Here is a 72,089-nt window from a genome sequence, read left to right as displayed (position 1 = left end):
TTCTGGAGGATGTGATAGAACACGTTGGGAGGAAAAGTTGAATGAAGAATTCAATTACAAATTTACCTATTCTGGGTTTTGCCAATGCTGCTGCCGCCGCCAGAAACACACCGGGAGGGATACCCAGCCTTGGTCAGCCCCACCATGTTCTTCCACTTTATCGTCAACAATGAGCCTTTGGACAGTGTTTCCTTTGAGCTGTTTGAAGACAAAATTCCAAAGACAGCGGAAAACTTTTGTGTTCTGAACACTGGGGAGAAAGGATTTGATTATAAGGCTTTCTGCTTTCAGAGAATTAGTCTAGGGTCTATGTGCCAGGCTGGTGACTTCCCATGCCATAATGGCACTTGGCAGTAGGTCCATCTATGGGAAAAATTTTGATGATGAGAACTTCATCCTGAAGCATACATGTCCTGGCATCTTGTCCGTGGCAAACGTTGGACCCAACACAAAAAGTTTCCATTTTATCATCTGTGTGGCCAAGACTGAGTGGTTGAATGGCAAATGTGGTCTTTGAGAAGGTGAAAGAGTGCATACATGCTGTAGAAAGTTTAGAGCACTTTGGATCCAGGAATGGCAAGACCAGCAAGAAGATCATCATTGCCCACTGTGAGCAACTGTAGTAAATTTGACCTGTTTTTTCTCTCAACCACCAGACTCTTTTGAGGCTCAGGAGAACACCCCTGTATCTGCTCTCCACATCCTATCATCTTTGTGCTTTTGCTGCAGTCCTTGGTCTATATTTTCCTTATCCCCCTCCCAGTCTAGCTAGATTGCAGAGTTAAGTTTATGATTATTAAAGAAAAACTAAACAACAATTTTAAAAGTTTTACCTCTTTTGCAGTTTTATCCAAATCTAATCAAAGGATAAAAGCATCTTTCAAATACCTCAGACTACTTTTTCTACATAAGTTAGTGAAAGAGCTCAATCATTTTGCCATATGAGGAGGGGAGTTGCTTGACCCTTTGCATATTACAAACAAAAATTCTGAAATAAAGTTACTGAAATTTATGCAAATCTGTGTTGATATTCAAATAATAAAAGTCCCTTTTTATTTACACTTGATTTTCCTCTTGTGGATGAGTTTTTCAAATGTGTTCAAATATCAGGTTTGATCCCTCGCTCAACTGGGGACTTACCTTGTAGGGAAATGACTCTTTCTCTTCAGCTGTCCTTCTGGTGCTATATGGTCATTGTAGGCAGCATACCCAATGCTAAACTCCCTGTTTCCTTACTCCTTTCTTTGTTGATTATTTCACATACCCATGAAAGTAAAATTACTGAATAAAATAACTTTGAGCCCTATCTATTTAAATAAAAGAAAGCTTTTCTGAAAAATATAGCTTAAGTTACAACACCATCTTGACATTTAACAAAAACGTAAATGCATTTTACATTTTATCATGTTTTATTACTGCCTAGCACCTTATTTACAATAAAAAATGAGTTGTAAAGATATGTATTATGGGATTTCATGAGAAATAACTTCATTCTCGCTATGAGACCAAATGTAGGCAGCAGCACAGTATTGTTCAGGATAAATGACTGTTTGATAGGATGATTATACCAGGAGGGATAACATTCTCTGTGGTGCACAGAGATTCTCAGGCTCAGAAATCCAGCCAATACAAAGAGGAATATCCCTGAGAGACCTTTTCTGGCAGTGGATGAGAGCTTTTTCCTTTAGGACATTCAGAGGTCACTGCTTACAGTTTCACCAGTAACCAATGTCTGTTTAAAATGTTTCTTGTTAGAGAAATGATGGGGATATAGATTCTCATCAAATTTAATTCCAAAAGAGAGGACGCACTGTCAAGAACAAGCAAAAAAAATATGGCAACTATATATGATGGTATAAAATTGAGCACAAGTTCTTCTACTATATACCTGTAAATGAAGGCTTCACAAATAAAAATGAATATGCTAGTCAAGTAGAAATCAGGCCATGGAGCTTAAAACCAAAAATATCCTGTGTGCTGAGAATCATCTCCACCCTTTCCTTTCCAGAAGTGATCATACGTGTGGCATAACTGAGGATTATTTTTTAAGTCTCTCCCTTTGTTCTCTTAATCTGAAGCTTTGGGGTATTGATGGATAAAACTGATGATGAATAAGAGAATGCATGTAGAGGCAAACGGAGGTAAAATAAACTGTTGTCACTAATAATGATTTTGAAAAACTTTACTATTCCCGAGATTCACATGTATGTCTAATCCCTGATCATTTTTAGAGTCACTTAGCTTGCTTATACACCTTGGGGAACTATGGGATAAACAGGAATTTTTATTCTGAATCTTATTAGAAGATATGTTTATGTGTATTTGGGGAGCTGAAAATCAGGGAGGGGGCTGGGTAAGGAGTGCAGTGAATTTGGAGCTGTTTTTAAAGCACTCTAGATATGTTAGTTCAGTTAGGCAGCAGTGAGTTCACAGGCTATACTGCAGAAAATCTGGACAGTCTCTTGGAGAAATGTGAAAGGTGTTTTAGTCAAGGACTCCATTTTTCTTAGTGCCACACAGGTGACATATACATTATTTATGCCTAAAATATATTATTTTTAAGGGAATGATAATTGGAAACATTTAAATGAACAAAAGTGTGTGTGTGTGTGTGTGTGTGTGTGTGGCAGGGTCTCCAAAATCATTAATAAAATACTTTTTGAATTGAATATAGTTACCTGCTGTACTTGACAGAATAGTAGTTTCTTAGCCATCATTCCTCAAATCCATATTTTCTTCAATGCTGGAATTATTACAAATGAGACATTTTTACATCTTCTTCCTCCTGCTTCCATGCTGGGAACTGAATGAATATTTGCCAAATAGCAATAGAATATTGTACTTTTCAACACAAATATTCTTACGCTTGTCTATGATAGTTCATAAATCTTTACCCAATATACTGCTCACAGTTATAAAACCCATCTTGTGTCATACAGTCTCTCTCTCTCTCATTCTCGTGTTCGCTCTTGTTTGGCTTTACTCTATGTCTCTCAAATCCAAGTGAAGCTATTTAAAATAATTGGGCAGGCACATTTTCAAGCTGTTTATTCTCTCTGTAATCTTCGTGTAGAACAAGCAACATAAACATATTGTTTATCTGTAGAAAACAGGGTTAAATCAGAATGTTTCCGTTGTTTATAAAATATTTATTCAATGAGGATGATCTAAATTGATCAGAAGGACCCAGAAGTCTTCTTCAGAGAATTCCAAACTGTTTTATTCTTTAGTACATGTCTGAGGTCAGGGGCACTTGGATCTCTAGCTTAGAAAAGAAGTCTAGTTCAGACTTCTCTGAATTCTCAGATGATGATGAACCTTTAAAACAATAAGCATGGAGAAATAAAAAAAAACTTTACATCTATTTAATTAGATGTACTTCCTTATTCCAAAAAGCTGTTTTAGTATATGCAAGAGGTGCACTTTCTATTTGGAATTTAGACTCAATAAATTTCATAAATCTTTTCAAGATTTTATTTTCAAAGTTGAGCCTTCTAAATAAGCACCATTTTCCAAAACTTTATGTAGCTATAATTCCTGTGAAGTGTTATTATAGGTTTTCTATTCTTTACAAGTTTGGAGTTTGGAAAGGTAAATATCATTCTCTCTGTTTTACAGATTAAAAAAACAAGGCTTAGTTTAAATAGTTTATCACTGGTCATATCTACAAAGCACCTATCCTGATTCTTATTCAGTGCTATTAACTATGTAGTTATTTTCACTTCGTCTTCTGGGATCTTATTTATTCAGACTCAACCGTGTACACTTTTCTTTTGGAAAACTTGTACAAAGATAAAATAATTTAAAAGACATTTGATCATTTAAAAATATCTAGTTAGTGACTTTTATGAATGAGGAACCTTGAAGGAATACAGGAATAGAACAGAATACAGGTTCATTCTGGTTAGGATCTACTTCAGTTAAACACAAGACAGAGAGGCCCCTTAGGAAACTTTTGTCACATTCTTAGTCTGCGTACCCCTTGCAGAATATTCCATCATTTGCAGTATGAAGTATGCCTTGTTCAAGGCCCTACCAGTAAGAAACAACAGAAGAGGGAATTGTGGATGCTGGTTCAGTCTCAGAACAAACTTCTTTGCTTAGAGAGATTCATTTTATCTGTTATTTTGTCTATCTGTTTTATGGACTCTTTGTACTACTTTTTATCATTTTAAATCTTCAAGGTTTAAAAATATGTGAACCCATTTTGTGCATTTCAGCATTACTCAAGTTCTGAAGCTTTTAGTCATGTCATGTTGTCCATGAAATATTTGATGGATGTGCTCTTTCCATGAGCATCACACTTGCTTCTATAAACATCTCTCAAAGTATAAAGAATTTGTAATTTTCATCATAACTGACAGGAGTGGCAGACATACTTCTCTCATTTGACTTGGTGGATGTATTTTGATTTATATAAATTATGAAAGCAGCATTTATTTGTTTAGAGTCTTACATTCTCAGAGTAGCTAAACAAATTATAACGTAAATTTGTTCAAAATTAAATGAAAATGATATTCACATTATTTTAGAATGAACTCTTTGTATTTTATTATAGAAAGTTAGAAGTATTTGAAGCAACAAAAATGATGCAAGTTAGAAGAAATGCAAAGCTGATAAACACTGTAAATTAAATAAAGAATTTGTGCTAATAGTGCACATACTGCTTCCAATGCACATTGTTAAGCTGCCTTAACATCAAAGAGTATTCTGTTTGTAGATTCAAGGGAGTAAAGTGTTTTATGTTTCAAGTTTCAGCTTGGTGCAAATTGAATCAGCTGAGTTGCAAAATCAAATTTATCATAAAAGTGGTACTGACTGTTAACTACTATGTAATGCTGTAGACATGACCCTGTTGTGAAACTACAAGATGGCCTATTCTAGAACATGACAAACAGTTAGAAGAAACAGGAAAAGTCAGTGTATTTGTCACTAGGAACAAGAAAGATAAAAGGAACATGATCTTGTGCTGTTTCATTGTTTTCTTCACAATTTTAAGACACGCACTGTGCTCTTAATGGCAAATGCCTGGAGGAGTGGTGCCTTCATTTTAAATTACAGCTATGTATGTTTAAGAGATTGTATCGGTATTTTCAAGGGGTTGCTTCTCTGTATTAGGTCTTTTGTTTTAAGAGCAGCAAAAGGCCAAGCTCAAATTCATTCCTAATGAGCCATGTGTTAATGTCAAAGTCTCTGCTGTCCACTCAAATGCCAAAGAACACATCTGACTTTATAATGAGCCAAACAGTTGTCTCTTCATAATCTCAGTTAACCTTCTGTTAAGATAGCTGCATCCAAAATTTATAACACAGCAGTGTAGGTTGTTGCTGGAATGGCTGAAGTCCAATCAAAGATGTAAAACTTCTCATATTGTGTCAATATTATTGCCAAGTCTTTACCACCATACTATCTCCACATCAAATAAACTGACCCAATAAGTTCCAGATGGAATGTTGCCTGATTTTGATCTACTCTGTTCACTAATGGGGAAAGAGATCAAAACCAGATGACAGGCATTAAGGCAATCAGCCAGTGGCAGGGTGGTTGGAATGTAGGCAAAAGTTTGAAATGGCACTGCCAAACCTTTCTTTTCTCCTGAGGACACTCTTTCCAATTAACTACCTAATTTCTTATACTTCTAGATTCTAAACTTTGGTTCTTGATTTGACACTTTTTGACATTCAAAAAGTTTAATGTTTATCTTTTCTATTCTCTAGATAATATATTGTACCTGCTTAACATGAAGATGAATGCCTTCACATAGTCATGAGTAATGAAAAGGATATCTAGAAATAAGGGGATTTAAGGTTGATTTGAGTGAAGTGTCATACGTACACATTACGACTGTGAGTTGAGATTAGACAGATCACTCAGGCACGTCTGTAAAATTGAGAGAGATTTACATTTTTGTGTCATTTCCTAGTGAATCAGTTTGTACTGTTAGATTTTTCACGTATTTACTCTCAAGTATAATAGGTAAATTAGAATATTCATACATTAAGTTGAAAAATACTTGAGTTGAAAAGTTGAAAGTAGTGATAGAACTACATAAAAATACATCAGAAGAAAACTAAGAGTTAAGTAGAAAAACTGACATTAGGAAGAAATACAGTTAAATGTTACTGTCTTTGATTGATGAGACTAAGAATTTTTATCTGCTTTCTTGGATTTCCCAAATTGTCTATAATGAGACTACACTTTTTAAAAGTTTCAGTTGAAGTAGATGGATATCCAGCTTCTAGCACCGCACAAATTAAGCCTGAGAGTGGGTTCTGCTCACTGAAAGAAGGGAGGCAAGAATATTAAAATTTTGTCAGTGTCTGAATACTTTTGCTGCATGCTTCAAGTTCTGTCTTAGTTTTTATTTATTTGCTACATGTTTCAAGTTCTGTCTTAGTTTTTATTTATTTGCTACATGTTTCAAGTTCTGTCTTAGTTTTTATTTATTTTTTTTAACAAGCTTTCTTTAAACATCTTTTAGTAATAGACTTAGGAACTAAAATGTAGTTTAGGTATATGCAATTTCTTTTAAGGTATATATTGGTAAAATCTATCATTTTAAATGATATCAAATATATCAAGTATCTAGCAATTAATATAACAAAACATATGCAACACCAGTATAATGATTTTGTAGAGATTGATGAGCTAATTCTAAAATTGGTATGAAAGTGCAAAGGAGCAAAATGGCAAAGGTAGTTTTTAAAAAGGCAAAAACTAGAAGACTTACATTGTTGGATATCAAAACTAATTACAAAACTATCGTGATTTAGACAGTGTTGGCAAAGAATAGAATATAGTCATTGAACAGATCAATTTATTTCAAAGCTAAAAGTGGAAATTGGCACGGTTGTGCATCTCCAGGTGAGGAATAAGGGAGAGTGATAGAAAGCAAAAAAGAGAGAGAGATTCCCAAATCTATATCTTGGCTTTAATTTCTCCCTGGAATTCCAGATTCACATACTCAAGTATATACTAGGCCACGTCATTTTGTTGTCTAATATTTACCTCAAATTTAGTATGTTCTAAAGAGAACTCTTGATTTCTTATAGTCTTCTCTCAAATGTATCTCTCTCAATCAGTAACTGATTTTACAATCCCTTTCAACCAAAAATATGGGCATTATCCTTATTTCCCTTGTTTTCCTAAATCCAGCCTATTTCTATTTCTCTCTTCTCTACCACTACCAATGTAGTCAAAATTCCATTTATCTCTTGCATAAAACAGAGAAATAGTTTCCTAATTGACTTCCTGATTCCACTCTTACCCAACTCTTTACAATTTATTCTCAGCACAACAGGCTCATACTTAAAAAACATAAATCACACTTCTGCACAAAAAATAAATGAGATAATAATAATAAACTTAAAAAAATAACTGGCACTTTTCTAAGCTCTGTACACTCTTTCTCTTACTATACTACTGTACCCAGATTCACTGAGGTTTTTTTTTATTCTTCGTTTTCTAACTCCATAAGCATACATAGCTAGTTTGTACCTTAAAATCATTTGAATAAACTATAGCCTTTTTCTGGAATGCCTTTTACCTTGATCTTTGCTTGGCTGTGTCCTTACTTTTGTGACTATAGCTTTCATGTTACTTCCTCCACCTGGCCAATCCATTTAAAGTAAAATTCTGTATACCTAGGCTATTTAATTTTCAACATAATATTTATCATAATCTAATATTTAATTACTTTCTTATTTATTTACTCAACACCCGTAGAATGTAAACTCCTGATTAACTGGACCCTTGTTCATAAGCGTATCTCTGAAATCTAAAGTAGTGCCTACCATGTGTAAGTTTTTTATATTTATTGTTAAATGTTGAATAAATAATAGATTGCAACAAAAAGGCATACTTTGACAAGACCAATGATTGGATTAGGACTGAAACTTTAGTCCTAGAGTAAGTAGGAAAAAGAGTCAAATTAAGATAAAATATTAGAACAGCCTCATTGAGAAGAACTAGTAAAATACTCACAGATAGAGGAGATGTGTAATAAGTATATGTGACAACAGCATCCTCCTTGCCTGTGAAGGAAGATTACTTTTCTTTTCTCTGGTAGTAGTGTAGAAAAGCTAGAGGGTATGGCAGTGTTTCACTAGTATTTACCCATTGCAGACCTAAAGTTGGTGGCTATATTTCTGTCTTCTAGACTCTAAATTTGCTAGAACATTGGTGTATTTGTCTCCTTGGGGTATTGAATGATATCATGGGTGAGGTCTGAAATTTAGCTACATATATTATCTGTAAGGGAATTAATACAAGACCATGAATATTAAAATTTTAAACATTTAGACTGAAGAATTTGGTATTAATGAAGCCCTAACAATTCCATGTATCAAGTAGAAAACTAAAGTGTTCCAAATGTTAAGCCTGAGCCTTAGTCTTATACAATATGAACAGAAGGCAAAAATAAGCCAAATTAAGAATTTCCTATTGGGAGATTGGGTTGATTATCAGCTACTTCACAAAATCGTATGTGGAGCTGTATTGATATTTTGCTCAGATCAGTTTTAAAATCTCAGTGTGAAATTCTGGTATGTACATAATTCATGAAATGAATTAGAACTCACAGTGAATTTTGTTCATTGGTATTTTCTCTGCAAAAGAAGATGGCAAAGGGGAAAGGTTATTGAGTGTTCTTCCTCTTTTAGAAATTTGTCTCAGATTGGAATAAAATAACTACAAATTTTCACGTAGTTTGAGTAGCTGCATTGGTACAGGACCTTGATAACTGTAAAACTTTTTACCATCATACTAACCTGAGTCACTTGTATTAGAATCCTGAATTGTCCCTTTTTTCCAGCCTAAATAGGTGTAATAAGTACCTACTGTTTATTCTAACTGGAATGTAGATAGTCGGGATACCTTGCTTTAATTGTATCTCCTTTGAAACTGTAGTCATGAAAAATAGTATATAGTAAGCACTACTTATTTTCTTTCTATTATGAAAATCATACCCTGTTCAATGGAGCATTATTCACTGCTTATATTGCCACTATTTAATTTATTCTAAGAATTGCTGATAAGGCAGTATTAAAGCAATAGAAAATAAATGTTTTAGGATAAACAGTATTCTGACTATGATTCAAAAGTACAATTCAGTGTTCATAAATTAAATTTTTCCCCCTAGGAAAAAAACCAGTTGTGTTATGACAATACAATGTAAATCACATTAAATACATGGTTTAGATTTATGTTCTAATGAATAACCTCCAGTAGAAGACAATTAGACAATTTAAGAAAATGCTTAGTTTCAGTTATAAAAGTGGAGGAAGATAAATAATTATCAAGTACATCTAAATATATGTAATATTTTATCTAGGACTGCATTTGAGGATATGGTAGTTCTGTTAATCATAATGAGACTTGTAAATTACTATCTTTGATTTTTTTTTCTTTTTGCCTAACAGTTGTTTTTGTATTCCCATAATACTTCGTTTTTCTATGGAGATAATACAATATGAATTTGCCTTCTCATGTTAAAGATATAGATATTTTGTTAAGAAATAAAGAATGATCTTATCAGCTCTTGTATAATATTTATGTAAGTATATGAATATGGATTTTTTAGTCACCATAAATATTTAAGTTTACCATATAAGCCAAGATTGATATACATTTTCAAAATATCGGTATGATTTTATAATTATTTTCTCATTAAACTAAGAGCATGTAAGGTAACATTATTCTCAAACATACTCTAATGCAATAATCATTTATTAAGTAACTCAGCAATATAAATGATATTTAGTAAGCTTTTTGCATTTTATGCTGTTAAAAATTGTAATACACTATAGTTTCGATAAATACACTAGAGCTTGTATTTTAAGATACAACTACTTGATGGTATGGCTCACATTTTACATTTGCGAAGCATTAAAATGCATTGTAACTACTTTATGCAACGAATCAATCACTTAAGAATTGTGGTGTGGATAATCATCCAAATACTCTTCTTTCTTCGCATCAAAGGATCAGCTTTGACAAAAATGTTATGTTTTAGATCATATGCAGCCCTTAAAGATGTACTATTTAAATGTGTGACTCCTGTACATAGTTAACAATTCCTAAGAGATTTAGTAAGACTCTCAACCCAGATATCAATTAATGGTATATAGAATAGCAACTGTAGGTGATTAAAGGAACTCACTTATGTTTGGCCCTGGACTTAAAAGCTCTTTGTCGTTTCCTGATAAACTCACATGATAACTGAAGAAAAGAAAAATAGCCGTCTACATATTTCTTCCTTTTTTCCTGAGACGGCCATGAGTTTCCTGTAGAATGAGGCTTAAAAGTTGGCAATGAACTGTCAATATCCAAAGACTATCTCTTAAGGGATTATTATGGCTATTTCTTCTAAATCCATTCTAACCACTGACTACTTCATCTGTGCTGAGTTATTGCACTCTTAACTCAGCCACTGCCAATCTATTCCCAGAACTACTCTGGTTGAAAGCTTAAACCCTGGACTAGACTTCCCTTGTTCAAATCTCTGATCTGCAACTTACCAACTGTTTGACTTTCAGTAGTTTACTTAATTTCTCTGCATCTCAGCTTTGTTATTTATAAGAAGGATGTAACAATGGTATCTAATTGCTATTTTTTGAATGTTTGTGTCCCCCTAAAAATTCGTATATTTAAATCTTGACCCCCAAAGATGCTAGCAGTAGGCGGTAGGACTTTTGGGAGATGCTTAGGTCGTGAGAGTAGAATCCTCATGAATGGGATTAGTGTCTTATAAAAGAAGCTCCAGTATGATCCTCTGCCCCTTCCCCCATGTAAGGACACAGCAAGAAGGCATCAGCTATGAACCAGGAAGAGGGCCGTCGCCAGTAGGTGACCATGCTGGTGTCTTGATCTTGAATTTCTCAGCCTCCAGAACTGTAGGCAATAAACTTTTGTTGTTTATAAGCTCCCAGTTGGTGGTATTTTGTTATAGCAGCCCAAAGGAACTAAGATACTAATGGGTTGGTTATGAGTAGTAAATGAATTAATATGTCTAAAGCACTTGATGAGAGGAGAATCCTTTCATGGTATATACATATATCAAATCATCACATTGTATACTTTAAATATCTTACAATTTTATTTGCCAATTACACCTCAATAAAGCTGAAAAAAGTTTTACTCTTGTTTAATGAATGAGTGATCATTAATTATAGAATTGTTAGGAAGTTTTTAAGTTCTGCATCATATTCAAGTTTGATTAGTCAGGATAGGCTAGGACATATGCTTCACAAATGACCTGAATTCTTAGTGGCTTAAGACAAACAAGGTTTATTACTCACCCACAATCTTCTTCAAGCCTTTCCAATTCTCTATGAAAGTCTCCATGGGATAATACAGATACTTAGGTTAGTAGAGGCTCCACTATTCCATGGGTGCATTCTTTAGAATATGTGACATCTTTTGTCAACATGGCATGGGATGAGGGAACTTGATTGCTAAAAATAGAAAATTAAATTCTTCACTTCTAAAGTGATATTTGGTCACTTAGCCACATTTCATTGTTCATATAACCACATCTAACTTCGAAAAGGACAGTGATACGTGTCTCCTCATGAATTAGAGAAATAATATACTGGTAAAGTTTTATCTCCTGTTCAAATTACTCATGATATAACACTGATCATTCTTCAGTGAATGCCTCCTAGTGTCAGTAGAGCAGTATTTTGGAATGAGAGAGACCCTAGCTTCTCTACATAATAGCTATGACATTGAGCAAGTTATGTAACCTTTCCTAGCCCTGTTTACTCCTTTGTCAAATCATGATGATGCTCTCCCTCTTACAGTGCTCTTATGGGTGCTGTATATATATAAAATTTCTGACTTGATTTCACTGAACATAGGGAAAGAACCCGAGTGCCGCAGTGTATATGAAAGCCCAGATTCTTCCATAAAACCGTTGGAAACTGAAGATCATAAAACCCCACAAAGAGAAGATGGTAGAGGGTCTTACAAAGGATGAATTAATGAACTTTTTTTATTCTGGAACTTTCTCTCCATATAGAGGTGTTTCTTATGTTTGGAAAAGGCAGATGTAATAGGAGATAATCATTTATTAAATCTTTAGAAAGTTTATCCAACTGAGGGAGTATTAGATCCAGATATATTCTCATTCCTATCATATTTCTTAAGCCATAGGTCATTCAACTTTTATAACAATCTGTCAGCTAAAACAGATTGTCTTAATTTATATTACTCTGGGACATTAGGATCTATAATTTTGGTTTGATAAGGCATTAATTTTTACATCCAAGGCATCAGCTCATTGATTTCCCAGGTATGCCTTGTAATGAAGAGATTCCAATCTGCATAGAAAATTCTATAGAACATAAACCTACAAAGATCAAATGAATAGTGCACCATCTGAGAATACATGCATATAAAGAAGCAATTATTTATTTATTACAGTTATTACTTATTCAACAACTAGTTTTTGAGCATCTATTATGTGCAGGACGTGGTTATGCTGAGTGTAGCTACATCTGGAAACAACAACCACCAAAACAATCTGCCTGTCTTCTTGGAAGAAAGAGATAAAAGGTACATAAGCAGATGCATAAATAAGATCATTTCAAAGAGTGATGAGTACTGTGAAAGATACGAGAGAGGGTAATTGGATAGGGAGAGAGGGAAGGGAAAGTTACCTTTAATAGGGTCTCGGCCAGGCTTCTTTGAGGAGATGACATTTGAACTGAGAACTGATTAATGAGATGGGTCCAGCCATGCGAAGACCGGGGGGAAAAATGCTCCAGGCAAAGGGAACACTTGGATATGCTAGTGGAATAAAAATGGCTTTATCTGGATAAAGAATAGAAAGAGGTTCTTTGTTCATTGTAGCTGGAACAAAATGAGGGAAGGAAATCTTAGCAGGAGATGAAATTAGAGGGGTAGGAGGGACCATATTTTCAGAAGTCTCCTGAACTGTGATGAGGTGTTTGGGTTTATTTCTAATTATAAGAATGTCTTAGTTCTGCTGAACTTCATAGATAGATAAATGGAGAGATAGAAAGAGATAGGTAGATAAATAAATGCACTTTAATTAATTAAAACAAGTAACATGGAACAAAATTGCTTTTTTAAAGAGAGACCTTTCACAGTCACTAACCTTGACATTATCAATGATGAACTGTGACTTCTTCGTATCTTTAAATTCACCATGTATTCTGGCAGTTATTTTTCTACTGTGCCAAACTCAGCACCAGATGCTTCACTGTTTACCTTACATATTAATAGAATAAAACATCTGGATAACTTTTCCTCTTGGATTCTTTGTTCCAGTATTATTCACTATTGAATAGACTTGACTGTAAAGGATATAATCTGAAAATTTGCACTAGGTGCCAGCTATATCCATATGCCATGCTCCTAAGCTGGTTAGTGTATTCCACTAGTTTATCCTAAAAATCCTGGCTCCTGCCCTGCCCAAATAAGGGCATAGGATTTTCATAAATGTTACTAGTATTGGATGCTACACTGCTGGCTCATTGTTTTACTTATTCAATAAGCATTTTTTATAGCCAAACATAGTTGATATAACACACCCTTTAGAGCATCATCACTTAAAAGAAAATGGCATGCGATAATTTGCATAATGATGCTATTACAAATTTAGATGAGAAGAAATTGTATAAAGATATCTACAAATTCTATGAGGGCATTGAATAAAAATCTCAAGTATTGAAAGAAGATTTAGAGAGTCTTAACCTCAGGAATTCAGAAAAGTTAGATTTATTTGTATCTCTATTTCCTTTTCCAATAACGATGTTGGACCCCTTTCCGAAATGTGCACACACACACAGGGAGCTAAAATGCTAGCCTGGGCCACTTACCAAAAGGAACTAAACCTACTCTTGGTTTCGAATTTCTAAAAATGTAACAGGTCAAACCAGAGAAGGATAGTCAAGGGAAACACTGAATATTCCTGTCACAAAGCTCTATTCAACAGGTATCTTCCACAACAAGAAAGGACTAAAATGTAAGTATTTTCATACTAATAGTATATACAGTGTCTTTCATAGAGTATTTCCTCAATAAATATTTGAATGTATGAGTAAATATACTCTAATTGTTGTGCTAGGACCTCCCCTGGTTGGTCTTTTGCCTGCCTTTTGTAATACCCGGTTATTCCCTTGGTTGTATCTCTTGCTCAAATGTGAAGTCCTTACCTACATTTTTTGGCTGGCTGCTCAGTATTCACTTCTATTTAGGAACGTTAGTATTCACTTTTAATGTGCTGGTTTAACTCACCATTCAGACTCTTGAGACATGCTCATATTTCACACCATTCTTCTTCTGTGGCCAATATGCAACAAGCAGAGGTCTAGTGAACACATTTTGTGATGTGTTTCCTGTTTGGTTACTGGATGGTTTCTGCTTAGAAATTGTTTTTTCTAGCTTCTGGTCGTGCTGGTGTTAATTGAGGGTACTAGGCAGATAACCTTAAAATAAGAGATGCACATAGGTCATTTTACCCAAAATGAACTCTTGAAAAACATTCTGATCTTCATGCATTTGTTAATTACAATATTCCTTTTCAAGCCATTGATAATTAGACTACTTGTTTAAGATTTTATTCTTTTCTGTCAAAAATTTAGTTGAACTTATATAATGTATAATTCTAGTAGAAAGTAAAGAGTGTAATTCTGTAATTATTATTTTCTCTGCCATTTTAATAAAAAAATTGTTTCACCTTGGTAATCATATCTATGGCAATCCATATTATAGCACTTATATAACAGACTATTTACAATAATGGTTATTATCAGTATTCACTCATAGATTGTGAGTATTTTAGTGGTCCTCATTATTCATCCACTCTAGTTGTACCAGTACAGGGCATTATCTTTTTCTGAAATATAAAATGTGCTCAGTAAATGTTCGTCCAAGATGTGGATGAATGAGAAAACATATTAAAACTTCTGTCAACATCGGGAAAAGTAACATGGCATCTATCTTTAAAAAGAATGAATTTTTTTTTCAGAACTTCAAGGACAGTAACTTTAATACTTTCCAAAGACTAGACAATGTATTACTTTCTAATCTTTCATAAATACTGATATTTTTAACTATTCATTATATGTCTTTCTCAGTGTCTCCACTAACTCACATTTTAGTTCTCGGGATTTTCTGATAAACACGATCTGGTCCTATTGCTTTACTCTAATTTCTCATCTAGCTTCATAATTTACTTCTTTGAGAATTTTGACTTTGCCAGTTGTGTATTCTGATTTTACTTAAAATACCTCTGGCATAATGATTTCTGTATTTTATGTTACTCTAAAGTATAGGATATATATGCAATAATTTTTTTCTATAGTCTTACTTCTCACCATTTTCTTGCTGCGTTAGGGCATAAATAAAACATCACTTCTTATATTATTATTTCCCACAAATGGTTGTTCTTTATATAGTATAATGCTGTTAAAATTCTGTCTAGTATTTAATTTTAATTCTAAGTCTTATTCTAAATATCTTTCTTTCACCTATTTCTTTCTTGATTTATAAATGTAATAAACATGTATTTGTGTATTTGTGTTTTTTAAACAATCTTTTTCTTCAACTTGTTGTCTGTCACTTTGTGTATGGGGACAAAATTTACCCCTTTGTAACTGATATCATTTTGAGCATGTAAGTGCTGTGCAAGAACTATCCTTTTCTTACTCTGCCACTCTTCTGATTTCCTCCAAAAAAAAACGACAAAAACACAAAACCAGAGAAATCAGAAAACCGGTAGAATTTTCTCTACCATCATTGAGACTCCCAGGAATACCTTAATCCGTAGAAACTCATCTTGACCTTGAAACACCGTTAAGGATAAGAAAGAAGAAAGAGATTTTTGATGTTCCTTTCTCGCTGTTGACTTTTGTTGTCAGGACAAAGTATGTACTTATTATGTTTTGTTCACCCGTTTCTCTTTCCAATTTGTACAATTAAAACAACTACAATGCATGGAAAACAGTTGTCATTAAAGGCAAGTTTAAAAATTTGGGGCTGGTTTCAATATATATAGTGTAATATATAATCATATATTAACTAATATTGACATTCTCAAAGTCAGGCCATAACTGTGGCAGCCTTACCTTGTCATATAACTTTTCTTAAACATTTTCTAGGATAATTTGGAGTCAATGCTCGTATAACCATCAAACTAACTGACAAAATTCTAATGATGAGAGTTCCAGCTCCTGGAATGTTTTAGACTTTCTCCACCAGGATATTTGAGTTTGTCTTTTATTATTTGTGTGTAGAAGGGAGCAGTTTATTACTCATTTACAACCATGACTTCAGTACCTAACTCAGATCTTGTTATGTTATGAATGCTAAATAGTAGTGACTCAATAAGAAATACATCTGGGTATTAATAAATGGTAGGACAATCAAAATTCTTATTTTAATTTCAAGCTTTTAATCAGGCTTGTAATTGTAAGATAACCAATCAGTAACTAGTCTACTGCTGTATCTTTTTTTTTGTTTTTGAGGAAGATTAGCCCTGAGCTAACTACTGCCAACCCTCCTCATTTTTTTGCTGAGGAAGACTGGCCCTGAGCTAACATCCATGCTCATCTTCCTCTACTTTATATGTGGGACTCCTACCACAGCATGGCTTTTGGCCAAGCGGTGCCATGCCCACACCCAGGATCCGAATCTGCGAACCCTGGGCCACCAAGAAGCGAAACGTGTGCACTTAACTGGTGTGCCACCAGGCCAGCCCCTCTACTGCTGTATCTTTTATGATTTAACATCAAGAAATATGAAAACAAATTGAGGATATACTAGAGTCTTCAAGAGATTTAAAGTTCTGTGTTCTTTAACAAGCGTATTATGGGTTTAATGAATATCAAGAGGAAGCAACAGGGCGTTCCTGGACTTATTTCTCAAGGATAGGTATTCTCTTTTAACTTTATTTGCTTCACTTTGCAATTTCAAGTGTTCTGCCTTTGGTACTCATTTTGTATTATAGTACAGAATGTTTCCCTAGATTATTTTATATAGACTTTTAGTAAAGTAATCTTTATTTCAAAAGACAAGGGTGACTAATAAGATGTGGATCAAGTGTTCCAAAGGGTCATAATTCAAACCTAATCTTTTTAGAATAACGCAAAATAAAATATACGTAAGTGAAATTTAATGTTCACACACTCCCTGAGCCTAATTAGAAGACTTTGAAAATGTGAACGGAAAAATTGAGAAGTGTAAAACAATTAAAGTAAACTTTGTGAATGTTCAGAAATAAAGATTGTAAAAAATAAACGTTTAGTCAAGTAAAGATTGAAGATGAGATGTCTGTTGTTTCTCCATATAGAATCAGTTAAAATTTAAGTACAGTTAATTAAAATGTGACATTTTATCATAAACCTATTCTAAATTTTATATTCCAAAGGAAGGATAAAATTGAATTGAAAAAGAAGAAAGATGTAGAATCATACAGTAATTTTGCTATAGTAATTATAATATACAAAATTATAGAATATTCAATAACATATAAAGAAATATATATGATTAATAATACAATGAAAAATTATACAGTGGAATCTAGGAACTCATTTAAGGCTAAGTACAATGGCATACTGCAAAGTTTTAAAAACAAACATCTTTGTTATTTGACTATAGAATTTGAAACACAAAATGAAACATTCTGCAGATTTCGTGTCTTCTGCATCTTCATGTTTACAGAAATGTCACCTATCCTCTAGGAAGATGATGTAGAAATATAGAAACATTCCTTTTCCAAAATCCTAAGTCACAGAAGTGCTTTGATTGAATATTGTATCTTTAACATTGATTTTATTGAGAGCAAACTGACTTTTACAACAATAATAAAAATATATAGATGGGAATTATGTTTCAAGCACAAAATGCTAAGATATTTGATTGTATTTCTCCTTAAATTCTCCTGTTTTTCCAGTGCTTTAAAATAGCAACATTGAATTTAATTCCATAACTTGATATTATAAAATTAATACATACTTTTTTAGCAATTCAAGACATGGAACGTTCTGAAGAAAAGTCTAGCAATTGTTCTTCTCATCCCACTTCCAACTCACCCACCCTCCACCTCCAAACCCGCCTTTCTAATACAGTCACTGTTAATCTGATTTATATAATTGTATATGTTTCCTTGATTATACAAACATGTACAAACATTTTTGCACACAATATTTAATTGATATCATATACCTGTTTTCAAGAAATAATATGTTACACTCATTTGAAAATAAACACCTATTGCCATGGCAATAGTTAGGAAAGCCTGTATTTTTGATTCAAAGAATACAATTTCCCAGTTGCATTCCCAATAATTCCTTGTAAACAGCCAGTAAGAATACTTACAATTTATTACTTCTGCATAAATGACTGCTTCTGTTAGAGAACATGAAAAATAATATATTGAAATAATAAGTATGCTGGAGCATTGAAGAAAGTTTTAGGCCAAATCTTAAAATCACAAAGGCAGAAAATAGAAAAATTAAAGCTTAGCTACTAAGGTTATCAGCATTGCATGTATTATAAAATGAAGTTTTAGCTTGAAGAGGTTGAATTGCTGAGCAATTGTATATACAGTTCTTCCAAATTCAAAGTAACTATGAAGAGAAGAATCAGCATTTCTTTAAAAAGGTGCATGATTTGTGATTTAGATTTTTAAACAATAAAATGTTTATAAACTTGTTCTTTGTAGATATTAAGATAGATTTTTTTAATGTAGCAAGTGCATGGAAAAATAATACAATTTCCAGCATTTCCTATTATTTCACTTAATGTTTTAGGGTTTCAAAATAATAACCATGCAGAATAGGGAAATCTAGTTAACATTTAAGTGTTTTGAAATGAATAAACATTCAAAAATTGTTTAGGGTATATATACATGCAGATTTTTAAAAACAATTATGTTGACAAACGTCTCACCCTCCCCAAATGAATACCTTCTTTGAAATAATACAAATGACTAGTGATAGAAATATATGTTTTTCTGATTCTGTAACTCTAAATTGACTCAAGAAATAACATTGAGAATACTTCCCTCAAAATAGATTTTATGATCTAGTAAATGTTTAAGAAGCTTCCCTATAGAAAGGGAGCATTCATAGAAATGATAAAAGCAACATAAACAAACATATGCATGCATGAATAACTAAATAAGTAACTTCAATTAATGAGTGTTTATTTAACACGTACTATCTGCCAAGTATTGAGGAATATAAAGGGTAATTTGAGGGACAAGGAAAAGAGTCTAAACTCAAGATGCTTATCGAGATGGTGAGTATCAGATCTGGATGGAAATTAACAAAGTATTCAAGGCTTTGAAAGCCCTAATTTTGATGTAATCCTCAATCTAATGTAATGTCATTGTTAATATCACATACCACTGGGGGATGTTATGTGCATTTTTCTTTGTAGGCCTTTCAGGTCTCTTTTTTGGTAATCAATCATTTTAAGGAAAAGGTCTTGTCCCAAGAACATGATACAACAGTCTCTCCCTACTACAGAAACATTACCCAGTGTATATATCAAGAAAAACATATTTGACATAAATTTGCCTTTATTTTCCAATTCTCCATATTCAGCATCTTTCCTACCCAAGCAATTGGTACTTTGTCTTTCTAGTAAAGTCACTTTCAGTAAGATGTGAGAGATGACATATGCTACCCATCTCAGGGGTGTTTCTATTTTAAAAATAAGAAAACCTTAATAGTAAAGAATTGTTCCAAATAACTTTAAATTTCAGAGCAAAAAGTTCTTCAGTTTCCTATTGTGAAATTTCTACCAGTTTTGATGTAATAACCTTTCTCAACCAAATTTTGAAGTAACTTGACTGAGTCATTCCTACCAAACAAGCTTACCTAATACATGAATATATCACTAAGTGGATTTCAAGCTTTTGTGAAGTAGAAAAGAAAAAATAAGCGAAGGAAGGACTCTTTACAGAATCCCTCAAGTCAAGCTGTGAGAGCCTGCCTGCTCGACAGTGAGAGAGTAAGTCCATCTTGTTTTCTTTGGAGAGTCAAGTCATATAAAAGGGCATTCTAGTCTAACCAATGAACTCAAACTGGTTTGATGGAGACTAACCAGAGTTCAGATCTATCAAAAAAGTAGTTAAAGCAAAATGGGGAAAAAATGGTAGGTCTTCAGTACTGAATTTGTCCATGGATTGAAATACTTCACTTCATTTCCTGTTTGTATTAGACGATAATTACACTGGAGCAGGGTGTGGTTGGCCTTAGAGAGGAATGATATTAAGATCTTTCATTAACTCTATACATGGTTTGATTAAGGAAAATAATAATTAAGGAAAATATAAATCACTTTCTTTGATTACGCAAACATATTCCTAGTGAAAAAAATAAGTTGTGTTGGAGTAACAGAGAGCTTATGTCTTAGCAATACAGGAATAATCGAATTAAATGTTTACAATTCTACCTTCCAATTGTTTTCTAAAATATTAAAAGGTATTTCAAGGTCATGATTGATTTCATTTTCAGGGTAGCTCCAATTATCTAAAATTTTTAAGTTAGGCATATAATTAACATTTTATCAACCATATCTCTGTACTTATATTGCTCATGAGGATAGATACATGGAAAGAAAAATAGATTAATAGATACATAGAGCGATTCTAGCATTCATTGAGCTTTCAACACCTGCTGCCCTGTGGTAGGTACCTCAGAAGGTGTGTAGCATGTAGGCAGGGCATAGAAATGATTGAAATGAAATTTCTGCTTTCAGAGAACTTTTGGTTTAATTCCACTAATAGAAGTGTACAAATATGCAAATCATTGATGTAGGTATGGAGGAGGCAAAGATGATATAGTGTAGTTCTAATAACACAACTGAACAACCTCAGGGTCCAGATTAGAACAATGGTTTTAGAGCATGTGCCACGTTAAAATCACTTCTCAACATGTGGTTTGTGTCACTAAGTTTTACATAAACCTGAAATAGAGCTATAAAAGTGTCAAAGGTAATAAGAAATAATGAGTGGTTATAGTAGTAGTAATAATAATAGCAATCCTATATGACTCTTGCAATGAGCTAGGCTTTGTTCTAGGCGCTAGTCACAGAGTAACTCATTTAGTCCTACTCTATGGGATAAGTACCATTATTATACTCTTCTTACAGATGAAGGAACTGAGATAGAGAAGAATTAAACAACAACAACAACAAAACTTGTGCAGGATTACAATCCTGGAATTTGAACACAAGTGGTATGGTTCCAGTGTCTCTACTATCAACCACTGTTCTAGAATGCTGCTAAGTAAGATGATTGGAGCAGCTATATTTAATTTTCAGACACCTTGGATGAGCACAGGTAAATACTCTTAAATAAATACATTATTTTATAATTATGATTCACAATAACTTCATTTTATTAAGTCAATTACTGTCCTATTTTCAGCACTTCCATTTTGTGTCCATTTAACTCCAGGGTTACATAAACATTGCACATTACTTTCTTCACTTTCTTGGATATGGTTTCATTCTTCAATCATTTATTGAGAATCCACAATATTAAAAGTGCCAGATGTATACTGGTGAGGAAGGCAGATAGTCCCTGCCCTCAAAGAGTTCACAGTCTAGGAGAAAGCAACAAGAAAAAAATGTACTTAGGGCCAGGCTGGTGGCGTAGACTCTGCTTTGTTGGCCCAGGGTTCATGGGTTTGGATCCCAGGCACAGTCCTGGCACCACTCCACTATGGCAGCATCCCACATAAAATACAGGAGGATTGGCACAGATTTTAGTTCAGGACTAGTCTTCCTCAAAAAAAAAAAGAAGAAAATGGAAGATTGGCAAGAGATGTTAGCTCAGGGCCAATCTTCCTCACCAAAAAAAGAAAAGAAAAGGAAAAAAGTGTACTTATAAGCCAATTTGCCAAATGCAATTATAGGAGAAGTTGTCAAATAAGCATGATTTATTTAGTGCTTGATTTAGTATAAAGGAATATTAGTGCTTGAGTTTTCCATAAAAGGCAATATTTGAGCTAAGATTTGAATGCTTCTAGCATTTATTTGGATGTGGAGTGGATGGTATAGGAAAAATAGGGATGAAGAAAGACCAGAAGGAAAAGGGCTATGAGAATTTAAAATCTTCAAAATAAGAGAGTTCATGATATATTTGAGAAATTCTGGAACGAGAAAGTACATAAGTCTCAAAGATATTCCAGTGGTATAAAGTAAGGAAGTCCTTGAAAAATGATAGAGGCCTACCACAAAGGACACAAGAGCCAGCTTGAATGGGCTCCACTGGCCAAATCTGAGACAATTTTGGCAACAGAATACATAATGATATTAAAGAATTATAGCTATAGAATAAAATAAGATTCCATGACTCTGTATTGATGTATACAAATGAATAAATAAATAAATGCAGAAGGGAAAACTCTTCCTTGAAGTATAATTTCAAATAATAAATGTAGAAAGCATAATGGAATTTGAAAAATCATTATTAGAAAGTGCCATAACAATACTCGGTTCAGGCAAGATTCATCAATGGACATTGCATTTAATGAACAAAAATATCATGGTAAGATATTTACATATTCTCAAAGTAGTTCTCTATAAGTTATCTATCAATTCAAAGAGAAAAATAGAGAAGCCTGACGACAGCACCTTAATACAGTGAGCAGTGTGTACGTCACCTGCAGTGGGACAAATCAATATTGTATGTCTCCTGACATGGTACTCCTTGAGGGATATAACATCACTTCTGTGCTATTTCTGCCCAAAATCCATAGCCTGTATCAAATCAAGGTGAAACATCAGACATCCAAAATGAGGGACATTGTACAAAATGACTAGTCTATACTTTTAAAAAGTATCAAGGTCACGAAGGATACCTAAGGAATAGTTCCAGATTAAGGCAGAATGAAGAGACGTGATAACTATGTATCAGGTGTGATTCTGGTTTGAATTCTGGACTAGATCACTGTTCTTTTTCCTTCCTTTTTCTTTTGCCATATAGGATATTAGTTAAATAATTCTTGGTATTTGAATAAGATTTGTATTGCATCTTGATTTGATAATTATATTGAGTTAGATAGGAGAATGCCGTTGCTTTTAGGAAACACATTTTAAAGTATTTACAAGTAAAGTGGCATTGTGCTTAAAACTCATTTTCAAGCATTTCAGGGAAAAACTAGAGAGAGAGAATGATAAAGCAAATGGCAAAGGTTAACGTTTGGGGAACCTCGAAAAGGGATAAACAGAAAGTCTTAAGGCCAATTTGCTTTGCTTTTTTGTAACTCTAAAATTGTGTCAAGATTAGTAGCTATTGTTTACAGTAAGCGTCAGCTCTAGGCTTAAACTAATGCCTGTAAGGTCGCTGGCAATGCCAAAGTCTTGTGTTATTTCCCATTAAAGGAAAATGAAACATTTCTTACATATTAAAATCCTGTAATCCCTTATTTTCCTTTTGCTGCATATTTTTCACCATCAAAGCTTTATGAATACAACATGTGTAAAATATTTCATGGTTTTGATAAAGGAAAGCAAATATAATAAATTCTATATTTCTCATATATACCTTGTACATATTTTACACATACATTTCATGCATAATTATATGTATTACATATATGCATATATTGTGTCCAAAAATTGTGCATGCTCACACACACACACTTCTTAGCCAGGTGAAAACAGAAAAATCTAAAAGAATGCCTAATTTAGGGAATATATAATTAATTATTACAAGAAAATAGTGGATATACAACAATTGTAGTTGATTGATTTTCAAAAGAGAGAATAGTAAAAAAAAGAGTGTAAAGAATATCCATCATTAATGAGCCATAGTTCATTATTAAAGCAAAACAGATCTTAGAGACTCACAGCTTGGGTTTCTGTGACCATTTTGAGCAGGGTAATAACCTTCTTTGAAAACCAGTTGTCTTACATTGCTCCTCTCCTTTAATAAAACAGTATGCTGTATTAGAATAAGAATGCTAGAATTTGTGCTCAAAGTATTAGACTACAATTTAATATGTATCAAATGCAAGTCCAGGAAAATAAGAATGTACAGTCTTATAGACTGCAAATCTCTCTGTAGGAACAGAAGAGTCTATCAAAGATATTTCATGTTGTATGTGCCTAGGGTGCTACTTTTCCAGGCCAATTGAATATTTTGAGAACTTAAGAGTATAACATGAATTAGAAAAAAAGGAAGGGATGTAGAATTTTTTCCTGAAACATATACATTATTTTAAGTGCCCACATTTCTCCAGAGCACCACAACATTTAAGATGCTAATTGCTGTTTTCATGTCAGCTTGGATTACATATTAAAAGCAACATTTTAAAAAAAGTTGATGAATATTGATGATATGAATCAATTATGACATGAATATGATAAATCAGTGTAATTGAGTGTATATGTATGTGTGTACATGGGTGCATACATGCGTGTGTGCTGCGTATCTTTGATTCAGTTTAAAATAAAATGATTTATTGGAAAGAATAACTTTTTGCAAGTTAATGTCTATCTTGAACTACTCATATTTGGATGTAATATTGAAAAACAAAACTCAAGCCATGTCTAAGACAAAAGATGGATAGATAGTGGATACAGACATTGATATATTCTTTCACATTCAAGGAATCTATCCAAACTTTATAGGGTTTTAAAAATTGTGAAAATATGGTATGCTCAATTACATAGTCCAAGGATATCATCTAAAAGTTAAAACAAAATAAGTTATATAATGATGAATGTATATGAAAATCTCCTGAAGAAATTATGCCCTGCTCTGCAGGGAAACAGAAAAACAATGATCCCTAACTTTAATCACCTCCAGTCTAGTGGAATAGCAGTATACTGGATTAGTATAAGCACACAGCCCTCTCCTTTAATTCACCTATAATACTGAGTACTGATTTACCAACCTATTGTCTAATAGAAGTCAGAGTTTGCGTCTTGTAAGTGAAGGTTATATATAAGATAAGGTGGGATAGGTGGGTGTAGGGGGTGAAAACCTATGAAGGATGTGAGAATTGCTGATGTAGATCTTTCAACTAAAGAATTCACAGCCTATCTTGGATACACCATTTAACTTGCCCATTTGCTTGAGTATCTTAGACCTCATCTCACAATTGCCTTGCCCCTACTCTTTATTTGTGGGGTTTTGGGGCAAATCACGTAACCTCTCTTCACCGCAGTTTTTGCATCAGTGAATTGGGGTAAAAATGGTTTTCAGTCTCATGAGGAGATAATTCTAATTCACAATACAGAAAATGTACTGAGAGGGATATTGGCACATGATTCGTCTTTCTTCTCACCTAACACATAGACAATAAATGTGCACACACACAAACGCATGCACATACACCCCAAGTTGATTTCTGTTCTTAAACTTATAAAATAATGCTTACTAATGATTATTTTTATCTCTGTTAGTGCATATCACTTAAACACATCACTTACAAGCCATATTCATATTCCTGTAAGTACGTAAGTAGAAATGATCAAATAAAGGGACTAGTTATGCCTGGAGGGGGGAGTTCAGGAGAGAGACCTCAGATTTTCTCTTGGATTCCAGACTAAAAGAAAACACTAATTATAGGATTGCAAAAAATAAAAACATTCTGTGAGTAGGCATTATCTGTAATGAATTAATTGCTTGAACAATAAGCGCAGTATCCAGCTTTGATGCATTGGCAAATGGCTTGAATAAGCACTGAGAAAACTAAATGGAAAGCAACCTGAAAAGAATACAGGAACTCAAAGCCACGAACACCTGTTAACTACTCTGAGTATCTTCAATGCTGATTATGTCATTTGGTTTGGCACCATTTGAATGCATGGCGTTGAAATAGTTTCCTGCCAAGCGATCTAGTTAAATGAGCGTACTGTGTTTTCTATCCCAATTAGAAGCAAAGAGTTGGTGGCATTTATGTATCCTTATGGAGCACTTCCTTTTTTACTTAAATATCTAAAATTGAACCCTGTCTTTCTCTAGTCAAAAAACCGTCAAACACAGTATCTTAAGCCAACACCTTTGCTTTATTTTCTCCTCTGACCACCTGTCTGACCTATTTTCTTATTATTGACTAATTGTTAATTCAGTTAAGGAGGATTGTTAGCAGTGCAGCCCAGGAACACTTGGTTCTATTTAAAACAAAAGCCTACTGTTGAATTCAATGTCAGAGCTGAGGTTTATAGCATTGAAGAATTGCCTTGATAAATGGCCCTGACATTACAGTTTCCACGACTCCACCTTCAATGTCATCACAACACAGCGTAAGTGTTAAAGTATGGCCATGCTGCCTCCCCAAAACATATTAACTTGATGCTTACTCTATCTCTGGATCCCATAGGCACAATAAATGGAGAAATAACACATTTACAAACTGATAAAACCCAGCAAAGCTAATAAAATCAGACACTTTATAGCTTGGCTAATCGTGTCCTTTGAAGGGCATCAAATAACACATCATGTACTGCTCAGGGGGAAATCAAATTAGGTGCAGCAATGTCCCTTCAGAACTAACACATTTGAATAGACAGGAGCTATTGCAGCTAATCAACTCGTTTTGTAGACACTTTATCATTAATACAATATTTATATTAACTGGGCATTATGGAGCTTTGGCATGCAAAGGAAGAAAAGTATGCTTTAAACTGTTGCTGTTTGGTTTGCACTCTGAATCTTTCTGTTTTGATTTTATTTTTAATAAATGTGTGCCACAATGTGGTATGCACCCCTGAAAATGGTGTTCAGAAATCAGTTAGCCTATAAGGAATTGACCAAGTTACTCAGTTTTCAGAGACACCCTTCCTTCCATTTGCCCCTCTTCATATCCCTGACTCTAAATGAGACCCATATCATTGGCTTAGGAAAACGCAAAGGAATGTTCATAGCAAATAGAACCATGTACCTTGACCCAGAATATTTAGCTCTGTCTTAAACCAATGTCTATGAAAGGAAAGCGTCTATATTCTATCTTCTCCAAATTCTTGAATTCAGAGTTAATGTACTTTTATTATGTGCAGAAGAGTTCCAAATGGTTTATGTAGATACTCTGCCCTTAAGGAATTGGGACATTTACTTCCCATTCCTTAAATATGAGCCGGGCATAGAAACTTCCTCCCGAAGAGTACAGTGTGGAAAGCAGGAAAAAAAAGAGTAACTTTACAGTGAGAAACGCAACAAACACTACCTCATCCAGGTGATGAAGGTCAGTAGCAACAGTGCTAAGTCATGTTGATAGTATGTACCCTTGATATGATGTGATGAAAGTGACATTTCATGTCTATGGGCTTCTTCTAAAAAAACTTACAAGCCCAGTCTAATCATGAGGAAAACATCAGACAAATCCAAATTTGGGAACATTCTGCAAAGTACCTGACCAGTACTGCTCAAAACTGTTCTCATTACAAACAAGGGAAGTCTGAGAAACTCTCACAATCATGAGGAGCCCATGGAGACATGACAGCTAAATGTAATGTAGTATCCTGGCTGAGATCGTGGAATGGAAAAAGGATGAGTTTAGAAGTTAGGAAATCTGAATAAAGTGTAGACTTTACTTAGTAATAAGTGTGTCGATAGTAGTTCATTAATTACAACATTTATTCCATACCAATGTACGATGCTAATAAGAGGGAAACTGGGTGTAGCGTATATGGGAACTCTGTACTATCTTTGTAGTTTTTCTGTTGCTAAAATTAAGAGTTTGTTTTTTAAATGTCTTGGAACTATATTATAATATTTGATCCTTTTCTGTCTCCAGATCTTTTCTATGACTTCAAACCCATTAAAAACTCAAATCTCTCATACATAAGGAAGATTATAAAGAAAGCACAAATCAAGGAATGGCACAAGTCTCAATCAATTAATAATATGAAGTTCCTTCATAAAAAATGCTTAACTATTGTAAACACTGTAAACAAAAATTAATTGCATGTAGATTACTGCAAACCTGGACTCCGGAATAAATTTTACTTTCTGTAATACTGTTCTGATATGTTCACTACCAAGTAGCTGCTAACAGGCTTCAGTGACTTGGCCAACTCCTCACAATTATTTCCTAAGCACCAGTCACCCTTGAGGAACTATATCTTACTGGAGGATAGAGAGGGAAGTGACTGAAATTCTCCATTCATTTTGTTTCCCTTTTTCCTCTCTTTCCTGCACTTCTGTTTAGCCTCTACACTTCTCTTCTCAGCACTAGAGAGTTGCAGCCCCGTGACTCTAGTTGGGGGAGGGATAAAGTTATACCTGTATTCTTTAGTATAATTTCCTCTCTAGGAAGTCAGTAGAACATTGGGATCATTGGAAATGCATATGTCAAGATTACAAAATTCATTTATTAAAGTATGTTACCTGTTAGTCTGAGGCATCAGAAAGAGTATGGGAGAAAGCTGATTTGTTGTTTTACACTTTCATGCTGCTTTTAAGTTTACAAAATGTATTTATATGCATATTTCTGGCAACTTTTCCATTAGAAGTGCACAGCCAATGTAGATCAGGCTTCAAGTTGTGCATCTGTCATTTTTTTTCTAGCTATGTGATATTTTGAAAGTTGCTAGAACAATTTATTTCAATTTTCTCAACTTCAAAATAGATATAAAGATATTAATGATATTACTAATTGTATCATTACGTCATCATGATATAGTGAAAGTCTACTTTCTGACACCTAGTAAATGGCCGATAGATGATAGCTGTAAGTAAGGATGATAATACTATAGTTATTATCTTCATTCCTTGGGTAGCCAATTGTGATTCAATCATACAACTAGCAAATGGCAGTATTAAGGTTGAGCTCTTACCTTTGGAATATTTTTATTCATGCATTTACTTATGCAAGCAATATTTATTTATGACCTATTATCAGCCACTGTTGTAGGTCCTGAAGCTTACATTCAGGTAAAAACAGAGGGAACAATAAAAAGGAATGACAAAATATATAGTAGTTTAGAAAGTGATGTGTGTGAGAAGAATGACAGGGACTATGGGAAGCACGGAAGAAATATTTTGGCACCAGAGTTACTAGTAAACTGAGCTGGCTCAACAGGAATGAAGACACACGAGACCAATATAGAGAATATAGAACTTTTTTTATTATTAAAGACCCTTGCATCTTTCATATCTATGTCTTAGTATTTAAAATATTTTCTTACTATAACCACGCTTCTGCTATAGATAGAAAGCTCTGTCTGTCTACTTTAAAATTTCAGAGATGACGTCACAGAAAATGGGATGGTCATTAGAATGCAAGTCTGTGCTAGTAGAGACGTAGTTGTATTCTTTTTTTCCTAGAAATTACATAACACCCTTTATTTCAAGTAATAGACAACCTTCTTTGAATAATTTTGTTTTTATGCTCTGAAACGTTTTTCTGCTGTAACCTTGTCTAGTTCATAGATGGTAACATAAAATAAACATCTAAATTATTCAAAAGCAAGAGGTGAATATTATTATTTCAAAGGTAGTTAACCATTGGAGGAAAAAGGAGAGGAGAAAAATGGCAAGTAGCCCCTTACATAGATTTTTAAAGTATGTTGTATGTGAAAAGAAGCATGTGATTAATTTCCAGAAGCTGGTTCCTGCTGGTTTCAGCAGCTTTGGAAATCTATCAGATCTAGACCTATTAGCATAAAATTTAAAAATAAATTAAAAATTCAAATGTTGCATTTTCGATCAATCAACCATCGTGGATTATGTTAGTAAAGATTTTGCCTCTGCTCGCTATACCACTAACCACAAATTTAGAATGTATAGTCTAAGCAGGAATGTTGTCCAGAAAGGGAAATAATAATTTTGGCATCAATGATGCCCTAATTTCACAGATTTGTATTAGCCTCCTTTCCCTGAGAGCATCATCCCCAATTCCTTACGACAGATTACAAGAAGAAAGCAGAACTCGATTCCAGGATATAGGAAAGTATAGATTTCTCAAGAGGAGATTCTTGAAATGATTATATTTCCCTCAAAAAATGGAATTTTTACTGTATAAGATCCATTATTTTCAGTTTGAAGTCTACTGAGAATCAGAGAGAAAATCATCCACAAAATTCAAACAATTATTAATACTATCTTCTTACATGTGCTTCTAAAATGAATTAGGTTTATTTTTCACACAAACATGTAATGGCTCTTGCTTCTCCCCTCGTAACTAAGGTATTGTCATGTCATTTCTCTTAGCAACTCAGTGGACATCACTTGAGGTTAAAATCAAGTCAATTAATCACGATCTTCAGCTGGTTACAGAGAAGGGGAGTTTCTGCTTGCCAGAACACCTGCGCTCCTCAAATGGCCTTGGTGCTTAATTGTTTCCAGGTGCAGCACATGCTTGTTTGGGGCTAACTCAGAACTGTGAATTTCTGCTGCCAGAGGACACGCTTTGGAAGTTGGAGTTAACTGGTAAGAGAATTAACCCTCAGTTAGAAGCGTACATGCTGCTGATCTTTAAAATGGAAAATTGCAGAATATTCTTTAATGTTCACTTAAGAAGCAGCTTTTTCTTCTTTAACAGATCCTAGCCTTACAAACCTCAGTGATACATTTATTTGTCTTGGTGATAATTTTGTGAATTGACTCTATAAATCTTTATTGAACACCCTCTAAGTTTCAGGTACTTGAAATATAGCTGTGAGCAAAACAAAGATCCTTCATGGAGATTTTCTCCTACTGAGAGACATTTCTGTATTTTTCCTTCCTTCCTTCCTTCCTTCCTCTTTCTTCTCTTTCTTTTTTCCCTACTTTGGTTTGTCCTTAAGTAGGGCAAACGTCTCTTTCAGAGTCTAGTATCTAGTAAATGATCACACCTAGCTTTATGCCAGCTTTGGAGCTTGGAAGTGAGTAGATAGTTCAGTCTTGCTCTGCACATTAACTTAGCTCCAGGTCAGGGTACCAGAGATTAAGAAACCCTAGTTTTGAACCTGGTCCCCTTTATATTTTCTTATCTAGTTTTACCAGAACTAATGCTCATACTCTGTTTTAATAGCCATCTTATATTTATTTCCCAATTCATTAGGATTTTGGAAGGAAAATGGATCATCATTAACTAATGTAGCCCGTTCCCATTGTGCTCCACTTTCTTCTGGAAAATATTAGGCAAATTATATTTATATTTCAGAGGGTCAGGGTTTATACCCTTCTCCAGTGAAGAATGTGTGGTTCCTACCTCAAAGCAACATGTCACCAACAGAACCTTTGGAGAAATTTTGAGTTCAATGTCCTTTGTTTCAATTTTGTCATGCAGTGGGTTTTGCTAGGATATATCCTCTGAGGGTAGGTACAACGAGGAAAAGGAACTGAGATCTAGGCAGTCATGGAGTCCACATGACCAACATTCATGAGCAGGATTGCTGATAAAGATTCTGGTTTCTTTGCTCATCTATTTTTCTTTTTTATTTCTTGCTGGGTGAGTATGTGCCATCTAGCTTGTTTATGCTTAGAAAAAGATCAGAAACCTGGAAGTAAATCGTGTCTCCGATTAAGTCAGAAGCATTCATCATAGGATTACTTTCCCGTTGGTTAAAAATCTTCATTTATTCTCTAACTGTTCTTCCCTTCTGCTAGTTCTGTGTGAATTAGGACATGAGAAAGAATGATGGTGCAGGCAAATTACACCTTATTGTGAGGTTAAAAACCAATTAATCACTAACTACATTGGTATGAACCCATGATTCTTTTAAATACTTGAAAAAATAGTTGATATTATTATGATTGTTGTTTTAAGTGGCATGTCAAAGCTGACTGTTTATGAGTTACTTTCAAAAGGGCATGGAGCTGTCTCTCAGGCAGATTAGTTTCTGTTATTTTTTAATGTACTTTTCTTCCTAGTATATCTTATTTTTTTACTGTTTATTCCATTTTCAGTTCTGAAATATGTTCATATTTAACAAACTGATTATTTCTTAGAGATTTACCCAAGTCATTTATATCTCTTCCTCTGCCTCTTTTTATACCATGTCATTTCTCTATGCTGGCACTCTCCAAATTGTGTTTCACAGAACACTAGTGTCTTGTGGATATTAACTGCTATTACTCCAAAAGGGAACTAGTGCCCTACCAGAAATTATGTTCATTCTGGTTTTTAATAGATATCTGATATTTATTTCCCAATTAACTAGGTCGTTGGAAGGACAATAAGTGACATAAACACTGTTGGTTGTATATTCATGCGCCATCCTCCCTTCTATACTCACAGAACTCTGGATTTTCCCCAAATGTCTGCTCGGATTTCCTAAATGTGTCAAACATATTTCAGGAGAGGCTTACCCCAGATTGGTCTAATGCAATCATGCTGTTCGTGTTCTCATTGCTTAGCCATCATTGTGTGATAAAATTCTGACAGCGATGAATGAGGAGAAATGTATTCTTGCCTCTAAGACACAGAGGAAAAGATGATCTCTTTCTGCCTTTGAATTTATCTGAGTTCTGATAACTTATCTGAGTCATATCTGAGTATCATTTTTACAATTGATACAACTCTTTAAAATGAGTTTACACATTTTATATATTAATATAGGTGACTCTTTCAAGGACTGCTGGCTACAAGGAAAACAAAGGAGTGGTTGGAAGTTTACAAGAAAAGTGAAGAAGATGGAAGAAAAATTTTGGGTGCTGATAAAAAAGATCCAGTAGAGAGGAAAATTAATGGCACAGAAGAGAGTTGGGGGGGATTGCTGAAGTGATGTTCTGAACAGGTAGGCAGGGCTAAGAGCTAGGGAACAAATAGAAAGATGGATTTAGATAGGATCACAGGTAATCCATGTGTATTGTCAGGCAGTAGAAAAAGATTTGTGGGTCTGGATGGAGGTAGGTGAGAACATATAGTGGTGGGAATCTTGAAAGCTTTCTTCTAATTGTTTCAATTTCTGAAGTATATTCGTATATTTTCATAATTTGTTCAAAATCACATCACTAACAAAGAGAGGAAACATTCAAACTCAGGAATTTATTCATACGTTTTTATTATAAATATCATAGAGTCTGAGAGTAAGCAGATGTTACAGACCATGTTGCTATGGCAAGATCCAAGAATACCTCCTTTTAACAGAACCTCCATTATTTTGTGGTGCAAATATGAACAAATCTAGGCATTTGATCATAATTGATCTAAAACAATTATAACAATTCTCTTCCTCCCTTTCACAGCATTTCTTGTAGATATGGGTGGTCCAGTTCTGAACAATGGAGTACAAGTTTGTTACAGATGTCTCTGGAAAAATGTTTCCTTCCCCATTAAAAGAGACCAATGTGATCAGCAGTATCCCTGTCTTACATTCTCCCCTTATATGTGCACTGAACACTTATGATGGCTGGAGCTATAGCAGCCATCTTGCTACAAAAGAAAGTGAAAGAAAAAAAAAAGGCTGTAGTGCTTCTAGGTTGGTGGATTAGAAAAGAAGATAGAGCCTAGATTCCTAATGGCATCGTAGGACAGCTGAACTACTTGTAGACAAATAAATGGAAATTTGATTAAGTTACTGTTATTTAAATTCTTGCTGTGTAATGTAGTTCTAAATGATATGGCTAGAATTCCATCATTCTTTAAACTTCTGGAAAAAATAAAAAGAACCTAAAGCTATCAGTTATGATAGAATTCTCAAAATACAGATATTAATTATGAAACTACTGATCTCATGATTCTGCTGTGTTCTGAGAAATGCAAAATTAGTTGTAAATTTTTAATCAGATAGAAAATAAATCTTACCACTAAATGTTTAAGTAATGCTTGCCCCCTGGTCATTTAGAAATGTTATTACTTTCATGTACCACTAGCATAGTATATTTTAAAATTCTTAAACAAAATTAACTTTGTATTTGCTTGAATTACGAGAAATTAGACATCAAATTAAAAGTAAAAGTTTGAAAATAAGACATGTATCTAAATGAAACCCATTTTTTTCAATGGAAAATTTCTCTTAATGCCACTTTATAGAATTACATAGATCAACTGGCATGTCAGGAAAAAGCATTTCCAAGCATTTTTTTTTTTTTTTAGGAAGATTAGCCCTGAGCTAACATCTACCACCAATCTTCCTCCTCTTTTTGCTGAGGAAGACTGGCCCTGAGCTAACATCTGTGCCCATCTTCGTCTACTTTATATGTGGGACGCCTACCACAGTATGGCTTGCTTGACAAGGGGTGTGGAGGTCGGCATCTGGGATCTGAACGAGTGAACGCCAGGCCGCCAAAGCGAACTTAAACACTGCGCCACCTGGAAGGCCCCTCCAAGCATATTTTGATAGAAGATTTTATGATATGAAATTGAAAAATAATTAAAAAATTGATGCTGGCAGAATGAAAAGAAGAAAGATCCTGAGTGCTTCCTGGTTCTGTTGCTCCATTGAATTATCTACTTCAGAAGGTCCTTTATTTATGATTCCTTGTTAGGAGAGATGGTTAAGTGGCCAAATTGGTTAAACCACTTTGGGTGGCATTCCTATTCTTGAGAAAGTGTCCTAGCAAAGACCCCCTGGGAAACACTGGACTTAACAATATTCAGGAATCTTGTTTGTTTGGAGGGTTAATTTTATTATGTTTTCTGGGTTTTGTTTACTGCAGACCCTCACTAAGCCTTTAATATGCTAAGGTACATATTGAATTCCCTAAGCAAAGAAGAAAGCAGGTAGTGTTTTGTAAATTGATTTGATCATGGAATAGTTATCTTAGAAGCTGTTCTCCCCACAGACGCTCCCTAAAGCACATATTAAATGGATTCTAGCATTCACAGAAGTAACATTCCAGCCCTGAAACACGAGAAAGGGAAAGAACCCAAAGCATCTGAAAACCCAGACTTGGGTTTAAAACTTCTCTTCCACTGTTAGCCGTGTAGCTTTAGCCAAGTGACCTGACTTTTCTGAGGCTCTATTTCTCTGTCTGTAAACTGGGGAAACAATAGTACCTATATAAGAATACTAGTGGGAGAATTTAAATGTTGAAATTTACTGAGTATGTGGAACATACTGAGTACTCAATCAGTGGTATTTACAGTGGTTGTTTTACTATCAGCAATGTTAATGGATATTATTAAAGTGATGTTTTAATATTATATATTTCATTTATCTGTGCTATCCCTGACCCTGAGGGGGCAATAAATGACTCCTGCTATTTCCGATAACTATTTTGCTGATGTAGTATATTATAAATCTGAGATTTATTGAACCTATGGCAGGACAGGAATAAACAATGAATAAAGTTCAAAAGTTAGCTTTTTCTGAATTATCCAAGTGGTAAGAGTTATAAGTTCCTTGGAAATTTTACCTTATTCACAAAATATTCACATATAATTATAGCGAAAATAATCTTCTTTTGCTGAATGCCGGAGAGTTTTTTCTGTGCCTTGCTTAGGTCACTTGTCCACTTATTGTATTTTGATATTCATGGAATATCTTGTATCCTACGATACCATGGGCACTTTTGGGAATAAGCATTCTGTTTTGAATACAATCACGTGCCGCATAATGACACTTTCGTGTGAAATAATGAGATTTCAGTCAACAATGGGCCAAAATATACAATGGTGGTCCCATAAGATTACTACCCTATAGCCTAGCTGTGTAGTAGGTTTGTGTAAGTACACCCTATGATGTCTGCACAACCACAGAATCACCTCAGGACACATTTCTCAGAACGTATCCCTGTCGTTAAGTAAGGCTTGTATTATCTTATCCTCCCATTCCATTCCCCAGTGTCCTCTGCAGAGCAGGCATTCAAAATATGTGTTCAAAAAGAATTGAAATAAAGAGCACTAAATCCTAATAATATTGACTTTATCAACAATAAAGCAGTTAAACCTACTGTATCCACTCACAGCAGTCTTATCATGACAAATTAAGATATAAATGTGAAAAGTGAATTGGGGAAAAATGTTCAAAGCAAATGTAGAAGTTAAAGTAGAATTATCCTGTGCATTTATTTCAAGGTGTCAGATTCTTACTTTTTTATGTAATGGGTTTTATAACTTTCAAGGACAAAGATGCAGTAACATCATAGTGTTGAATAATGCTGGAGTCAGCCATCAAACACAATTGTATAATCCATAGCAAACCTTAAGCTTTCGAATGAATCAGAAAAAAGACAATTTTTGCAGCTTCTTTCCTCTATCTTTCATCATCTCTTCTCCTTGCTTTTGTCTTATTTCAAAGGCTAAGTGGATCAAAAGGAAAAACAAATGTGTATTTTGTCCTCACCATTATGGGCCTTTTATAAAGCCTTTAATTAGCTTCTCCTAAACAGAACAATTGTATCTATAAAATATGTGATCCTTTACTTCTCTAACTTTGAGTGGACAATGTGAATGGAATAGAGTCGCTTCACTATCCTCTTCTCCACACAGCTTAATAAATGCATATTCACTTAAGTACAAAATGCATACACATTTTAATGATGTATTACAAGAGCTTGAGAATTATTCTTTTAAACTTTCCTTGGATATTTGTCCACTTCTAAAAACAGTTATTACTTCTCTTTTTATATTTTCAAACTACTATGAAGCAGAATTGAGAAAATATTAACCCCACCTCCCACTTGTTTTTGGAGAATCCGAGGAAAAGTTGACTTAATTGGTGCCATAGAGTGAAGGATAGCATATTCACGTTAAAATGAAATCAATCAAGTGCTACTGTTTCCACTCACACATACACACACAAAGTGTTGACAAAGATTCACTTTTCTAGGCATAGTATTTGGATCTATGGTTAATGGTAAGTCATAAATAAACTGCAGTGTAGTATATTGGTTAGCAGTTAATAATTAATTAATTGGTTAGCAGTTAATATATCCAAAATATATTTTCTTGAGTATTTCCTTCCTTTCTATTCTCATAATAATTCAAGAACATTTTTTACTGATGATTTATTTCTAATTACTTAGAAGTAATAGAGGTATTACTATAATTTATTTCTATAACATATTCTGTATATGAGGAAATACCAAGTTCCAGAAAATTCAAAGAACCACTTCATCAGTGGGTGCAGGTTTCAAAAATATAAATCAATATATCCCTAATTTAATAGTTTACCTAATATATAGCTTCTATTTTGCAAGAGCAAGAATTTATCATTTTTATTTCCTCTAGGGGAAAAAAAATGACTGAAATAATGAACACAAAGTTCAACAAAAAAGGTATCTTTAGAATATCATTTAATGTCATTGATATATTTGTGATCAATAAGTGGAAGCATGACCAGCAGCAAAAAAACAGAATAGAAAATAGCCATCCAATGACCTGGATTCATAGTACTGTGTTAGAGGCTATGCACAGGTATGTTAAAAAATAACGTGACCTCTGATTATTTTTCTTTTATGACAGTCTCATTCTAGTAAGAAACTGAAGATCCAATTTATCCTAAGCAAATTTAGTACTTCCAGTTTACAGAATTGTTACTATCATTGCATTAAATAAGTCCTTACCATAACACTACTTTATTTCAAGACTTACTATAAGAAATAATAATTATTATAGTTTATATGTACATATTTAAGCTAAAACTATAAAACTTCCAAGCAGGAGTATTAACAGAAAATGTTCATTAACTTAGGATAGGCAGACATTCCTTATATAGTATGTAGAAAGTGTGCAGAGAACAAAAATCATAAAAAAGATAAATTTTATGTTATCGAAATTTAAAAGCCTGATCTTCTAAAGACACAGTTAAGAAAATAAAAATATAAGCAAAGACTAAGAGAAAATGTTTATAATACATATATGTACATATATATACACACATAAATACATATATTTATACATATATATATGTGACTGATATGGACTAAACTCTGTCCCCCCAAATTCACGTGTTGAAGCTCTAACTCTCAATACCACTGCATTTGGAGATAGGTCCTATAAGGGGGTAATGAAGGTCAAGTGAGGTTGTAGGGTTGAGGCCCTGATCCAAGAGGATTAGTGTCCATATAAGAAGAGACACCAGAAAACTCACTCTCTCTCTCTGCCCTATGAAGAGACAGCGACAAGGCAGCTGTCTGTGAGCCAGGAAGTGAACCATTACCAGGAATCCAATCAGCCAGCACCTTGATCTTGGGCTACCCAGCCTCCATATTTGTGAGACAATAATTTCTGTAGTTGAAGCCACGTAGTTTGTGGCTTTTTTTTATGACAGCCTGAGCTGACTAATACAGATGACAAAGGGTTTACATTCAGAATAAAGACCCTGACAACTCAATAAGAAAAGCAGCCCTGAAAATGGGTGAAAAGTTTGAACAGACACTTAATTAAAAAAGAAATACAGATGTCTCACTAGCACATGAAAAGATATTGAACATGATTAGTTATGGAAATACAAACTAATACCACAATGAGATACCAATAAATAACAACTAGAAAGACTTTAATTAACAGTACCAAGTGATAGAGAAAAGCATAACTTTAGCTTCTTTCAATGCTTGTGAGACTTTAAATGATACAGCCACTTTGGAAAATGTTTGACAATTTCTCGTAGAGTTGATTATATACTTACCTATTGATTATATACTATGATTTTATACTTATATACATGACTAAGCAATTCCACTCCTAGAAATTTATCCAAGGGAGATGAAAACATATGTGAGTGGAAAAACTTATATGTGAATGTTCATGGCAACTTTATTCGTAAGAGCCAAAAGCTAGAAATAAAGTAAGTTTGTATCAATAGGTGTATCAACAGATAAATAAAATATGCTATCTCCACAGAATATAATATAGTTAATGATAAAAAGGAATAAACTATCAATGCATAAAAACTACATGGATAAAACTCAGAAACATTGTGAAGGGAGAAAAAATCAGGCCCAGAAAGTGTACGTACTATGTGATTCCATGCACATGAGATTCTAGAAATGGAAAAGCTAAATTATCATGGTAGAAAAAAGATCGGTGATTTTTTTGGTGTGCTGTGAAGGTGCAAGTGCTGATTGAAAAAGGGCATAGATGAAGTGTGGCGATGACTGAAATATTCAATATCTTGACTTGGTGGTATTTACAATGTGTGTATATTTGTCATATTTCATTGAACTTTTATGTAGGTGATTTTATTGTTTGTAAATTATGCTTCAATAAATTATTTTTTGAAAGAGGAAATGTGTTGTGAAGCATATATGTATTTGATTTGCATTTGCAACTATTGTCTCTGTTAACCCATGAGAAACTGCAAACATTGGCTGCTTCTGTAGAGGGCAGCTGTTTTGAGAGGGTCATTTCATGGTGTTCCTTAGTATATCTTTTGAATTTTGAATCAAGTAAATGTGTTACCTACTGAAAGAAAATTACGCTTTTTCTTTGTATCCCAGAACCTAGCACGGTTCCTGGAACAGGGTAGGCATCCAGTAAATGTATATTTAATTAAAACTAAGACCATGAACTGAATTATGACTCATAGTTTTCCACATATTTAACATATATTATAGAGATAACTTTCAAAATATCTCAGAAGAAAATGATTTACTGGATAGTATTTCAAGCAAGTAATATTTTAGGATAATAACAGGAGGAAATTTTGGCAAATATCATTTCTTCTTTCTGTATGATACAAACTGGTTCAAAAGGGTCAGTGGTGATGAATCTTAATACAATGAAAATCTTTAAAACATTGACATAGCTTCTAGCTGAACAGAAGCTCTTAGAGTCAATAAAACAGAACATCTACTTAAAGCAAGAATACATCAGATCGTGATAAAGATAGATTTTATTTTCATAGAAATTTGTAATAAAATGGAAAACCACTATGTAGAATTTGTTGACAGCATTTCCGAGTGCTAGTGAATTTATTTCCTCCCTTAAGGTACTTGTTTTTATTTTGTTCTTTTATTTTCATTTTCTTCTTTGATTATAGAGACATTTATTAAGTATCTAGTATGTATGAAGGCACTTTTACATCAATAGAAAATTATCTTATGCCTATAGTTACAGTTGTTGGTAAATCAAATGACACTAGTAAGAAATTTGATAGAGTCACGTGTCACTTAACGATGGAGTATGTACTGAGAAATGCACTGTTAGGCCATTTCGCTGTTGTGCAAACATCATAGAATGCACTTACACAAACCTAGGTGATATAGCCTACTAGACACCTGGGCTATATGGTACTAAGTTTAGGGGACCACCATCATATATATGGTCCGTCGTTGACCAGTCGTCGTTATGTGATGCGTAACTGTAGTCAGTCAATTTTTCTATATATTTCAAAATTATAATTTTGGAGGATATATTTCAATATTAGAAAGTTGACTTTTAAAACGTAATTTTCGTCATTTCTTACAGCTGAGTAGTAGTCCATCGTGTATAAATACCACATCTTCTTTATCCATTCGTCCCTTCATGGGCACCTAGGTTGCTTCCAAGTCTTGGCTATTGTGTATAATGCCGCAATGAACATAAGGGTGCAAGTATCTTTATGCCTTTGTGTTTTCAAGTTCTTTGGATAAATACCCAGCAGTGGAATAGCTGGATCATATGGCAGATCTATCCTTAATTTTCTGAGGATACTCCAAACTGCTTTCCATAGTGGCTGCACCAGTTTGCACTGCCACCAGCAGTGAACAAGGGTTCCCTTCTCTCCACACCCTCTCCAACATTTGTTGTTTCCTATCTTGTTAATTATAGCCATTCTGACCGGAGTGAGGTGATACCTCATTGTAGTTTTGATTTGCATTTCCCTGATAGCTAATGATGTTGAACATCTTTTCATATGCCTGTTGGCCATCTGTATATCTTCTTTGGAGAAGTCTCTGTTCAGATCTTTTGCCCATTTTCTAATGGGGTTTTTGGTTTTTTTGTCGTTGAGCTGTATTAGTTCTTTGTATATTTTGGATATTAACCCCTTATCTGATATGTGGTTTGCAAATATCTTCTCCCAATTGTTAGATTGTCTTTTCATTTTGTTGATGGTTTTCTTTGCTGTGCAGAAACTTTTTAGTTTGATGTAGTCCCATTTGTTCATTTTTTCTTTTGTTTCCCTTGCCCGGTCAGACATGGGACTTGAAAATATGCTGCTCAGACCAATGTCATAGAGCGTACTGCCTATGTTTTCTTCTGGAAGTCTCATGGTTTCGGGTCTTACATTCAAGTCTTTAATCCATTTTGAGTTGATTTTTGTGTATGGTGTAAGAGAATGGTCTACTTCCATTCTTTTGCATGTGGCTGTCCAGTTTTCCCAACACCATTTATTGAAGAGACTCTCCTTTCTCCATCATATGCTCTTGGCTCCCTTGTTGAATATTAGCTGTCCATAAACGTGTGGGTTTAATTCTGGGCTCTTAATTTTGTTCCATTGATCTGTGTGTCTGACAACATGGATGGAACTTGAGGATATTATGCTAAGTGAAATAAGTCAGAGGGAGCAAGTCAAATACCATATGATCTCACTCATAAGTAGAAGATAAAAATGACAAAAAAAAAAAAAACAACACATAGCATTTGAGATTGGACTGGTGGTTACCATTGGGGAAGGGAGGAGGGGGGAGGGCAAAAGGGGTGATTAGGGTCACAAGTGAGAGGATGCACTATAATTAGTGTTCGGGAGGTGAACATGATGTAATGTATCCAGAATTTGAAATATGATGTACATTCGAAAAAAATAAAAATTAAAAAAAAATTTAAAAAAAATAAAAAGAAATTAAACATAATTTTGAGACTATCTAGGAAGATAGTTTAAAAATATTTATTCTGTTATTCATTTTCTTCTTTTGAATTTGTGCCACACCTACAATATTGTGTTTTTTTCTCACTATGTGTTTTACAAGGTACACTGACAAACTGTACCATGTTAAAATGAGAGCAACCTATATAATCAGTGGGCGGGAAGATAGGTTGTTGACAATCAACTCTCCTAAAGATTACCAGAAAAACTTGTGGATGAAGGAAAGCTGAATTTATCAGACTTCCTCCAGGAAGAGTGAACTGACCTTGAGAACATCTTAATTGTCTCAAAACAGTAAAATCAGAGGAGAATATCCATGGTATTTTAAGACATGAATTCAGTGATTTTAGGGTGGTTAACAGGTTGGATGAGCAGAATTTATGTCATGTTATCTTTGGATTAGTGGGCAGGGTGTGGTGATCATTGAACAGAGCCTCTATCAGCAAAGTTTTGTCTTTATTAAGCAAGCTTTTTATGTTGGTTCACAGCCATGCCTAACGTAGGAGAGATTAAATCTATTTTGTATCGGAATTGTTAAGCACAGGGACAGAAAGCATTTTGGTTTTATTTCTCTATGTCAGATGAGGGATAGTTTAAAATGCTGGAACTGTTTAGTATAAATTAAACAGAATTTCCAATTTGAGATTGAAGAATAATGATGGTGATCATCAGTCTCTTAAATAAAAATCTATTGTAAAAAATTCTATAAGAGGGATTGGACAATTGTAATAGTAGCCCTGAAATAAGAGTCCTAGCTTAGTTAACTTGGTGTCCTAAGGAAAAGAAAAATTCTAATTCAGTGGAAGTATAATAAATGTAAAAAGTACATGGAATCAGCTACATAAATAGTAAAAGAGTACTAATTGGTGCGTGTGTGTTTATGTGTGTGTATGAACAAAATCACAAACTTTCGATCATTGCTTTTATTTGATTTACTTTCCCATAGAACCTAAAATAGTATTAGATATTGACAGTGTTCAACATTTAACTGGTTTATGGATTTAGAATATTTTCCAAGAACACCTGTGCCCTACAGGGAAAATAACTGGTATCTTTTTATATTGGAATTTTGGCATGCTATGTGAAATGTCCTCAGTGAGGATCTAGTCTTTGGTCTATAAGTAAAAGCACTTTCTTGAAGTAAGAACAGATTCTGATCTCTGCTTTGCCAAATTTTAATTCTAGCTGTGTGAACTGGAAGAAGTCATTAAACATCATTGACCTCAACTGCTCACTACTAAAATTGTTCTAATAATATAAGAAAGAAATTGCATAGCATATTTGAAACACTGTTATAAACTAGAACACAACTTGAAGGTGAGCTAGTATCATCTTTTTTCTTTAAACTTAAAAGAAGTGCACACTGAAGATGTCTTGCTTTTTTGTGATCTCATGTTAAGCATTGCTTACATTTGTACATTCCATTGTTGAGAATACAACTGATTCTTCAGCTTGCTTTTGTTGATAAGTTAAACTATGTATTTAAAATCAAAATCACGTGGAATTTCGTAGACAAGGAAAGCATATCTCACTAGTCTTTGGGTTTTGCCCTTTCCTGTCCCCCTCAAATGTGAGCAGGTGAGTTAAATACGTGGCGTTTCCCAGTTCCCCACGGTGTTTCAATTTGCACAAAGGAGGAAATGTTTTCTACCTAGTGAGATTATTTTTAGATGCAAGGCTTCTCTGATCTAAATGAGGATGCATGCTTAATGTTGTAAATATTATTTTTTTATTTTATTAAAATACACTATTATAAATCCTTTGATTTGCGTTCTAGCCAGATATTTCCTGACAAATATATAGAGAACTTTTTCACCTCCACATTTGTTATCTGAGTGTTTTCCATAATAGCTAGAAAGCTTTCTCTGCCACATATAGTAGTGTCTTTAAGTTTCACGGTTATTCAAAATTATATACAAAGACTTATTTATTTTCCTTCCTACTAAGTGGCAGAAGTGAGAGAAAATGGTACTGAGAAACTGTTAATAAAAAAAAATTAGTCTCCGATTTTGAAATGCAGTGACAAAAGGATAAGCAAATGGGCTCTGAAGTTAGGGTACCTGGATTTGATTCTCTTGCTCCACGATGTGGGTGACTTTAGGCATTATTTAACCTCTTATAACACAATTCCCTTATCTGTAAAATAAGGATAATCATAAAACCTATGTCTTACTGTTGTAGAAAGATTAAATGCTATAGTGGATATAGAGCACCTCACAGTGCCTAACGCACAGTGGATACTGGATAAATATTAAATATTATTATTATTGGAAATCTTCTGCTCCAAATACCTGTGCACATGCAGAGATACACATGGACACATGCACAATTTTATCATTCACATTTAGCTTTCTGATGTAGGAAGCTGTAACTATACAACCCAGATCTACTTTGGTGGTTGAAGGAAGATTTTTCCATAGACTTCATCAAATGACTTGTTCAAGGACTTGTTTATAGCTTTCTTCTTGGAATCGCTGCCAGGAATAGACTACAAATGCAGAGCAGAAAGAGCCAAATATTATAGTCTAGAGAACTGATTCAGCATATATTCCTGAAATATAGTACACTCTCTTGATGGTGAATTAGAATATTGGTTTAGTTAGGAGCTTGCTGTTTGTGAAGTTAGAAACCTGTGCTTAATGCTGTCTCTAAGGAGAACTAACTTTATATTTTCTGCTACTTCAGAGTTGTGAAGTGCTTTGCAGAAAGGGAATAAAAAGTCTTAAAGGAAAAAGTAGAAGGAAACAAGTACTTCTCATGTATAAGAAGTTCTTTGGCATATTAAGTTTAGAAAAAGAAGGTATGCAATCCAAATTACAAGAGATGTCATTTTCAAATCAAATTAAATTTTGATTAAAATTAAATGTGAGTATAAGTGCATTGTTTTCATATAATATACTTTGTTGAATAAATAAAATATTTAATTAGAAATAAAGAAATTTTAATACTCATGAACAAAAGCTATTTTCAGATCCTAGAATTTATTTATGTCAATCTTCATAACTTTTTCTATTCTTTTCAAATTCAAATTCTCCACATTTCTAATATAAATTTCAATATACTATCTTCATAAAACAAATCAAGACCAAAACTTTAGGGGAAAAAACCTAAGTTCAGATAATAATTAATCCAACATAAAGAATTTTGGAGCCCAAGAATCTGAATTACCCCTGCTCCCTCAGGAAGAATTCTCAGATGATTTTAAAAAATAAAATTCACAAAATTTTGTTATTCTTATGCTATCCATCAACGTTTTTTTCATACTTTTTACCTAATTTTGAATGTATTGACATCACAACAAATCCATCAATAGAATTTTTACAAGCCACGCATTGTGAGTAGTTTTTTAAACATGTGAGTAGTACCAACAGACTTCAGTAAATCAGATAACAATTTATGATCAGAGCTTCTTCAAATAACTCCTTTTCCTCATTGTCAGTTAACTTGGCAGGAAATAACAGCTCCTCTTTGAGATTCTTACAATCTTGTTTTGCTAAAAAATAATTCCAGTCTGCTGTGTTTGTGCGTATATGTGTGTGTGCATGCGCATGTGTGTTGAATGCCCTGTGATATCACAAGGGCAGTTGTTGGGGCCGGCCCAGTGGCGCAGTGGTCAAGTTCGCACGTTCTGCTTCTCGGCCGCCCAGGGTTCACTGGTTCGGATCCTGGGTGTGGACATGGCACTGCTTGGCACGCCAGGCTGTGGTAGGAAGATGGGCGTGGATGTTAGCTCAGGACCAGTCTTCTCAGCAAAAAAGAGGAAGATTGGAAGCAGATGTTAGCTCAGGGCTGATCTTCCTCAAGAAAAAAAACAAAAAACAAGGGCAGTTGTTCATTCTGACTTATAAAGATTCCATTTGATTTCTGTAATTTCTCATTGGCTTAACTTTTGTTATATTTTCTTTCTTATAGAAGAGAAAAAAATTACAGAATTGTTTCAATATTGTTCTTTGGTTCGTTAGTGGTCAACTATATCATTTTGAAAAGTGTAAGACTTTGTTTGGCTCTCAGTTAAGTTTCCCACAAAATAGTTTGGTCCGTTTGGAGCTTGCTTTCTAGCATTGCTAGGATAGGTACAGAGCGACCTTTACTCTAGGGCAGGACTCTTCTGAGGCCTCTAGTCAATACTCTGAGTAGTAGGAGGTCCTTCCAAGCTAGCTGCTGTGGGCTCTGGGAATCGTTTGACTTACTTTTCTTTGGTTCGTTTGTTAGTCTTGTGAAGTTTCACTCCATGTATGCACAAATGGAATGCAACCAAAGACTCAAGGAAACTCTTCTGCATCTCTTAGTAGCCCTCTCTCTGGGCAGCTCCTCACTCTGTGCTACTCTGCCCTGCAAATTCTAGCCACTTCATTTTCCTTGAATTCTGATCTCTGCCTCCTCAACTCAGCAAAAGAGTCAAAGGGTTTGAGTTCATTCCCTACACTGGGACCTGGAGACTATCCCATAGCAGTAAGATGGCACAATTGTTGGCCTTGTTTCATTTGTTTCTCTTCTCTCAGGATTCACAGTCTTGTACTGCCTGTTGTCCAACATCATTCTTTCATTTTTTTCTCTGTTTTTTTTAGTTGCTTAAAGCAGGACAACCACTCCCTTGGCAGGTATTCCTTCATGAGCTGAAACCGAAATCAGGTTGGCAGTTTCTTGTGAAATTAAATATAAGATTAACATATAAAATAGCAATTTCACTTCTAGGTATTTACCAGAAAAATTAAATCATATGTCCAGAAACCAACAAATACAGAAATATTCATAACAGCTTTATTTATAATAGATAAGATTTTAAATAACCACAAAGCTCAGCAAACTTGAATGGATTAATACATTTTCGTATATTCATATAATGGACTATTAGTGAAAAATATAAGAACACACCACTGAGATACATTACATGGATGGATTTCAAAAACATTTTGCTGAAGAAAAGAAGCCAAACAAAAAGGAGTACCTACTCTATGATTCCATTCATGTGAAGTTCTAGAACAAGCAAAACTAGCATATAATGATAGAAATCAAATTGATTGTTGCCTTGGAGGTGGGGTGGCGAAATTGAATACTAAGCTTTAGAGTGATGGAAGGTTTTCTTATCTTAATTGATACAATGAGCATACACACTCTCTCTCTCTCTGTAAATTAAACTTAAATACATTTCTTATAAAAGATGGTTAGATCAATGAGGTGGCAATGGAGATAGAATGATGAATGAGTTTAGAAACATTTAGATGCTTAAAACAGACAGGATTTAGTGATGGAAATGACAGTGAGAGAAGAGGGATGGGAAGTTTTCAAAACTCACTGCGAGGTTTCTGGCTTGGGTAGGAGTACATTCATTGAAACAGGAAACCTGGAAAAGAACTAGACTAGGAAAAGCTGAGGAGTAGCAGGAAGCGGGCCATAGTTCCAACATAAAGTTAGAAGTATTTTTTATATGTGGAAGTGAAAGTCTCGTGTAATAAATGGATTTATAGGATTGAAACTCAGAGGTGTGTATATTGGAGAGATCTGTCTGTGATAGATCAGACTGCCTGAAAGAGTAGGACGAGAAGTGGACTTAGGAATTGCAAGTTTTACTGATAATGTTAAGAGGATGCAGGTAAGGGATGGATTTATTCACACTTTGAAATTGATTCAGAAAATTCTTGGTAATGCTTTTTATTTGTCCAATACTATTTATTGTAAGCACTGCAGGTAAACAATAAATAAGATGGAAAGAGGGTTCTACTCTATGATCACAGATTTAGAATGGAACCAGTTTGACCCATTGTGTAATTTTTCCAACAGTTCATTCACCATTGTTGCAGAATCAACAGATTCATATATTTATGTTTATTCACTAGTGGGTTTTTTATCAGCCATATTCTAAACAACAAGAAAAGTTAGATTTTCAGTGTGATATTGATGACCAGACAATCTGAGATGGATAGGAAGGAATATAAAAATATGGAAAGTTTCTGTTATGGTTAACAATAAGATTATCCTTTCGGAAAGCAAAAATATTCAAGATTAATGAAGATGACCTCTGTTGGACACAGCATGCTTGCTCCTTACACTCTGCAATGCACTAAACTTTATGTACCATCCATGTGTAAAGGCTGTCTTTGGAGGCATTCTCATTTCATACAGAAATGGGCCACACACACACACACAAAAGCATGCAAGCAGTCATATCAGACCTCTTCCTAATGTACTCTCCTGCCCTTTTTCTGCATTGTTTTGAATTAATGGATAAAGAATTTACCAAACATTCAAATAAACTCTTTTCCTACCAAGAAAAAATACTTTGTAGGAAATGGACATGAAATCATGATGGGCCAGCCATACTCTCTTAGAGAGCTGCAACAGCCATCTCAGGGAGAGGAGATTTCAACAGCCACCAAAAAGCATACTATGAACATTTAGAATATTTAAGCACAGCATTTACTTGAAAACAGATACACTTACTGTCTTTTATGATACCACGAATAATTAACACGGAAACTTAAAAAGTGACTAAATGTTGCAATTATATTTAAGAAAATAAATGTTCATTATAGCATTTCATTAAAATTGAATCTGTTGAAGTGGCAAATGTTTTCTGCAAACAGAATAATGAGGCATTTAATGATCATAGAGCCAGAGCAACAGTGAAGGGAAAAGACACACCCAACCACTACAGACTATCCTCTTGTTTCAGGGAACTGTGCTCCATTGACAAACACCTCTTGCCAGCTTCTTGACATATTTGCAATTCTAGGTTTATTAAGAATACTTCCGCAACTGTTTTAAGAGTTAATACTGCATTCAGTTATTAAGTAATTATAATACTTAATGTACTTGCTATGAAATAATTACTGATATTCAACTAAACACTGTCTTAGTCTATATTTTTCTTTAAAATTTACTTTACCATGGTTACCCTATTTGCATAATTTGCATCAGCATGCTAAGTCAGCCACAGATCCTCATACAAACACGTACAGTTTTATGTCATTGTTCTTTTCCCAACATGACCGTGTTCATGTTGTTCTTCCTGTGTGTGATGGAAGATTACCAGTCATCACTTCCTTGGGTCTATATCCCATCTTATATTTGCGGAGATCATTATCTGCAATTTATTTTGACAGATAATGATTGAATGTATGATGAGGGCCATCATATATAATGATGAAAATCAGAGACTTTGGAGCAGACTGCGTGTATTCAACTCCTAGTTTCACTGTCTAGTAAATGTATGACCTTGACTGATTGTTTTTAACCTCTCTAACCTCAATTTCCTTATCTGTAAAATAGAGAGAATAATAGAAGATATTGCTAAGCACACATAACATGCTTGGCAAAGGTCTAAGAGCTTTCATGTATTAATTCATTAATCTCCTCAATAACCCTATGAGATAATTATCATCTTTATTTAACTTAAGATGAGAAATTTGAAACCTGAAGGGAGAAATAATATGCTTCATGTCATAGACTTTGAGTCTATAATCATAAACACTAAACAGTACCGATTCCCATGGTCCCACCGTGAGCTCTACCGGTTAGTAGAGTGCTTAGTATGTGGAATGAGTTCCAAAAGTATCTACCCTCCCATTCGTCGTGAGGGGTGGACTGAGCATAGTTAGCTAGCTAGGTAGTAGGCGCTCTCTTTCTTCCTGGCCTGTGTGTAGATAACCTCCTTCAAGCTTCACATACAGTCAAAATGTACAAAATATTGGAATTATAAAGAGTAAAGTATTAGCCTCTCCTCCCATTTCCAACCCAAATATAGTCATTATTAGTAATTTAGTATGTTTCTATGTGGTTATTTTTCTTTATACATTCCCTACCCCCACACACAGAAGGTCATATACAAATACTTTTCTTTCGTTAAATAATTTGATTATTATACAAATATGAGATTATGTTGTATACTCTTTTACAAATTTAGTGGTCTCTACAAAGATCAAAGTATCTATTTTGAATCAATTTTCAGATGATTGCACTAAAATATTTGACATATAATTCCAAAATATGATTTATCTTAGTGTTGGTGTGTATCTATGCCCTTTCTCATTTAAGTCATTTTTCCTGGTTTTTGATATGCTGAGTAGTTTTCAACTGTATCTTGGATATTTTGGATGTTACGTTAGGAGGTTCTTGATCTTATTTAAATCTCCTACTTTATTAGGCAGGTGCTCTGTTTAGGTTTAGCCTGTAGGTTCTGGTGGCCCTCACTAGCTGCACTGAAGTTCTGGCTGTGAGTAGATCAGGTACAGCTGGGGGCAGGTAGGGGAGGGGATGATTTGGTCTGTCATGACCCTGCTGGTGATAATGTACTAGAAAAATTGGCCTAGGCTGCCATTAGATATGGATCTTGATGCCAAGTCTGTGCTGGCCATGCCCTTTCCAGCCCCGTTGGTCAGAGAGATCAGGCTTATCTTGTTTTTTGTTTTTATTTCGTTGATGTTCATTTTTTTGTTTGCTTGTTTGTTTTTCTGTCCGTGCCTGGATGTTAGGGTTGGAGGACTCTGACACTCGGTTGGACATGTATGGAATAAAACAATCAAAAGCAAGGAGCACAAGGTGTCCTTCTGGTTCTGTGGACCCTAGCCAGTCCACCTTCTTCTTTCTACTTTGCAGAGTCCCTTTATGATTGTTTTTTACATTATTTCTAGGGTATTTAATTGAATTTTGAGAGAAGGAACAGGGAAAATTGGTTCTACACCATCTTATCCCAGAACTGGAAACTCAAAGCATCTATATTTAATTGTTTGTTTTCTATCATTAATTTTGCTTTTGGTTTTGCTAAGTCCTCTCTTCCACATTATTTAGGTTTATTCCATTGCTTTTCTTCTAAATTATTGAGCCTAGCATCCAGTATATTCAGTTAAATCACCTTTGTTTTCTAATAGAGTCGGCATTGCAAGTTTTTATTTCCCACAGACTACAAATGGGGTCACGTCCCAGGAATTTTTATGTACAGTGTTTTCAATGTCTTTTAACAAGGAGAAGGCTAGTTTACCAAGTAACATGCAGGCCCCATTTTCCATAGGTAGAGTTGACAATGGAGGTGGGCAGCCGGTCAGTAACTGCCTTCGCCGTCATTTTTCTTCCAGGAGTGGCCCTGTGACTCTTTCTGGCAAGTAGAGTGTGAACAGAGGCTTTTGTGCCACATCCAGGCCTAGTCAGTAAAACCTCTAACACATGCAAAAAACCACACAGACCTCGTTAGCCCAAATTCTTGAGTAACTCTGAAAATTGCCTTTCTTGGTTATATACTCAGTGTTCTAACCTGAAAAAGAAATAAACTTCAATTCTATTTGTCCCTATAGACATGTTTACATCTATAATTTGTAAAGTTTTTTGCAAACTGAATAAGATTCTCTGACTTGCAAATGAGTTATTTAGAAGAGTCTGTCTTTAAATTTAACTAAAAGGCTTATATTTTTATTAGTACTTCAGCATTATTTTCTATGTGAATTTATTGCATCTAGAAAACAATATTTAAAAAAATCTGCTCTTTAAAATGTATTTATATAGTCTTTGAATCTATTTGTGATCACTTATTAATATTGCATAGGTTTTAGGAAAAATGAGTAATCTATGTAACTAGAGTTCAGTATTCTTTATTTATGTATTAGATCAAGCTTACTAATATGTAATTTATTCAATTTCTCTACTTATTAATTTTTTTTGTTTCATTAAACATTTTTTAAAGTTTCAGCTCTCATATTTAAATCTTTACTTCATGTTTTGTGCATGGTGTAAGATAAGTCCACTTCTATTCTTTGCACATGGATATCAAATTTTCCCAACACCAATTGTTGAAGAGACTGTGCTTTCCCCAATATGTGTTCTTGGCACCCTTGTCAGATCCCACTTGCCTGTATCACCCTAATACCAAAGCCAGACAAAGACACTACAAGCAAAGAAAACTAAAGACCAATATCTCTAGTGAACATAGATGCAAAAATCCTCAACTACTGGCAAACCAAATTCAAAAGCACATTAAAAGGATTATATACCATGATCAAGGGAGATTTATCCCTGGGATGCAAGGGGAGTTCAACATATGCAAATTGATAAATGTGATACACCACATTAACAGCATGAGGGATAAAAATCACATGAGCATCTCAAAAGATGCAAAAAATATTTGACAAAATTCAGTGTCCTTTTATGATGAAAATGCAGAACAAACTAGGTATAGAAGGAATGTACCTCAAAACAATAAAGGTCATATATTAAAAGCGCACAGCTAACATGATATTCAATGATAAAAACCTAAAAACTTTTCCTCTAAGATCAGGAACAAGGTAGGGATGTCCACTCTCACCACTTGTATTCAACGTGGTACTGGAAGTCCTGGCCAGATCACTTTGTCAAGAAAAATAAATTAAAACATCTAAGTTGGAAAGGAAGAAATGTCTTTGTTTGTGTATAGCATAATGTTATATGTAGAAAACTCTAAAGACTCCACCAAAAAATCATTAGAACTAATAAAAGAATTCAACAAAGTTGCAGGATACAAAATCAATATATAAAACATTTCTATGCACTAATCGTGAACCATCAGAAAGAGAAATTGGGAAAATAGTCCCATTTACAATAGCATTTATAACAATAAAATACTTAGAAAGAAATCTAGCCAAGCATGTGAAAGATATGTATACAGAAAACTATAAAATACTGATGAAAGAAATTGAAAAAGACACACATAAATGCAAAGATGTTCCATGTTCATGGATTTTAAGAATTAATATTGTTGAATTTTCCATACTACCTAAAGTGATATACAGATTCAGTGCAATTCCTATCAAGAGTCCAATATATTTTTCACAGAAATAGAAAAAATAATCCTAAGATTCATATGGAATCACAAAAGACCCTGAATTCCAAAACAATCTTAAGCAGGAAGAACAAAGCTATAGGCATCATTCTTCCTTATTTTAAAATATATTATAAAGGTACAGTAATCAAAACAGTATGGTAGTGGCATAAAAAACAAGTGTGTAGACTAACAGAACAGAATAGAGAGTCCAGAAGTAAATCCCCCCATATATGGTCACTTGATCGTCAACTATGTTGCCAAGAACACACAAATCATGTTGGGAAATCACAAAATGCACATGTAGAAGAATGACATTGGACACCTATCTCATACCATATACAAAAATCAGCTCAAAATGGCTGAAAGAGTTAAATGTAAGACCTGAAACTAAAACTACTAGAAGCAAACATAGGTAAAATCTTGACATTTGTATGGGCAATAATCTTTTAATGTGACTGCAAAAGCACAGGCAAGAAAAGCAAAAATAGACGACTGAGGTTACATCAAACTAGAAAGCTTCTGCATAGTGAAAGAAACAACAGAGGGAAAAAATAACCTATAGAATGGCAGAAAATATTTGTAAACCATACATCTGATAAGCGGTTAATGTCAAAAATATATATGGAACACAAACAAATCAATAGCCAAAAAACAAACTAATTAAAAAATGGACAAAGGGCCTGATGAGACATTACTCCAGAGAAGACATACAAATGGCCAACAGATGCATGAAAAGATGCTGAACACCACTAGTCTGTAGGGAAATACAAATCAAGATGAAATATGACCTTACACCAGTTAGAATGGCTATTATGAAAAGACAGAAGATTACAAGTATTGGTGAGGATGTGGACAAAAAACCCTGGTATGCTGGGAATGTATTGGTTGGAATATAAATTGGTACAGCAATTATGGAAACAGTAGGGAGGTCCCCCAATAATTAAAAGTAGAACTATCATATTATTCAGCGATCCCACTTCTGGGTATACATCCAAAAGAAATGAAATCAGTATCTAGAAGAGAGATCTGCACTGTCCTGTTTATTGCAGCATTATGCACAATAGTCAAGATATGGAAACCTGAGTGTCCATCAATGGATGAATGGATAAAGAAAATTTGGTGTGTGTGTATATATATATATATATATATATATATATATGTAATATTCTCCTGTTGAAAGATATTCAGATGGTTTCTAACTTATTACTATCAGAAACAATGCTGCTAATTGCTGTTTTGTCCCTGACTACTTGTACACATATATTTCTTCTAGTAGATACACTCACGTACACACGTGACACTCACAAATGAGTGGGTTTTCTGAGTCATAGGTTTCATGAAACTTTCATTTAAAGTAGTTATCAGAATAGTTTCTGAAGTATTTTTGTTCACTTTCACCCTAGCCAGCACTGTATGAGTATTGTCATTCCCTTACATATTTTAATATTTGTGGTTTTAAATATAGATACTGATGCAGATACAGATATATATATGTGTATAGAGAGACATATATACGTATACACACACATTGATACTGATGTATATATATATATATATATATATATATAATTGAAGTAAAAAACTGAGTATTTTTAATATTCTCCAATCAACATTATACAGTATGGCAATGTGGATCAAAAGCATTAACCTCAAAACATCACTCCATATTGTACCTTAATTCTAAAGAAACAATCAGGCTTATTTGCAAAGATTCATGAACTAGATTATTCACTGTGTTCTGTATTTTAGATAAAATTTGGAAAAAATATAACTGTCTAAATATATGTTGTTATAGATATGACTACATATGACAAATTGTGGCATATAATGCAGCATACTAATACTTTTGTCATATAAAAAATTACTTATGACATAATCTTATTTTCATAAAACATCTATTGGTTCATCTCTAGCTGTAGCTCTCTTTGTTCCCAGGCCTTGATATTTATTCTTCTCTCTGCCTGAAATAATCTTCTCTGAAGTTTTTATTTTAAATCATTCATGTTTACACTCAAATATGCACATCTTCTAGACTTTAGAGCAACAATTTGAATTGTAAATTTTTAAAAGTTATTTTTTCTTAAATTAGGAAATACCTATCTTTCCAGAATATTTTCAGTAAAACGTTCTTGAAAGTATTGAATTAAACCAGATCCCCTTTAAATATTTTTCCAGCTAACTATTTATACCAGAGACATATTTGGATTTTAAAATTTGTCTATTAAATCTTGGGTAGTCTATTAATATTGTTGATAATGTTAACATAGTTATCCTACAACTAGACCTCATAGTCAAATAATTTAACAGCCTCAAAAGAATTAGTGAACTATAATTGCCCATAACATTAATTAAATGTCTTCCAGAATTTAGATTCCAAAATGTTAATACTAAAAAAAAAAATCTATCCAGCTTTGGTCGTGTGACAAGTATATTTTCTTTTTTCTATATTGCAAATGTTTTTGTCAAATTCATCTGTACTCAGCACAAGCCAGTATCTATCAAATATTTAAGTGATTTTAGCTAGTAACTTTGGAATTTGATGTTTTGATAAGAAATAATATCATATGAACAACTGCCAATATAATTCCTGGGAAATTATCACAGCTTTTTTTTTAGCCTTGAGATATTTAATCCAATATGATCAATAACTGTAGATAAATTGAGAGAATCCCTATCCATTCAAGTTTATATAGTCATTGTATAAATGTATAGTGAAACGAACAAAAGAGTGTCATGTTGGGGCTGGCCCCGTGGCCGAGTGGTTGGGTTCGCGCTCTCCGCTGCAGGCGGCCCAGTGTTTCGTTGGTTTGGATCCTGGGCGCGGACATGGCACTGCTCGTCAAACCACGCTGAGGCGGCGTCGCGCATGCCACAGCTAGAAGGACCCGCGACGAAGAATATACAACTATGTACTGGGGGGCTTTGGGGAGAAAAAGGAAAAAAATAAAATCTTTAAAAAAAAAAAAAAGAGTGTCATGTTGTTTTTGGTTTAGGTCATTTATTTGAATTTTCTAACTTGAAATGTTTTATGACCTATGGTCTTCAATTGTAATGCACATTAACTGGATAGATATTTTAGATGTGGCACAAAATGCTATTTGTTTTCTATTTCAAAGATTGGATTTTATAATGTTTCTTGGAGACCTATTTTATTGGCCTTTTATTCTTATGCAAAATCATATGAATGGCTCATAAACTACAATAAAATTTTTATCGCTGTTTATCTTTAAAACAACCTAGAGTTCTAAAAGGCCAAAAACATCCATTATAGTTACATAACCCTGATATTCAATCAGATCTTATTTCTCCCGTTGCTGTTTGAACCATTCTGGTAGCCGAGGGACCAAGGTATTAAAACAGAAATTACATGGAGATTGCCAGATACAGCATTTTCCCCATTCCTGTGCTGTGCTCTTTCCTTTCGTGAAAATTCTGTCATTAAAAGTCCTTCTCACGGTTCAAGCCCTTGTTTAATTCCCGAAAATAAAACTCTTAAACATAGCAACAGTTTCTAAAAACCATGCAGAAAGAGAGTAAAACTTTCGCAGTCAAATGTAGAAAAGTGATCAAAACTTTCACTATCTTCGAATTCCACTGATATGAAAATACTTTCATTATAGATAATTATGAATTTTTTAAAAGATTAATTACACCACAACAAAATTATAGTTCCTCTGAGCAGGCAATTATTACTTTTCCCTGAAGATGGACTTTGTAATTCCTTAAAATAGAGTAAAAGACTGTCCAGAAAGTTAATTCCATGCCTTCAGATATTCAAGGAAGAAGCAAAGTTGATACATTTGACTTAGAAAACTGTTCATAAACTGGAAAAAGAGGACAAAATTGGGTTGGAGGAGGAAGAAAAAGAGAACAGTTGACTAACCAGATGGTTTCATGTATGCATAATTACTTTTACAACTGGCCTCAATTTTGTTAGATTCTAGCATTACCACTAATCAAAATTGCTGAAGAAATATTCGACCAAGCCCTTAAAAGTTAAAGATTTTGTTTGAAAGTATATATTCAGAGCTCTGCTGTGTCTAATTTAGGTTGGGAAACATATTTTATTCTTCTAATATATTTGTGATATTTTAACACTTTAAAGTAATTTAAGGCAATATTTAAAGCAAAATATACATTCCAATTCTTCAGCAACTTACTGAAAAAACTTGTATTGATGGAAATTATATTTCCTGTTTATTCTATATTCAGGAGAAAAAAATGGCCACTTTTATTAACCTGATATGCTATTAAATATCCAGCAACACAAAATAAACTTTCTCCTTCATTGTACTACTCTATAACAAATTTAAAGTTACATTTTGTTTGCCTATGGTATAAAAAATGCCTATTCCAGATATTGTGGTGAATACCAAATTTACAAGATGTGTTGAAACCATCAGCTTTGTAAAATCAAGTGATGAAAGCAGAAACAAAGAAGGTATAATTAAATAAGTGTTAAATTTTAAGTGTAGAAAAATGCTATCACACTACAGAGAAAGGGAAACTATTTTTAATAGACTATATTTTGGAGCAGTTTTAGCTTCACAGTACAATTGAGCAGAAAGGACAGAGATTTCCTATATAGCCCCTGCCTCCCACAGGCACAGCCTCCCTTACTATCAACATCTTGCAACCACAGTGGTACGTTTGTTACAATCAATGAACCTACTTTGATAAATCATCATCAATAGTTTATATTAGGGTTAGTTATATTAAGGTTATGGAGGTCATATAAATACTTATATTAGGGTTCACTCTTGGTGTTATATGTTCTATGGATTTTGACAAATTGATATAATGAAATATATCCAACACTATGGTATCATACAGAATATTTTTACTGCCCTAAAAATCTGTGCTCCACCAATTCATCCCTGTCTTCCTCCTAGCTCCTGGCAACCACCCATCTTTTCATTGTCTCCATTGTCTGCCTTTTCCAGAATGTCATATAGTTGGAATCAGACAGAATGTTGCCTTTCCAGGTTGGCTTCTTTCAGTTTGTAATATGCATTTGAGTTTTCTCTCTGTCTTTTCCTGGTCTGATGGCTCCTTTCTTTTTAGCACCGAATACTACTTCATCGTCTGAATATACCACAGTTTATTTATCTGTTCATCTGTTGAAAGACTTCTTGGTTGCTTCCAAATTTTGGCAATTTCCCTGATGACATGATGTGCAGCGTCTTTTTGCATGTTTATTTGCCATTTATATATCTTTGGTGACGTGTCTGTTAGGTATTTTGCCTATTTTTTAATCAGGTTGTTTGTTTGCTTATTGTAAAGTTAGGAGTTCTTTGTATATTTTGGATGACAGTCCTTTATCAGCTGTGTCTTTCACAGGTGTTTTCTCCCAATCTGTGGCTTGTGCAGTATTCTCATTATCTTGATGGTGTCCTTGCAGATCAGAAATTTTTAGTTTTAGTTAAATCCAGCTTATCGATTCCTTCTTTCACAGATTGTGTCTTTGATGTAGTAAGGAAATGATTTTTTAGATCTCAAAAGTTTAGGAAGAATCTGTGAAACAATGGCAATAGTGCCACCAAAAGCATAGAAATATGACAATTCATGCTTTATGTAGGAAAAGTTAGTAGCATTGTGGTGCTCAAAAATTATACAACTTGAGTGGTGGAGGGTGTAAAATGTTATTGAAAAAATAGTATGGCCCCATATTAGAAAGTAATATGAATAGCATCCCAAGAATTTCCATTATTTCATGCAAGCAAAGGATCTCATCCAGTTTTTCATTTCTTATCCTCCCACCCTCAGGATAAAGCATAAGCAGATTTTTGCTTTGTGTTCCAGGAAGCTCAGTATGTCAACAACCATTCCAGAGATAATAACATCATTAATTAAGTACCGAATGTAACAACACATCTTTTATGCCTATTAATTCATTTAATGCTTACCAAAACTTACTAATAGTATTAACTTAGTCATATTATTAATTTTCAGAAAATAATCTTTGAAGTGGCAGAAAACAAACAATTCTAGAAACACTCCAAATATCCATCAACAGCAGAAAAGTATGTTGGGGCATATTCAGACAATAGAATACTAGTCAGCAAAGAAATTTTTTAAATTACAAGTATAAAAATATGGCTATATGTGAGTATTGATCTATACTTAGAAATGGAATTACTGGACCATAAGATATGCATATATTCAAATGTACTAGATAATGATGAGTCATTATTGGACTGCATTTATTACATATTTATTTTCCTACCTGTATACATGATTTCTGTTCCTTCTCTACTTCCCTAATACTTGTTATTGTCAGTTTTTTTGATTATTGGTAATTTACTTGGTATCAAACGGTGTTTAATTTTAGTTTTAGTTTGCTTTCTCCAATTATTGTTTAAGTCGATATCTATTAGTTATTTTGTTGAACAAAGTATTTGTTGAACAAATTCTATGTGTAAGACACTATTTAAGAATTGGGAAATAGTTGGGAATTACTGTATATATAAAAATCCCTGCCCCATGAAGCTGACATTAAGTACAATACCTACCTGCCCATTTTTATTGATATTTAGGTGTTTTCAATATATTCTGCATGTTAATATTTTGTCAGGAAATATTTTCTGTTAGTTTTTTTCTTTTATTTTACTTATTGTCCTTAACTTGTATCTCTTGATACATAGTAATTTTTAAGATTTTCAGTTTTATCTGCATTTTCCTTTAGGATTTGACCTTTTCATATTTTGTTAAAGAAATCTTTTTGATCTGCTTAACAGGACTTTTCCGTAAGGTTAATCCGTAGTCCAGCTTCCACTGATGGATATTCACTGTTTGTGCTGGGGATTGAGTATATCAACTTGGCTCTGTTTCTGCCATCTAATTTCCATTCCAGTCTATTTGTAGGCTTCCTATGTCAATATTATGCTCTCATTACTAAAAAGTGAACATTTCTGGTAGGGTGAGGTACCGTTAATTGTTCTTCATCATTTGTCTTATATTGTGGCTTTTTAAAAACTGTTGTTACCCCCTTTAATAAACCTTTAAATTTCCACCAAAAAACTCTATTGTGATTGTGATTGGAAAAGCACTGGATCTATAGATAAAATATGGAGAGCTGAACTGTGTTAGACTTATATGATGACATATCTTATCATTCCAAATATGTAGATATTCTTTAATTTTAATATAGAGTTGTTTGTGTGTTTGTGTTTTTTACTCCTTAATGTGGTGTCATTTAATGAAAAGATATTCTTTAATTTTCATGTAATTCAGTTACCAATTTTCCCCTATATGTCTAATGCCTTTTTTCTTGTTTAAGACATAATTGTATACTCTCACATTGAGAATGTATTCTTCTATACCTTTTTCTTTTTATTTTTTTATCTTTTTATTGAGGTAACATTAGTTTATAACATTATATAAATTTCAAGTGTACATCATTTTATTTCAGTTTCTGTGTAGATTACATCATGTTCACCACCCAAAGACTAATTACCATCCATCACCATACATGTTTGCCTAATTACCCCTTTCGCCCTCTCCTGCCCACTTGTACCTCTGGTAACCACCGAACTAATCTCTATCTCTATGTGTTTGTTTCTTGTTGTTTTATCATCTGTTTATGCGGAGTATCATATGGTATTTGACTATCTCCCTCTGACTTATTTCACTTAGCATAATACCCTCAAGGTCCGTCCATGTTGTCTCAAGTGGCCAAATTTCATCGTTTTTTTATGGCCTAATAATATTCCATTGTGTATATATACCACATCTTCTTTAACTGATTTTTGTGTATTTATTTTGTATCCTGCAGCTTTACCATACTCATTTATTATTTCTAAAACTTTTTGGTATATTCTTTAGGATTTTCTATGTATAAAATCATGTCATCTGCAAATAGTGGCAGTTTCATTTCTTCCTTTCAATTTGAATCTGTTTTATTCCTTTTTCTTGCCTGATTGCTCTGGCTAAGACTTGCAATACTATGTTAAATAAGAGTGGTGAAACTGAAACTGGGCATCCTTGTCTGTTTGCTGTGCTTAGAGGGATAGCTTTCAGTTTTTCTCCATTGAGAATGATATTAGTTGTGGGTTTGTCATATATAGACTTTATTATGTTGAGGTACTTTCCTTCTATACTCATTTTGTTCAGAGTTTTGTAGCAAAAATGGATGTTGTATCTTGTCAAATGCTTTCTCTGCATCTATTGAGATGATCATGTGTTTTGTTCTTCATTTTATTAAGGTGGTGTATCACGTTGATTGATTTGTGGATGTTGAACCATCCCTGCATCCCTGGAATAAATCCCACTTGATCATGGTGTATGATCTTTCTATTGTATTGTTGTATTTGATTTGCTAGTGTTTTGTTGAGGATTTTTGCCTGGATGTTCATCAGTGCTGTTGGCCTGTAATTTTCTTTTTTGTGTGGTCCTTGTCAGGTTTTGGTATCAGGGTAACATTGGCTTCACAGAATGAATTAGGAAGATTCCCCTCCTCTTCAATTTTTTGGAAGAGTTTGAGAAGGATACGTATTAAGTCTTTTTTGAATGTTTGGTAGAATTCACCAGGGAAGCTGTCTGGTCCTGGACATTTATTCTTTGGGAGGTTTTTGTTTACTGTTTCAATCTCCTTACTGGTCTATTCAGATTCTCTACTTCTTCTTGATTCAGTTTTGGAAGGTTGTATGATTCTAAGAATTTATCCATTTCTTGTAGATTATCCAGTTTGTTGGCATATAGCTTTTCATAGTGTTCTCTTATACTCTTTTGTATTTCTCAGGTATCCGTTGTAATTTCTCCTCTTTAATTTCTGATTTTATTTATTTGAGCCTTCTCTCTTTTTTTTCTTTGTGAGTCTAGCTAAAGCTTTGTCCGTTTTGTTTGTCTATTCAAAGAACTAGCTCTTTGTTTCATTGATTTTTTTCTATTGCTTTTTAAGTCTCTATTTCATTTATTTCTGGTCTGATTTTTATTCCCCTCCTTCTAATGATTTGGGGCTTTGTTTGTTCTTCTTTTTCCAGTTCCTTTCAGTGCACCGTTAGATTGTTTATTTGAGATTTTTCTTTCTTTTTGAGGTAGGCCTGTATTGCTATAAACTTCCCTCTTAAAACCACTTTTGCTATATCCCATAAATTTTGACATGTCATGTTTTCATTTTCTTTTGTCTCCAGATATTCTTTAATTTCTCCTTTGATTTCTTCATTGACTCAATCATTGTTCAGTAGTGTGTTGTTTAATCTCCACATGTTTGTGGCTTTTCTGATTTTCTTCCTGTAGTTGATTTCTAATTTCATACATTGTGGTCAGAAAAGATGCTTGGTGTTATTTCAGTCTTCTTAACTTTATTGAGACTTGTTTTGTGGCTTACTATGTGATCTGTCCTGGAGACTGTTCCACATGCATTTGAAAAGAATGTGTCTTCCGCAGTTTTTGGATATATCTACTATCTATCTATCTATCTATCTATCTACTATCTAGCCACTATCTATCTATATATCTACTAAATCCATCTGGTCTTATGTGTCATTTAAGGTCAGTGTTTTCTTACTGGTCTTCTGTTTGAATGATCTATCTATTGGTGTAAGTGGGATGTTAAAATCCCCTACTATTATTGTGTTGCTGTCTATTTCTCCTTTTATGTCTGTTAATAATTGCATTATATATTGTTAGATGCTGTTATGTTGGGTGCATAGATATTTACAAGTGTTATATCCTCATGTTGTCTTGTTCACTTTATCCTTGTGTAGTGCCTTTGTCTCTTGTTACAGTTTTTGTTTTAAGGTCTATTTTGTCTAATATAAGTATTGCTACCTAAGCTTTCGTTTCATTGTTATTTGCATGGTGTATCTTTCTCCATCCCTTCACATTCACTTTGTGAGTGTCTTTAGGTCTGAAGTATGTCTCTTGTATGCAACATACATATATGGGTTTTGTCTTTTATCCATTCAGCCACCCTAGGCCTTTTGATTGGAGCATTTAGTCCATTGACATTTGAAGTAGCTATTGCTAAGTACACACTTATTGCCATTTTATGAATTGTTTTCTGGGTGTTTTAGTAGTTCTTCACTGTTCCTTTCTTCTCCTCTTTCTCTCTTTCTTTGTGATTTGATGGCTTTCTTTAGTATTATGTTTGGGTTCCTTTCTTTTAATTTTTTGTGTATTTATTATAGGTTTCTGCTTCATAATTTCCATGAGATTCATATATAATAACCTATGTATATAACAATCTATATTAAATTGATGATCTCTTGAGTTTGACCTCTTGCCAAAAGCTCTACTCTTTTAATTCCCTCCTCTCACGTTTTATGTTTTTGATATCTTATCTAACCTCTTTTTTGTGCATGTGTACCTGTTACCCTCTTATCATGGAATTAGATAATTTTAGTACTTTTGTCTTTTGACCTTCATATTAGCTTCATATGTAGTTGATCTGCTACCTTTACTGTGTATTTGCCTTTACCAATGATTTTATTTTATTTTATTTCTTTTTTTGGATGACTTTCTTATTCCTATTTGTGGTCTTTTCCACTTAAGTCCTGTTAGCATTTTTTATGAGGCTGGTTTCTTGGTGATAAACTTATTTAGCTTTTGCTTGTCTGGAAAAGTCTTTATCTCTCCTTCCACTCTGAATGATAACCTTTCCAGGTACAGTATTCTTAGCTGTAGGTTTTCTCCTTTTAGCACTTTAAATATATTGTGCCACTCCCTTCTTGCCTGTAAGGTTTCTGCTTAGAAGTCAGCTGATAGCCTCATGGGGTTTCCTTTGTATGTAACTTGTTGTCTTTCTCTTGCAGCATTTAAGATTCTCTTTTTATCTTTAATTCTTGACATTTTAATTATAATGTGTCTTGGTGTGGGCCTCTTTGGGTTCATCTTGTTTAGTGCTCTCTGCACTTCCTGTACTTCCCTTTCAAAATGTCAATGGCGTATTTTACAGAAATAGAAAAAACAATCTTAAAAATTCTATAAAATTACAAAAGACCACAAATAATCAGATCACTCTTGAGAAAGAAGAGGCATCTGGAAGCATCACATTTACTGTCTTCAATTATATTATAATTCTATAATAATTAAAACAGTATGGGATTGGCATAAAAATAGACATATAAACCAATGAACAGAATAAAGTGCACAGAAATAAACCCACGCATGTATTTAAACTGATCTTTGACAAGGATGCCAAACATACACAATGAGAAAAGGACAGTCGTCAATAAATGGTGTTGGGAAAAATGGATATCCACATGCAGAGGGATGAAAGTGAACCCTTATCTTACACCTTAGACAAAAATAAACTCAAAATGAATTGAAGAGTTAAACATAAGACATGATACTATGAAATCCTACAAGCAAATATCAAGGAAAAGCTTCATAATGTTGGATTCGGCAGAGTGATTTCTTGGATATGATATCAAAAGCACAAGCAAACAAATCATGATTAGACAGGTGTGCTACATCAAACTAAGAAATTTCTACACAGCAAAGGAAACTATCAACTGAGTGAAAAGGCAACCTACAAAGTCAGAGGAAATATTTGCAAACCGTGTATCTGATAAGGAACTAATATCCAAAATATGTAAGAAATGACTACATTTCAGTAGCAAAAAAACAAATAACCTGATTAGAAAATGGGCAAAGGGAAGGCTAGCCCAGTGGTGTTGGGGGTAAGTTCCTGTGCTCTGCTTCGGTGGCCTGGGGTTTGCAGGATCAGATCCTGGGCTCAGACCTGTACACTGCTCATCAAGCCATGCTGTGGCAGTGTCCTACATGCAAAATAGAGGAAGACTGCACAGATGTCAGCTCAAGGGCAATCTTCCTCAAGCAAAATGAGGAAAATTAGCACTGGATGTTAGCTCAGGGCCAACCTTCCTCACCAAAAAAAAAGGGGAATGGGCAAAAGACTTGAATAGACTTTTCTCCAAAGACATACAAATGACCAACAGTTATATGAAATGATGCTCAGCATCACAAATTATCAGAGAAATGCAAATCAATGACATGATGAAATATCACCTCACACCTGTTAGAATAGCTATTATATAAAAAGAATAAAGATAACACATGTTGGCAAAGATGTGGAAAAGTTAGAACACTTTTATCATTTTATAGGAATGTAAAATGGGGCAAATGCTGTGGGAAACAGTATGAAGTTTCCTCAAAAGATTAAAAATAGGATTACTGTATGATCCAGCAATCCCACTTCTGGGCATATGGCCAGAATAATTGAAATCAGGATCTTGAAGAGATATATGTATTCCTTTGTTCACTGAAGCATTATTAACTATAGCCAAAATAGAGAAACAATCTAAATGTCCATCAACAGATGAATGGATAAAGAAATTGTGGTATAGGCATACAATGGAATATTATTCAGCCTTAAAAAAGAAGGAAATTCTGCCATACAGAACAACATGGCTGAACCTGAAGGACATTAAGCTAAGCAAAATAAGCCAGTCATAGAAGAACACGTGCTGTATGATTCCACGTATGATATATCATAAAATAGATATGAGATCTCTAAAATACTCAAACTCACAGAGGCAGAGAGTAAAATGGTGGTTGCCAGGTACTTGGGGGAGGGAAAAATGGAGAATTGCCATTCAAAGGACATGAAGGTTCAGTTATATAAGATGAGTAAGTTCTAGAGATCTGCTGTACAGCATTGTGACTGTAGTTAACAGTACTGCATTGTACACTTAAAAATTTAAGAGGGTAGATCTCATGTTCTGTCCTTATTACAGTAATAAATAAAAGGATAAATCCATTAGCAGTTGAAAATTATAATACAAATGTGAGCATAAATTTTATTGCTAGTAATTAGAAAATATTCTAAAACATTATTATTGAAAGTAAATCTTATTTCTATGAAAACAAAACAAAACAGCAACAAAAAAGAAAATATACAAGGCCTTTATACGAAAAACTGTAAAACATTATTGAGAGTAATAAATGAAAACCTAAATAAGTGGAGGGATGTACCATGTTCTTAAATTAGAAGACTCAATACTTTTTAGGTATCAGTTCTTCTCTAATTGATGTAAAGAATGAGTGCAATCCAAATCTGATCAAAATCACAGTAAGATTTTCTGGGGAGATTGATAGATGATTCCAAATTGTAAACAGTAAAACACATGGCCAAAAAATAACCAATGTGATATTGAAGAAAGAAAACTAAAGGATTAACAGTAGCAGATATCAAACAATCCTATGATAATATTATATTGGTGTAAGGATAGACAAATTGCCCAATAGGACAGTCTAGAGAGTCCAGAAATATTCACACATATACATAAGCAAAATTATGATAAATATGACACTGCAGTACAGTAATATAAAAGATAGTCTTATCATAAATACTGATAGTTTAATTGAATATTTATATGGAAAATTATATCTTGACCTCTGCCTCATACCCTGCCTAAAAATCAAGTTCAGTTTTTATTGTAGACCTAATGTAAAAGATAAGTGAAGAGAATATTTTCACAACTTCAGAGACAGTAAAGATTTCTTAAACAAGACACAAAATGTTAAGTATAAAGGAAAAATTGGTAAATTGGACTACATTAAAATTAAGAACTTGTTTTTTTTATCAAAGCACATCATCAATAGCATGAGACAGTGAGCCTCGCCCTAGGAGAAAATCTTTGCAATACAAGAAAGAATTCATATGCAGAATATATACAAAACTCCTAAATTAGTAAGGCAGACAAATTGATATAAAAATGGGCAAAAGGTATTGAACAGGAACCTCACAATAAAAGAATATCCACTTGGCCAATCAACAAATGAAAAGGTGCTTTACTCTATGATATATCAAAGGAATGCAAATTCAAACTACAATTAGATACCTCTACACTTCTGCCAGAATGGCTTAATTGTTTTTTTAAGAGAGGAATAGCAAGAACTGGTGATGATCTGGAGCCACTTGATCTCTCCTGCATTGCTGGTGGGAATGTAAATTCATGTAATTACATTGGAAAACTATCTGACAATAGATAGATAGATGAATCGATCAATTGATCCATCTATCTATCTATCTATATATATTGATATCAATAGAGGCATATACTATGCCTCAAAGATTCTACTCCTAGGTATATACTCAAGAGAAATGAATTGTATATTTACCAAAAAATTATGTATATGAATGTTATGTAACAGAATACTATTTGTAATAGCCCCAAACTGGAAACAACTCCTCTGAAGTGAAATGTGTAAATGACAATATGCTCATAAAAAGGATTATTACACAACCCTGAAAATGACAACAGAAGTATAACCATGCAGGCAACAGGAATGACTCTTAAAAACATAATGTTGACCAAAAGAAGGTGGGTGCAGACCAAAAAAAGTCATGCTTTCCTAATCTATTTATGAAAAGTTCACAAATAGGCAAAACTAATTTACAACATTAGCAATCAAGATGTAAAACTATCTGTGTGTGTTTACAAGGAGGGTGGGAGGTATAAAGGAGAGTTGAGAATGATCAATCTAATGGGACAGAAGGGAATTTCTTTTGTTCTGTAATATTTTGTTGTTTCAGCCATGCTGGTTACACAGCTGTACTCATTTTTATAAAATTTATTAATCTGTACACTTTTTAATTGAAATTCACATAACATAAATTGAACCATGTTAAAGTGTACAATTCAAGGCATTTAGTACATTCACATTCTTGTACAACTACCACCTCTATCTAGTTCTAAAATATTTTTCAGTCTCTGAAAGAAAATCCCCTACTCATTAAGCAATTACTCCCCATTCCCCCTTCCCCACAGCCCCTGGCAACCACCAATCTGTTTTCTGTCTCTCTGGACTTACCTATACTGTATGTTTCATATAAATAGGATCATACAGTATGTGACCATTGTCTCTGGCTTCTTTCACTAGCATAATATTTTCTGGGTTCATTCACATTGTAGCATGTATCAGTACTCCATTCCCTTTGTTATGGCTGAATATCATTCCATTATGTATGTGTGTGTGTGTGTGTGTGTGTGTGTATTACATTTTGTTGGCCCATTCATTGGTTGATGTACATTTGGATTATTTCCACCTTTGGGCTATTATAAATATTACTGCTGTGGGCATTCTTATACAAGTATGTGTTTGAGTACATTTTTCACTTATTTTGGTACATGATTTGGAGTCACATTGCTGAGTTGTATGGTAATTTTATGTTTAATTTTTCTGAGGAACTGCCAAATTGTTTTCCATAGCAGCTGCACTGTTTTACATTCCAACCGCCAGCAATGTACAAAGGTTTAACTTTCTTCCTATCCTCACCAATGATTATGATTTTGTTTTTCTGATTATAGCCATCCTAGTGAATGTGAGTGGTATCTCATTGTGGTTTTTTTTTTTTTTTTTTAAGATTTTATTTTTTCCTTTTTCTCCCCAAAGCCCCCGTTACATAGTTGTGTATTCTTCGTTGTGGGTTCTTCTAGTTGTGGTATGTGGGACGCTGCCTCAGCGTGGTTTGATGAGCAGTGCCATGTCCGCGCCCAGGATTCGAACCAACGAAACACTGGGCCGCCTGCAGCGGAGCGCGCGAACTTAACCACTCGGCCACGGGGCCAGCCCCTCTCATTGTGGTTTTGACTTGCATTTCCCTAATAACTAATGACACTGACCACATTTTTGTGTGCTTGTTGACCATTTGTATGTTTTTATTGGAGAAATTTCTGTTCAAGTCCTTTGTCCATTTTTTGAGTTTTTTGTCTTTTTGTTGTTGAGGACCTGTACACTTTTGATTTATGTATTTGTTAATATATTATTATAATTCATTGAAAAATTAACTTAATCTTTTTTTTCCTAAGATTGGCACCTGAGCTAACAACTATTGCCAACCTTTTTTTTTTTTCCCCACTTTTTCTCCCTAAATCCCCCCAGTACATAGTTGTGTGTTTTAGTTGTGAGTCCCTCTAGTTGTGGCATGTGGGACACTGCCTCAACATAGCCCGCTGAGCAGTGTCATGTCCGTTCGGTGTCATGTCTGCGCAGTATCAGGATCCAAACCAGCAAAACCCTGGGCCACCGAAGTGGAGCACGAGAACTTAACCACTTAGCTACGGGGCCAGCCTCTAACTTAATCTTTTAAGGGCAGAATAATACTTGATTTTGAGACTACCATAAGTTCAGAAAAAAAAAACTAGTTCAGATATTAAAGTGAAAATAATTGGATGTGTGTTCTTTCTTTCTTTTCTTTTTCTTTTTTTCTTTTCTTTTTTTTTTTTTTTTGCTGAGGAAGATTAGCCCTGAGCTAACATCTGTGCCAGTCTTCCTCCATCTGTTATGTGGGTTGCTGCCACAGAATGCTGATGAGTGGTGTAGGTCTGCGCCTGAGATCTGAACCTGTGAACCAGGCTGCTGAAGTGGAGCACACCGAACTTCAACTGCTATGCCATGGGGCCAGCCCCCTTCATTATCTTTTTTCCTTTGGAGATGAGTGTCTGTGGTTTTAAAAAACTATCCTCATATTGTAAACTTGAATATTTGCTAATAGAGTCAATAAATATGCGTTTGTTTAGGTGTGTATATTTACCAGCCATATTTTAATTCATACTAATAAATGACAAGTATTGATTGTAAATCAATATCAATATCAAAATCAATATCAATGTCAATAAATCAAAACAAAAATCAACTGGGTGATTTATATGCAGTTTATTTTTTTACATATGAATTTCTAAATAAATTTATCTCAACAACCGTTTTAAACATATGTATATAAATATGTTTATATGCCAAAAACCAAATATAAGTAACATACCCAAGATCCAACCATCAGGGCTGCTTCATGGATGTGCAACCTGTGCAGTCATACAGAGCCCTGTTCTCGGAAGGGCTGCACAATTATTTTAATTCTCTGTTGTTACCATCTTGAAATGCTTAATAATATTTCAGCAAGGGGTCCCACATTTTTGTTTTGCACTGGGCCCAACAAATTATGTAGCCAGTACTTTTAATCAGAATAAAGAAACTAAGTTTTCAAATTTAAGTAAATATGATTTAAAAACAAAACAGCATTTATGCTTTTTCCCGAACAAACAGGATTTTGCCATAAACTGACATTGAAAGTTTTACTCCTACTAAATTTAGGTAATTTAATATTCTGTTGAGAATTTTTTATGCATTTTTACATTTAATTTTGAGGAGAGCTATTGTCACAGATACAAATTTAAAAGTTAAAAAATTAGATTTTGCTTTGCGACAAAATACTGGTGTTTTTGCTCCGCCTAAGCGGTTTTGATATTAGATAATGGAAGCAGTTTTTCATTGAGAATATTGCAACATATTTTATTTTTTTCATTTGAGAGTCACTGCAATAAAAATATCATGTCATAAAATTACAATTTGAGAGACTACTCAGACACAAAATTAAAGGGAGCTTACACCGAATCTTTAAAGACTCCTCAAATCTTACTTGATTGGCTTATTTATAACAATGCTTCCTATAGATTCATGCCTTCTTTTAGGAAGTTTGATTCGGATCATGATCTTTTGACCAAATGTAATGTGGTAATATTATATATAATGAAATTCTAGCTTGCAACTTACTGCAGTTTTTTTTCTCCCACTTCTGCAATGACTTGCCTTATTACAGTTTCTCAATATTTTCAACTTATTGATATACTTTAGATAGCGGAATTGATTTTCAGCAGCCAATCTTTTCCCTCTTACATTATTTATTAGTTCACAGATTCAGTTGAGATGAGAGAGAGTCTTTTCACTTGACTTGTACATAGACTAACCTCATTTTCATGACATTGTACAGTATAATTTTGCTATTTATTCAGATGACTAAAATATTGAGCATGAAGATTACTCGTAATGAAAATGATGAATAAATAAAAACCCTATTTGATGGTACACAATATTGGAACTCCGGGTGCATCTCATTATGAGAAATGAAATCTATCAATAGTCCAGGCTAAAAATTTGATTAATTTTCAAAATAAGAAATATAAAGTTAATTCCCTCTAGCACAGAAAATGTGAATAAATATTTTCAAGAACTTTTCTAATAAAGCAAGTACTTCTGCAGATAAGATGATTAGGAAGAAATGAAGTAAACAAGAGCTAACTTAATGACTCAAGAAAAAAATTATTAGTGTAAAAAGATTCTAATATTCAGTCATCTTAAGCTAAAATACATTAATACTGTAGTTCCATAAGCATGCTGACATTTTTGCATTAAACAAGTAATATATACAGATTCTGATGTAGTTACCTTTTTTTGCCCTATTATAATTGAAAGGGCTTTGGACTTCAATTTTAGAGATACAGTTCAAGTCTTTGTTCAGTTATCAGCAACCTATATGATAGTGGTCATGACATCGGCTCTAGGTCATGGTTTTTCATCTGTAAACTGGGGTAGCTAATTTCTTTTTAAAAATTATGTCCCTGTCCATAATTGCGTAGTATATATGTTTTGGCTATATTGCCTACTTTCTGGTGTCTCAGGTTTCCTGCAAAAATCATAGAGAGTACCAGAAAAGTTATAAACCAACATTGAAAACAAAGTACAATATGAGCAAATAGTAGTCTGGAAAATAATTGGTTTCAGTTTCATCCAGATATCTCTTCATATGTCATTTAAACTCTTCAACTAATGATTATTTTCATCTTTGAAATACAAATAACATCTGTTAGTAGTTCAAGGATTTTATTGTTACAACAACATATAATATTCTTCTTTGTAGGTATGACACAATTTGAATGCAAAGTAAGAATATTAAGGGTTGATTCACTACAAAAAAATCTGATCTATAGTACTGACATTTTTGATCTTACCAAGTTCATGTATCCTAACGAGGACAATCACGGACTTGCAATGATTTAGAAGCATTTCCATCAACAAACTATTTGTTGAGAAGTGAGGTAGAGTCTCCACTATAGAGAAATGTCCAAGGACTTCTGGGATTTTGCAATTGCTTGGTGCCATTATTTGAGTACCCTCAAAAGCAGAGCCAGAGACAAGGACTTAGGTGTGGGCTGCTTATTTATGAGATAAACCCAGGAATTTGGAAAGAGGAAACAGGGAGAATGTGACAAGGAAGGAGGAAAAGCCAATCTAATGGTGCATTATCAAGGTCACTGCTGTAGGGCACAGGGGATCAATTCTGCTGGAAGCTCCTGAGAACATTCAGAAGATGGCTGCTTAAAAGATAGGCGGCCCGATTACTTGGTCAAAGGCCCACAAGTTCAAATTCCCATCCCTAAGATTATTGAGATTTCTAATAATAAACAAGTTTTTCACCTTGATGCTTCTTTATCTAGCAATATATCCTGGAAATCACTACATATTTGTATCTGGGAATTCTGTCTTATTCATTTTTATGCCACATATGTACCAGAGTGTGTTTAACCGGTGCACTGCTGATGGACTTTTGGGTCATTTCCAATATTTTATGATTACAAATGATATCACAGTGAGTAGTCTTGATCATATATCATTTCGAATTCTTGACAGGTTATATTTGAGATATTTTTAGTGGAACCTTTAGGTGAAAAGATAAAATGTTTATGCAATTTTTCAAGAAACTTCCATAGGCCCCCTTCACAAGGATTTTGCCATTTTCTATGCTCCCCAGTAACGTATAAAAGTGTCTGTTTCACTACAATGTCACCCACAGAATATGCTATTAAACTCTTGAATTTTTTCCCATTTGGGTAGGTAAGAAATACTATCTCAGTGTTTTTATTTGTGCTTTTCTTATTAATGAACTAGAAAAATATCCATAAGGTAT

At 33.9% G+C, this 72,089-nt stretch overlaps 1 pseudogene; it reads left to right on the top strand.

The window, feature by feature from the left end:
• Window positions 1-84: 84 nt before the first annotated feature.
• LOC124234967 (peptidyl-prolyl cis-trans isomerase A-like) lies at window positions 85-623 on the top strand (annotated as a pseudogene).
• The last annotated feature ends 71,466 nt before the right edge of the window (window positions 624-72,089 follow it).

This window comes from Equus quagga, chromosome 2, assembly GCF_021613505.1.
Source record: "Equus quagga isolate Etosha38 chromosome 2, UCLA_HA_Equagga_1.0, whole genome shotgun sequence".
Classification (NCBI taxonomy): Eukaryota; Metazoa; Chordata; class Mammalia; order Perissodactyla; family Equidae; genus Equus; species Equus quagga.
The sequence above is the reverse complement of the archived record's forward strand: the minus strand, read 5'-3'. Positions and strand labels throughout refer to the sequence as shown.